Consider the following 72,089-nt stretch of genomic DNA (forward strand, 5'->3'; position numbering starts at 1 on the left):
TTTGATTTTCTTATTGGTTGCTCCACGGTTTGCAATATGCACCTTTAACTTATCATATTCTACTTTCATCAAATGTTATATCACATCACATATGCTGTAAAGTCTCTTCCCACCTTCTGCATTACTGTTATACATTACTAGAGGCCTGGTGCATGAAATTCATGCACAGTGAGGTGGAGGGGGACCCCTCCATCTAGCCTGCACCCTCGATAATCTGGGACCCCTCAGGAAATGTCTGACTGCTAGTTTGTGCCCACACTTTTAACAGATGACAGTTCCATTGTTGTTTCTTTCTTTTTATGCTTAAACCCATTAGAATTAGTAGGTATTCAAAGTGTGTATACATTTGGGGGGGGGGTACCCTGTATATCTCTATTCAGCAGTGAAAGGAATCAACAGCGGATTTGGAATCCCCAGATGGGGAACCTCACTCACTCCCCACATGTCTCCCCACTCCATTTTCCACCTTCATGGGCAGAGGGAGAATCAATGTTTTCTCTCATTAACTTGAAAAAGCAACTCCTGTCACCCGCTATTTGGCAGAAGTGCGCTAGGGTCCAAGCAAGCAAGTCTCAGTATGGGCAGCCTTTGCTCAGGGGTGCTGGCACCCAAAGTACACATTCCTCCTCTGCAGTCGCCCTGACTATCCCACCATTTCACTGAGAGGACAGAACTCCTCGCCTCCTCTGGGTTCCTAATCTTGAATGCTGACCGAAGGCACCTCAGTGAGGGCTGCCTGGGCCCACCAGGTGTGACTGTCCCTACCTGTTCCTGCTTCAGCACCCACATTAGCCCCACAGAGGTGATCTCATGGCTGCACTGGCCTCTGCAGGAACAGGGCATCACCACTCTGCCCTCTCACTGTCATCTCACAGGCACCGACCCTCAGAACCCAGAACACCCAGACACTCTCCAAAGGATGTGAGCATGCTGGAAGGGACATGCACACATCCTGTGGGGGACATAGGCATGCTGGGGTTGATGGAAGTGCTGCAGAGGGGTAGGGGGAGGGGGAGGAGGCGGGAACTTGCTCACACCATGGTCCGGGACTGTTGCAGGTGCACGTGAGTGACAGCATGCTGGGGGATGTTCACATGCCAGGTGGGAGAGGAAAGGATGCGTGCACTGAAGGCCTGCAGCTGTGCAGATCTGAAAACCCTGTGGCACAGCCAGGAGGACTTCAATCTGGCCCACCACACTGGCTGTCCCTGAGATCACGCACCTTCTGGGCCAGGAAACGGGACTTGCGCAGCCACTCCTCTCTGCTGATGACCTGCAGGAGCTACTTCAGCTGGGCCAGCAGGCTCCACATGTGCACTCACAGCTGCCACCACCGCCATGTGGTGAGTACAGGCCACCCTCCACTGGCCTACCTCCCCCGCCCAGCAGCTCTCCGTGCCTGCTGCCCACACGCCTGGAGCAGCCTGGGCAGGGCAGGATGCCTGCATGCTCTGCCCACTGGCCCAAAGTGGGCTACCAACCTGCTGCTCTACAACTGCCTGTGCTGCCCACCAACCCGGAGTGCGCTGCCCAAGGCGATGAAGGCAGACATTTTTCTCTCCCCCGCCCACCAGCCTATCTGTGCACACTGCCCCTGGTTTCCTTGCCTTGGGTAACACTCTTCGTATCCCTCCCATCCCACTGTCTGCTCTGCTTCTTTGCACACTGCCCATTGGCTTCTCCGCACCTGCGCACTTTGCCCACAGGCCCAGAGCAGGGCCCCTGGCTTTGTCGCGTTTGGTGGCCCTCTGGGCAGGTGGTTAGGTGCCCTACCCAACCCCACCCCCGGCCACTCGGTGCCTGTACACATGCTTGCTGCCCACAGGCCCGCCATCTTTGTCAGGTTAATTTGCATACTAACCCTGATTGGCTGTGGGTGTCGCGGAGGTACAGAAATTTACATGTTTGTCTATTATTAGTATAAATACATTTACAGAAAATATAAACTCAACCATATATTATTATTTTGCTTCCAAGTATCAATTGGCTTTTGCAGAGATTTTTAATTGATAAAAATATTTTCTATTTATCCACCTCTTTACTATTTTAGGTGGCTCAATCCTTTGTTGAGGTGTCAGTTGTCACCCATTTTCATTTTCTACACACCTGACCACTGTCTGAATCAGTCCTGAGCAGCCTGTTGTTCAGTGACTGGACATAGCCCTACCTAATAATAGACAAATATGCAAATTGACCATACCTCTGACACACCCACAAGCCAAGCCCACTATCCAATCAGAGCGAGTATGCAAATTAGCCCAACCAAGATGGCTACAGCCATAGAGAGCAAGGTTTCCTAGGTAACAGAGGAAGCCAAGCTTTCTGCCTGCCCTTGCCAGGCCTAAGCCTCCACTCAAGCTACAAAGTTTCAATTATAGAAGGTAAACAAATTCAAACCAAAATGGCGGCAGAATGGAGCTTGAGAGAGCAGGCCAGGGTTGCCCCCGGCAACAGGGGAAGCAAAGCTTTTCGCACACCCTGGACGGGCCCACCCGCTTAAGGCAACAAAGTTTCAATTATAACCCCAACAGAAATGGTTGCCGGCTGCTAAGGGAGCCCCAGGCTTGGCTCTGCTCCAGGCTACAAAGTTTCAATTGTAGAAGGAAAATAAATTCCAGATACCAGGGCCACCACTTGGGTTGCCAGGGGGCGTGGCCGGCCTGCAAACCACCACAGGCCCCTCACTCAGGCCACCCCACGCCCCAAGGGAACCCCACCCTGATCAGGGACACCCTTCAGGGCAAACCAGCTGGCCCCCACCCCTGTACCAGGCCTCTATCCTATCTAATAAAAGAGTAATATGCAGATTGATCATCACTGCAACACACAATATAGCTGCCCCCATGTGGTCAAAGATCCTGCCCCCATGTGGACACAAGATGGCCACCACAGATGGCCAGCAGGAGAGGGCACTTGGGAGGCACCCGGCCTGCAAGGGAGGGCAGTTGAGAAGGACCAGGCCTGCAAGGGAGGGCAGTTGGAGGTGATCAACCCTGCAGGAGAGGGCAGTTAAGGGTGATCAGGCCGGCAGAGGAGAGAAGTTGGGGGCAAACAGGCTGGCAGCGGAGTGGTTAGGGAGTGATCAGGCTGGCAGGCAGAAGCAGTTAGGGGCAATCAGGAAGGTAGGCAGGCAAGCAGTTGGGAGCCAGCAGTCCTGGATTGTGAGAGGGATGTCCGACTGCCCGTTTAGGCCCGATCCCAGATAGGGCCTAAACAGGCAGTCGGACATCCCTCGAGGGGTCCAAGATTGGAGAGGGTACAGGCTGGGCTGAGGGACAAGCCCCCTTCGTGCACGAATTTCGTGCACCGGGCCTCTAGTATATATATATAAATGAGTCTTAGCAAATTTAAAAATATTGAAAGAAACACTAAATATGTTTTCTGACTACAATATTATTCAACTATAGAAGTCACTAACAGCAGAAAAATGAAAAAACTCACAAAAAAAAAACCATGAAAATTAAACAATACACTCCTTAACAACCAATGGATGCAAGAAAGAAGTCATAAAGGAAATAAAAACATTTTGAAATAAATAAAAATGTAAACACACATACAAAAACATGAAATTCAGCAGAAGCAATTCTAAGAGGAAGGGTGTAATGTTAGATGCAACATTAAAAAAGAAGAAAGATCTCAAATAAACAACTTAACTTTACATAGAGAACTCAGAAAAAAAGAGAACAAACCAACCCAAAGTCTGCAGAGGAAGGAAACAGAGATCAGAAAAACAATAAAAAAGATTTTTTAAAAATCAAAGCAAACAAACAAACAAAAACCTAGGAGATGTATTTTGAAAAGTTAATCAAAATGTACAAACATTTAACTAGACTAAAATTTCCAAATAAAGAAGGCTCAAATAAATAAAATAATAAATGAAAAAGGAGACATTACAACTGTTATAACAAAAATACAAGGATCATAAGAGATACTGTGAACAGTCATGTGCCAAGAAATGCATAAACTAGATGAAATGGATAAAATTCCTAGAAGCATAAAATCTACCAAGACTGAGACACAAAGAAAAAAAAAATGAACTGGCAAGTAATGAGTAAGGAGATTGAAGCAGGAATAAAAAAATCTCCCAACAAAGAAAAGCCAACGCCAAACAGTTTCACAACTGAATTGTAGCAAACATTTGAAGGACAATTATTACCCATCTTTCACAAACTCTCCTAAAAAGGGCAAAGGAAGGAAAACTTTCAACCTCATTTTATGAGGCCAGAATAACTCTGATGTCAAAACCAGACAAGGGCACCTCAAGAGAAAAAACAAAACAAACAAAACAAACAAAAACAAAAAACTACAGGCCAATCTCCCTGATAAACATAAATGCAAAAACCCTCCGCAAAAGATTAGCAACCTGAATTCAATGGCACGTTAAAAGGATCATAGGCTACCATCAAGTGGGATTTCAATAAGGGTGAACTTCCTGTTATTAGCGTAAATCTGTACCATACTATGGTGGATATCATTGTTAGTTAGGACAAGAATCTTAAGGTCTGGGCAGCTCTTACTAAACGCATCTTGCTAAGTGTTTAAATGTAGCACAGTATTTGGTAGGCATAGCGGGAAGCAAGATGAGCTTGCCAGGAACCCAACGCAACCTCACAATAGTAGCCAACTGCAAAGAAAAAAATCAATGTTTAGATTTGCATCTCTCAGTATGTTTTCATATGTCTCTTGGCCTTCCTTACGTATTCTTTCAAAAAGTATCTATTTAGGTCCATTGCCCATTTTTTTTTATTGGATTGTTTATCTTACTTTTGTTAAGTTGTATGAGTTCCCTGTACATGTTAGTAATTAAACGCTTATCGTTGATAACATTAGCAAGTATGTTCTCCCATGCAGTGGGCTTTCTTGTTGTTTTGTTAATGGTTTCCTTTTGCTGTGCAAAAGCTTTTTATTTGTATATAGTCCCATTTGTGTATTTTCTCTTTAGTTTCCATTGCTCTAGGAGCTGTATCAGTGAAGAAATTGCTTCGGCATATGTCTGAGATTTTGCTGCTTGTGGATTCCTCTAGTATTTTTATGGTTTTCCATCTTATGTCTAAGTTCTTTATCCATTTTGAGTTTATTTTTGTGTATGGTATAAGGTTGGTATGGAGTTTCCTCAAAAAACTAAAAATGGAACTCCCATTTGACCCAGTGATCCCTATTCTAGGAATATATCCCAAGAAAAAAGAAACACCAATCAGAAAGAATATATGCACCCCTATGTTCAGAGAAGCACAATTTGGCATAGCTAAGATTTGGAAGGAGCCTAAGTGCCCATCAGCAGATGAGTGGATTAAAACCTGTGGTACATCTACACAGTGGAATACTACACTGCTTTAAAAAAGAAGGAATTCTTACCATTTGCGACAGCATAGATGGAACTGGAGATCATCATGCTAAGCGAAATAACCCACTCAGAGAAAGATAAATATCACATAATCTCACTCATTTAGGGAATATAATGAACAGCATAAACTGATGAACAAAAACAGATCCAGAGACAGAGAAGCTTTGATCAGATCATCAAACCTCAGAGGGCAGATAGGGGAGAGTGGGGGTAAGGGCAGAGATCAACCAAAGGATTTGTATGCTTGCATATAAGCCTAACCAATGGACACAGACACCAGGGGGGTAAGGGCATGAATGGGGGGTGGGGGCAATGGGGTGATAAGGACACATATGTAATAGTTTAATCAATAATGAAAAAACAAAACAAAAAAAGAAAGAAAGAAATGTTTAATTAACCAGACAGTGTATAAAAGAACTCCCTTTGGGGAGACAGAGCTTTGTCTATGAATCCTCCATCTCCTTTACTTGCTGCAGGAACTAAAACTACCTTAACAACCACATCTTGTGCTTAAATAGAGCATCCAAAGTGTGAAAGCCTTGAGTAACATCATGAAACTTTAGCCACAAACTGTTTAAGGCCAAGACAGATTCGGAGATATAGGATCTAAGAGTTGCTTGTGAGTTAACAATAGCTAGTACAGATGTCAACCAAACAAGTTTCCTGCTGTGGATAACAAATATTCTACTTGCAACAAATGAAGAAAATGCTATAGTGCAATGACTAAAATGATCCCATTTTTTATGTGTTTGACCTTGTACCCAAACTCTTATCAAAGTAACATTTTTCTTGTTGCTTTTTACTATGTGATCCTAAATTTAAGACAAAGATTGGTGTGAAGTGTTAAAAAACACCAACTTATATCCAAAACAGTGGCCTCTAGTTTTACATACTTTTCTTGGTGCCCAGGTGGGAGGAGCTCAATGTAATTGTTACAGGTGGTGCCAGAATATGTGTGAATAACAGGTACAAGGTTCTGCATTATGGTGGCTTTTCCCTGCAGAAATTTTCAGACAAAGTATTTCCAGTGGACTTGGTCCCTTATCCAGCAGTTGTTAGTGGAGTGCCCAGTGAGGAACCCATATTGGAACGACCTTTTGAACTCTAGCTCTGAGCAACAAACAAGTGTCTGGTCTCAAGCTGCACCAGAAGCCACCCAGAGTGTGAAACCACAAGGGAAGAGTATAAGCCAATCTCAAACCCAGTCACCTAGAAAACAAAGAACGATGAGGCCAAAAGCTGCAAAACAGGAAGCACACCACAAAACCGCTTTTCTCAGCCAACATGGGAGACTGTGAGATAAAGAAAAAAAATCAAGAATGAAAAAGAAACAGAAAGCAATCGAACAACTGAAATAACAGGCAGCAGTCAGCAAACAGGTAGGAAAACCAGTTGGAGAAAATTCAAAAGGAGACAGCCCTTTTCCTACAGCTAGGAGATTTGAATGGAGTCTTTTAAAAGTTCAAGAAAAGAAATAGATACTAGAAATAACCACACATATGTCTTCTTTTAAATGGGACGGGAGTAACCTGAGTGTTTTTTGGTCCACACTTGATTTTTGTCTATACTTTATCCAGTATTTCCAATATGTGGAAAAATTTTAAATGTTTGTTAAATTGACTATTCCTGCCTTTCAATATAAAGTGGGAGCAGGGAGAGTAAGGTGTTTGGGTTTGTTGCTTTTTAAACCAAAGCTGGAGTGTCTAAAAGACACGTGATTTTTATCCACTAAGGAACAGAGTCTCATATACACAAATAAAAGCATCTTAAAAATTAGAGAAGAAAAAAGAAGGAAGAGCAAAGAGAAGAGAAATGAGAACGTCTGTGTGCTGATTCTTGTACTCTGTAGCATTTCCAGTAAAGTTTCTAAAACTGAAAAAGAAATAGCTGGATATGAATAGTTCTGCATAAATACTAGTGTTTGTTTTTTTAAGAAACAGTAAAAATGGTGCCTTTGGGGCTTTCAGAGTCACAGGCTGACGTAGAAACAGTGCACACTGTCACAGGAATGAGGAGGCAGGAGAGGCTGAGGGAAAGGAAGGGGAACCCTTAGAAACAGAGGGGAGGACTGTGAAGTCTTCCATGCTGTGTAATGATAGTTTGCACCAATTTCACCAAGTCACCAAGGAGTGGGAGACACTCAACTGACATACGACTGACAAATTATACATTGAAGGCCTTGCACATATCAAATATTGGGATGTAATTCAATAAGTAAACTATAGTATAAATCCCAGATAGCTATACTTAGATATGGTACATACTTCTCACATATGTACTTGTATTTATAAGTTGCCACATTCAATTTGCTACTATTTTGGTGAGGATTTTTATGTCTAAATTCATAAAGGATATTGCTCTGTAGTTTTTTTCTTGTAATATCTTTGAAGGATACTGAACTCATGGAATGAATGGTGATGTGCTTCCTCCTCTCCTGGTTTTTTAAAGTGTCTGCAATGCATTGGTGTTAATTCCTTAAATATTTAATTAATTCACCAGTGAAGCCATCTGGTACTGGGCTTTTCTTTGGTTGTAGGTTTTTATTTTAATTTAACCTCTTTAGATTTTATTTAGGTTTGAGTCACCTTCAGTAGTTTGTGTCCTTCTAGGAATCCAATGTACAGCACACAAAAAAGCAAAAGAAGGAAAGAAAATTTAGTTAGCAGTTAGCTGAAAGATTCCAGTTGCCAGAACCCACCTTGGGTTTACCTATTGAGGGCCAAAAAAAGTCCCACTAAATTAATAGAAAAGTGTGCAAACATTTCTATATAACAGAAGCAACCTGAATAACAAACAAACTATGAAAACCATTTTTAAATTCAATGGTAATCAGTGATATGGATGTGTAAATCGACGAAGACATCACTATGTATGTCCTTAAGGTGATAAAAAATTAACAGTGGAATATCACCAAGTGCAAGTGCAGATTTGGGGACTTCTCACACAGGGCTTGTGTCAATGAGAATTGGCATAGTGGTCTCCAGTCATATTGATAATATCTAGTCAGATGAAAGCCATCCATTAATTGTTGCACAGAGATATGCAGAATATGGGGATTATTTTGCAGAAGTATGTATTTTGGAACATCTTAAAAGTTTGTTAATAAATAATTGGATACAATTTTATACAAATAATGTCATTTATGAAAAAGCTTAAAATACAAAATCAGTATTAGACATTACCTATAGATACATGTGTATGTAAAAGTGTAAATACCACATGAGATGATACATAAAAAGCTCAGAGTATTGGTTGCCCCTGAAAGGCAGAGGGAGGGAGAAAAGCATAAATGAAATTCATGTGTAATGTGATACCTTTTTAATCAAATAGAATATCTGCAGTAAAAATGTCAAAATACTTACATTTGTTCATTGCAAATTGTGGATTTTTGTTTTATAAGTTCACTTACAAACTTGTTTCATAACTGCATAATATTTAAAACTGAATAAGTAAATATAACCTCATCTTAGGTATGTAACATCTTGTCTTTTCTAACAACAAAATGAGTGACACAATATTATGCCTCATTTGAATGAGACATTAATGCTAATTCATGCCAATGGTTGTGCCAATTTCTGTTTAAATCTACTGAAATACAGAATGGTGATCACTGGTAGACAAGGACCTCAGAGCCAGCCAGGAAAAGCATTTGATTAAACACTGAGCAGGAAGTGAGTTTTTCTTTAATTTGTCCTCAGTGTTGATTCTTTCTCTTTGGATAAGGCACCCTATTCTCTCCACCAACTGCTCAGGGGGCTAATCACAAACTTGCTACAACAGAGAGAAAATCACATTGCTGTAAATGGCATTGGCTTGTTTGAAGTACTGAGAATTTCTGGTGCCTGAAACACTTTGCGTCACATGGGTATCCAGTGGCCAAGAGGAAAAGTACAGTACACCTTCCCAGGGGAAGGTTGGATCTGTGACATGACTTCTTCAAGGACTGACATGAGAGAGAAGCACTTTTCCCAGAAAGTTGGCCTACTTTGATTCCAAAACATAAAATAAAATAATATTCCCCTTCTCATTCCATAAAGAATGCTTTTTTTTCCATTTCGTGCCTTATCTAGTTGGAGAAACATAAGTAATGGATTGGTTTTAAAACACTTCTTGCTTTCCTGTATGCTGTGACAGAAAGAAATAGACCAAGCAATGTGTTCACAGTGCATTGGGTTAGCTTCACCAGGTTCTCTTAAAGTTATGTATAGACTTTTGAGGGGGCATAATGTGGGTTAGAAAATTAGCAATGGAAATGGTTCCTCCATGGAGAATTATTCTTAGTAGTCTGAACTGGAGGTGACCTCAGCCCTTACCACTCCATGTGGACACTTACTTTTTATTATTTTCCTGTTTTTATTCCAGAAGAGGATGGAAGGACTTCCAAAGAGTAGATATGGAGCTGAGGCCAAAGGTAAGAAAGGCTCCAAGTCCTCAAGAGGCATCGTTTCCTCACCTCAAACACAGTGACAGAAACCAGTGATTTTAAACTGAATAATAAAAAGTCAGTGCTCATTTTTTTCTTTAACTTCCCCACCATCTTCACCCCCACCTCCACCTGACCCCTTCAGTGTGATGCTCCCCGTTCACAGGATGTGTGGGAAATGTGGAAATGAAACATCAAGTCAGAAGTTGCAGGGTTTTCAACTGAACTGTGAATAAATTTTATCTTTCCGTGTCCACTTTGAGCAGAAAATAGAAATACATCCCAGAAAAATTTACTAATAATGCATGCTACAAAAAACACAGAACACTGCAGAAAAGGAAGATCCAACAAAGAGTAGAAGAAATAAAATAATAGATTGTAGGACACTGCAATAAACTTGGCATTCATTTGGGCTCATAGAACTCTAGACCTCCCCGGGTTCTCACCCTGGAAGGTTATAGCTCTTGGCTCAGTGTCGCCCTCTCCAACACCACTTTTGTTAACTTCCTGTAATTCAACTAGCCAAGTAAGAGATCTTTCCATCACACATATTACTAATCGTCTTAAATTCCAATCCTCTTCAGTCACCCATCCTGAGTCATCTCTCAGATTTTGCCTTTGACATTAACTATGACTTTTCTGTTGTCTCAATTTCAAGCAGAGAACTCCCCACCCAAAGAACAGAGACCCAGGGACCCTCAGCTGGTCCTTGGTGGAAGGTCATAGCTGACACTTCCTTTTCTCCCAAGGTTTAGGTGAATATGTTGAGCACTTCTATACAAGTGTTCCTGGGAATTTGTGGGTGAAAAGAGGTGGTAATATTTTCCCATGTGTGACTTCTTATCTTCTGCCTCCTTCTAACTTCACATTTATTTAACATGAAACTGGGCTAGGCACCATCCCTGGGGAAACACAGGGACCACTTTACTTTCAGAAAAACTATCTTCCCTGGTCTTGATGAAGGATGTGGTACAACCTTCTCAGTGTAACTTACTTGTTGGCTATGGGTCCAACCAAAGTGGGCTTCCTATGTAGACTTCCTATGACCCGAGAACCTCCTAAAGTTGAAAACCTTTGTATGTATTTAGATGTGACACTTTCTTCGGAGGAAGGTCCACAGCTTTAATGCGATACCCTGTGGGTCCAGGACTGAAAAATCAGAAGCAACACTAGTTTAAAAAGACAAACAATTTTTCTCTTTCAGGAAGTGAAGAAGATAACCAGTTTCCATCATCTTCCTCACTGAAGTTCAACCTGGTGGGAAAATCTGGTTGCAGAAAAAGTGCCACTGAGAACAGTATCTTCTGTCAACCTGTGTTGGAGTCCAGGCTGGGGGTTCAGGCCATGGCAAGGATGTGCCAGTTGGCCACAGGCACATGGAATGGAAGGAACATCCTGGTAGTTGACATGCCCTCCATCTTTGAGGCTAAGGCCAGGACCAAGAGTTGTATAAGGACATCATTGACTGCTATTTTCTCTCAGCCCCAGGGCCCCATGTGATTCTGCTGGTGATGCAGCTGTGTAGCTTTACTGCCCAGGACACAGTGGCAGTGAGGAGGGCGAAGGAGGTCTTTGGGGCAGGAGCCCTGAGGCACGTGGTGGCAATCTTCACCCACAAGGAAAACTTAGGGGGAGAGTTCTTAGATGAGTATGTAGCCAAAACAGACAACTACAGCCTGCAGATCCTGGTCCAGGAGTGTGGGAAGAGATACTCTGGCCTCAAGAACCCGGTGACTGGGGAGGAACAGAGGGAGTAGCTGGAGAAGCTGATGGCTGTGGTCGAGAACTTGGAGAGGGTAACCAGGGTAACTTCTACACAAACAACCGCTTCTGCAATACACAGATGCCCTAGGGAGATAGGGACGGCACCCCAGAAGATCACAGGTCCTATCTGGCCAAAGTTCAAGTGCACACTGAAGAACAAAAGTGAGGCCTGAAGGATACTGGGAGTCACTGGGCATCCAAGCCAGCGCACAGTCAAAAAGTGTGTTTTGCCTTATATAAGTATGCTATTTTAGCTTTTTTTCTTTTTTCATTTCATGAAATATATTTTCTACCCCTTTATTTTCAGGCTCTATGTGTCTTTCATTCTGTGGGGAGTGTCTTGTATAGAGCATATATATCGGTCTTGTTTTCTCATCTATTCAGGTACCCTATGACCTTGGATTGAAGCATTTCATCTATTTACATTTAAATTGACTATTAATAATATGTTCCTTTTTTTAATTGTTACTTCTTCTTAGAGAAGTTCCTTAAAAATATTTTGTAATACTGGTTTGGTGGTAATGAACTCCTTAAACTTTTTCTTGCCTGGGAAGCCTTTTATCTGTCCTTCAATTTTAAATGATAACCTTCCTAGGTAGAGTAATCTTACTTTTTATGATGTTGCATATTTCATACCAATTTCTTCGGGCCTGAAAAGTTTCTATTGAGAAATTAACTGGCAGTGTTATGGCAGCTCCGTTTTGTTGCTATTTTTATGATTCACTATTTGTTTCTAGGCTTTGCCATTTAAATGATTATGCACTTTGGTGTGGACCTTTTAGGGTTCATCTTGTTAGGGACTCTCAGTACTTCCTGGACTTATGTGTCTTTTTCCTTCAGCAGATTAGAAAGTTTTCCATCATTATTTTTAAAAATAGGTTATCAATCTCTTCCTCTCTCTTTTCTCCTTCTGGTATCCCTATGATGGGAATGGTTTTATGCTTTATATTGTTCCAGAAGTACCTAAAATTATTGTCACTTTTAAAAATTATTTTTCTTTTTGCTGCTTTAATTGAATGTTTTTCACTACCTTGTCTTCTAAATCATTGATTTGATTATTTGCTAAACCAAATCACCTGTTGATTCATTCTAGTGTATTCTTTATTATAGATATTGTATTTTTCTTTTCTGACTGATTCAGAGAGGAAGGGAGATGGAAAGAAAGATAGAAACATCAATTATGAGAGAGCACCATTGACTGGCTCCCTCTTGCACAATCCAACTGGGGACTATCCCCTAACCCAGATATGGGTCCTGACCAGGAATTGAACTGAGAATTCCTGGTTCATATGTCGACACTGAGCCATACCAATCGGGTTCAGCGTGGATTTCTCATTCTTTCTATTTCATGTCTCTGATGATTTTAGGCTGTAATCCATTTTAAAGACTGAGCCCTACAAAATAGTAATTCTTTCAGAGATTGCTGTTCTGAGGATATTTGTATAAATAAATGACTTCTTTTACCACTCATGTAATTTATAAATAAACTAGAAGCTTTCAAGGATATAGTTGGGTGAGCAGACAGAACTAGCTCTGAGGAAAGCTGGTGGGTGAAGAGCACTGGGAAGTGTAAAAAGTACAGCTCAACATATTATCCCTCTGAACACCCATCACCAACATCAACTTTGTGGACAAAGCTGAATTATAAACATTTCTCTGCTTAGTTTATAAGAAGCTGTTTTCTACTCCCTATCCTTAAGGTATTAAGACATAACTCTTGATTGCTGTGGCTATTCAGGGTCTTTTTCATTCCAGATGAATTTTTGGAGAGTTCTTTCTAGGTCTGTGAAATATGGCATTGGTATTTTAATGGGGAGTGCATTGAATCTATAGATTGCTTTGGGTAGTAGCATTAGCAATCCTGAGAAAGAAGGATAAAGTAAGTGGGATCTCAATACCAGATTTCAAGCTATATTACAAAGCCACTGTTCTCAAAACAGCCTGGTACTGGCACAAGAATAGACATGTAGACCAATGGAATAGAATAGAGAATCCAGATATCAACCCAAACCACTATGCTCAATTAATATTTGACAAAGGAAGCATGAACATACAATGGAGTCAAGACAGTCTCTTCAACAAATGGTGTTGGGAAAATTGGACAGATACATGCAAAAAAATGAAACTAGATCACCAACTTACACCATACACAAAATAAACTCAAAATGGATACAGGACATAAACATAAGACAGGAAACCATAAAAATACTAGAGGAATTCAGAGGCAGCAAAACCTCAGACATATGCGGAAAGAACTTCTTCACTGATACTGCTCCTAGGGCAATGGAAGCTAAAGAGAAAATGAACAAATGGGACTACATCAAAATAGAAAGCTTTTTCATAGCAAAAGAACCCATCAACAAAACAACAAGAAAGCCCACTGTATGGGAGAACATATTTGCAAATGTTATCACTGTTAAAGGTTTAATCTCCAACATATACAGGCAAGTTATACAACTTAATTAAAGGAAGATAAATGATCGAATAAAAAAATGGGCAATGGACCTAAATAGAATCTTTTCAAAAGAAGACAGAAGGAAAGCCAAGGGACACATGAAAACATGCTCAAAGTCACTAGTTATCCAATAGATGAAAATCAAAACGACAATGCGGTACCATCTCACACCTGTCAGAATGGCTATCATCAACAAATCAACAAGCAACAAGTGTTGGCGAGGATGCGGAGAAAAAGGAACCCTCGTTCACTGCTGGTGGCAATGCAGACTGGTGCAGCCATTGTGGAGAACAGTATGGAGTTTCCTCAAAAAACTAAAAATGGAACTCCAATTTGACCCAGTAATCCCACTCCTAGGAATATATCTTAAGAAACTAGAAACACCAATCAGAAAGGATAAATGCATCCCTATGTTCATAGCAGCACAATTTAAAATAGCTAAGATTTAGAAACAGCCTAGGTGCCCGTCAGCAGATGACTGGATGAAAAACTATGGCACATCTACACAATGGAATACTATGCTGCCATAAAAAAGAAGGAATTCTTACCATTTGCAGCAACCTGGATGGAACTGGAGAGCATTATGCTAAATTAAATAAGCCAGTCAATGAAAGAAAAATACCACATGATCTGACTCATTTGTGGATAATAAAGAACATTATAAACTGATGAACAAAAAGATAGATACAGAGGCAGTAAAGCATCAAACAGACTGTCAAATTACAGTGGGAAGTTTAGGGAAAGGTGGAGGAGATAAGAGATCAACTGAAGGACTTGTATTCATGCATATAAGCATAACCAATGGACGCAAAACACTGGGGGGTGAGGGCATGTATGGGAGTGGGGTGGGGCGGGCAATGGTAAGATATGTACACATATAATACCTTAATAAAATAATGAGGAAAGAAAAGACATAACTCTTCTTTCTAAAGGAGTATCTGGGAGAAGGAAGATGGCGACTAGTAGGAAGGTAGGAGGGAGAGAGTGTGAGAGAGTTAGGGAGTGATAGAGGAGTGTGTGGACATGTGTGGTGTGTGTGTATGAGCTTGGGACAGTTAGATTCTGCAGGTATTCCAAGGGGCTGTCAAACCGGGCAGTCTTAGATGGCGGAGCCCCCCTCCCACCGTGTACACTCTGGGGTAGCCAGCGTGGGCACTGTGAACATGCTATCTTGAGAAACAGAGCTGCTTGAGCCTAGGATCCTGGCCTCATTACCACCCATTCTGGTCTCAGATGCAAAACAGAACCCTGCAGCCACTGGAGACAGAGACCTGTGACCACAGCTGCAGACCCACAGACACCAAGAATCCAGACATCCCAGCTTCAGATTTATGTGAGTCACAGAGCCTATCTCTCTCCCTTCAGAATCTCGGGCAGTGCCATAGTAACTGATAGACCAGCCCCTCGCACAGACTGCAGTGCCTCTATAGGAATTTGAGCCTGGGAGCACATGGACACTGGGACTCTGTTCCCAGCAATGAAATCGGGCGACCAAACCCAAAGACCACGCAGGGCGTCAGTGCCACCTGACTTTGATTCTGGGAAAGCATACATGGAAGTCTGTTTTCCACAGTGCAGAAGTAGACCTCTTGCAGACCCAGTGATACCATGCAACCTGGTCCCCCAAGCTGACCGGGACCCTAATTCTCTGGGCAGGAGGCAGCACTGAGCACTGGTGACTTGACTCTGTTTCTCATCACATGCACCAGGGATCCCTGACACCCACTGCATTCACACTAATAGCCAGTGACTCCAATTCTTGGTGCATACACACACAGGGACCCTGATTCTTAGTGTGAGGCCGCATAAAGCAACAGAGACTCTGATACAAGATTCTTGGTGCAAGCACAGGGAACTCTACTCCTGAAACATGCTAGGGGTCTTTGATTTTCGGTACATGCCAGCGAGGTCTCTCTTTCAGTGTGGGGCAGGCGGGGTCCCTGATTCTAGGTGCACACACAAGGTCACACTGAGCACTGGTAACGCTGACCCTGGGCAAGCCTGGTTCCCACCAACCCATGGCAGTCACAAGTCTTGGTGTCAGAGCTCTTCAGAGACACTCAGGTGGTGCGAAACTCCCATTGCACATGGCCCAGGATCACATAACTCAACATTTGAACCTTCTGGTGCACGTGATAGTCAGAATGGGAAGACAACACAATCCCTGAGGAAAGAAAATGAGGAGTCACCAAGAAAGGAAATTAGTGAAACTGAAGCGTGCAACATGACAGAAAAATAACTCAGAGTAATGGTCTTACAATTCATACACCAGATGGATGAGAAAATCAACAACCTATGCAAGAATCAGGAAGAAATCAAAAGTGACATAGCTACAATAAAAAAACATCATGGAAGGTTTTAACAGTAGACAAGAAGAAGCAGAGGACCGGATTAGTGAGTTGGAATATAAGGTAGAGAAACAAGCAATCTGAAAAGCAATTGGAGAAAAAAATTAAAAAGCAGGAGGAGAGCCTAAGGGAGCTTTGGGACAACATGAAATGAAATAACATACATATAATAGGGCTGCCAGAAGGACAAGAAGAGCAGCAGGATAAGAAAATCTATTTGAAGGAATAATGACAGAAAACTTCCCAGATTTGGGGAAGAAAAAAGTTACACAAGTACAAAAGTCCCAAGCAAGATGAATCCCAAAAGACCCACACCAAGACACATCATAATTATGGTGGCAAATGTTAACGACAAAGAGAGAATCTTAAAGGCTGCAATAGACAGAGAGTTACCTTCAAAGGATCCCACATCAGATTATCAAATGATTTCTTAACAGAAACACATCAAGTTAGAAGGGAATGGAAGGATGCATACAAAGTGTTACAAAGCAAAGGACTGAATCCAAGAATACTCTATCTAGCAAGACAATCAATCAAAATTGAAGGGGAAATCAGGAGCTTTGCAGACAAAAAAAGGCTAAAGGAGTTTATCACTACCAAGCCAGCAATGCAAGAAATGTTAAAGGGACTGGTGTAAAAGAAGAAATAAAAAGGGAAGAAGGAACACAGGCACAAAAAATGAATATGACTACAAACAAGTACCTATCAATAATAACTTTTAACGTAAATGGACTAAATTCTCCAATCAAAAGGCATGGAGTGGTTGAATAGATAAAAACAAACGTGACCCATATATATGCTTTCTACAAGAGACCTCAGAACAAGGGACTCACAAAGACTGAAAGTGAAGGGATGGAAAAATATCTTTCAGGCAAATGGAAATGAAAAAAGAGATGGGGCAGCAATACTTATAACTGGCAAAATAGACCTCAAAGTTAAAGGCCATAACAAGAGATAAGGAAGGTCACTTCATAATACTAAAGGGATCAATACAACAAGAGGATATAGTCCTGATAAACATATATGCACCCAAATACATAAAAAACTCCTGAAATATATCAAGGTATAGATATAAAATAATAAAATCATAGCAGGGGACTTTAATACACCACTGACATCATTGGATAAATCCTCTAGACAAAAAATCAGCAAAGAAACAGCAATCCTAAATGACTCACTAGATCAGATGGACTTAATTTACATCTTCAGAGCATTTCACCCCAAAGCCACAGAATATATGTGCTTCTTAAGTACACATGGGACATTTTAAAAAATAGACCACATATTGGGTCACAAGCAAAGTCTCCCCAAATTCAAGAAGATTGAAATCATACCAAGCATCTTCTCAGACCACAATGGCATAATATTAGAAATAAACTACAATAAAAACTTAAACACTTGGAATCTGAATAGCATGCTATTAAATAATGATTGGATTACCAATGAGATCAAAGAAGAAATTAAAAACATCCTGGAAACTAATGACACTAAAAACACAACAATCCAAAATCTATGGGACACAATGAAAGCAGTCCTGAGAGGGAAGTTTATATCTCCACAGGCCTACCTCAAAAAACAAGAAATAATGGTAGTAAATCATCTAATTCTACAATTCAAAGAAGTAGAAAGAGAGCAATAAGAAAAGCCCAGAGTGAGCAGAAAGAAGGAGATAATAAAGATCAGAGCAGAAATAAATGACATAGAGACAAAATAAATAAATAATAATAATACAAAAGATCAATGAAACTAAGAACTGGTTCTTTGAAAGGCTAAACAAGATTAATAAACCTCTAGCCAGGGTCACCAAGAATATTGTACCAGCCTTGCATCCCAGGAATAAATGCCACTTGAACATGGTGTATGACCTTTTTAATATATTGCTGGATCAGATTTGCTAATATTTTGTTGAGGATTTTAGCATCTGTGTTCATCAGGGATATTGTCCTGGAATTTTCTTTCTTTGTAGTGTCTTTAGCTGGTTGTGGAAATAGGATAATGCTGGATTCATAAAAAGAGCTTTCTCTTGACTTTTTTGGAATAGTTTGAGGAGGATAAGTGCTAATTCTTTGAGTGTTTGGTAAAATTATTTTACATAACCATCTGGTCCGGGATTTTTATTTGCTGGAAATTTATTTCTGTGGTGTTCGTTGTATATCGCCTCTTTCATTTCTGATTTCATTTATATGGGTCCTCTCTCTTTGTTTCTTGATGAATCTGGCTAGGGGTTAATCAATCTTGTTTGTCTTTTCAAAGAAACAGCTCTTGGATTTCTTGAACTTTTGTACTGTTTTTTGTTTTGTTTTTTGTCTCTATGTCACTTATTTCCTGATCTTTATTATTTCCTTCCTTCTAATTCCTATGGACTCTTCTTGCTGATCTATTTCTAATTAATTTAGTTTTAGGGATAGATAGTTTATTAGTGCTTTTTCTTGTTTCTTGAAGAAGGCCTGTAGTGCTATGAACTTCACTCTTAGGACTGCTTTCACAGTGTTCCATTGCTTTTGGGTGGTTGTGTGTTCATTTTCATTTGTTTCCAGGAAGTTTTTAATTTTTTGTTTTATCTCATTGGTAAACCATTCATTGATTAATAATATGCTATTTAGCCTCCATGTATTTTAGTGTTTTGGGTGTTTTTGTTGTTGTTGTTGTTGTTGTTGTTGTTTATTGTAGTTGATTTCTAACTTCATGCCATTTGATCTGAGAAGATGCTTTGTATTACAGCAGTCTTCTTGAATTTGTGCAGACTTTTTTTGTGCCCCAACATGTGGTCTATCTTTAAGATTGTTCCAAGTGCACTTGAGGAGAATATATATTCTGTTGCTTTGGGGAGAAATGTTCTATAAATATCTGATATATCCCTCTGATATAGTGTGTCATTTATAGCCTCTGTTTCCTTGTTAATTTTTTGTATGTAAGACCTATCCAGTGATGTCTGGGGGTGTTAAAGTACCATACTATGGCTGCATTGCTGTCAATATCTCCCTTAAAGTCCATCAAGAGTTTTTTATGTATTTGGGTGCTCCTATATTGAGGAATCAGTGCTGAAAGGGTTTTTCTTCTGGGAGAAACAGACCCTCAGATGTGGTTGTTGGTTGTCTTCCATGGTCCAGGCTTGTGCTTAACAAATTCTGAAGACTTCCACTTTATAGACACATTAAAAATATAAGCAGAGAATTACTAAATAGAAATAGGAAAAGAGCTATATAGATGATTTGGTGTTTAACTTAAGATAGTGATCTTTAAAACATCGTTCAGGTTGTAGCATAAGTTGTTCTGTTATCAACTTTTCAGTGTCCTAGGAAGTAGACATGCCCACAGAAGTGAAACTAAGAAAGTAAAACTCTACCCATGTTACTCTGTATGAGTTATTATTATTATTTATGTATCAAGAGACTTTAGAGTAACTCCAGAGAATTGTTAATACTTTCTGTCTATACATCTTCAACTTATTAGTTTATAATAGAAAAACTTCATTGATTTCTATGGTAAGGTGGTAACATTAAAATAAGGCATTTTGTTCTCTTGTGGTTCAGAAACCCTGAGAAGATTGCTGCATATGTGAAATCTAAAGGAATACTTTGCCTTCCTGCTCATGTGCCCTTTTCTTTCCCACAAGGGTGGGATGGATTGAATCACCCATCTACTTGGCTTCTTTTATTTTTATTTTTCTTAGTATATATTTTTATTGATTTCAGGGAGGAAGGAAGAGGGAGTTAGAAACATCAATGATGAGAGAGAATCATTGATTGGCTGCCTCCTCTCCATCCCCCAGTGGGGATCAAGACAGCAACCTGGGATCTCAGAAAAACCAATATGGCGCCATAGGTAAACACCTAAACTGCTGCCTCGCACAACCATTTCAAAACTACAACTAAAAGACAAAACGTCTATCACCCAGAACCACAGGAAAGCTGGCTGAGTGGAAGTTCTACAACTAGAAGGAAAGAGGAAAGAGCTTTGAGATGTGCACAAGCACTGAAAAGCTGAGGTATGGAGGCACGCGAATTGGGCTGGCGGCAGGCGACTGGATGTGCTGCTTTTTTCAACCCAAAGGGAGACAAGCTCCCAATTACTCTGAACTCAAGTTTCTGGGGAGACGCTGGGCTCCCAAACTCCTACGGGGAGAAGCTGGACTGTCTGCCATTGGGTCGGAAAGTGAGGACAGCTTACTTGCAGACGTGTGCGCAGCAATCATTGTTTACTGCGCTGGGGCTCGGGACACAGGACCTTGGAAACACGGAGACGCAGAGACGGCTGACTGGCAGCCATCGCTGTTTGCCACGCCCTAGCCTAGTGACTCCCTGAGACCCCACCCCACACAATCTACAAACCCACCCAAGTTCCATGTAGCAGCTTTTGCATATGAATGGCCTCCCATATCACAGATTAACCTAACAAACTGCAGCTCTGGTCAGACAGTTCCAAAACCTCCAAACCACAAGCAAAGAGGAGAAAACTGTAATTCTCGCTGTAGCTCTTGCCGGGTGGCCTCAGACAGTAGCTGACCTGCACCCCATTGGAGATCCAGAAGCTAGTGTATCTAATGGTCAGTGTAAGACGACATCAGATTTCAACTACTCACATCCATAAGTGACACATTCAAGAGGCAGACTCAGAGAGCACCAAAGACCCACTGAAGCAAGTCCTGCCCCATAAGCATGTCTCCAGCACAGCAGTTCTTCCATTATAGACATAGCGGGTCCTCACAGCCAATTGGCCTGGAGGTCAATTCCTCCCAGTGATACCAACAACAATCAAGACTTAACTACAACAGGGCTGTACACACAGTCCACAAAGGGGTGCACCAAGAGTGTCCACCTCAGGTAACTGGGAGGCTGACCCACTGGGCCATATAGGACACCTAACACATAAAACCACCGTACCAACTCAGGGAAGAAGCAAAAAAGTGGAGACAAAGAAACAGATCACAAACAAAAGAAATGGAGGAAAACAAATGACTGAATATAGAGTTCAAAACCAGGGTTATAAGGTTTTTCAAGAATTTCCTAGAAAAGGCCAATAAATTTAATTAGACTCTCAAGGATATGAAAAAGGACCAACTAGAAATTAAACATACACTGACTGAAATAAAAAATATTATACAGAGACCCAACAGAGACTAGAGAAATGAAGAATCAAGTCAAAGATTTGAAACACAAAGAAGCAAAAAACGCTCAATTGGGAAAGCAAAAAGAAAAAAGAATCCAAAAATTGAAGATAGTGTAAGAAGCCTCTGGGACAACTTCAAGCGTACCAACAACAGAATTATGGGGGTCCCAGAAGAAGAGAGAGAGCAAGATATTGAAAACCTATTTGAAGAAATGATGACCGATAACTTCTTCCACCTGGTGAATGAAATAGACTTACAAGTCCAGAAGCGCACAGAAGCCCAAACAAAAGGAATCCCAAGAGGACCACACCAAGATACATCATAATCAAAATGCCAAGAGCAAAGACAGAGAATATTAAAAGTAGCAAGAGAAAAACAGTTAATTACCTACAAGGGAGCACCCATACGATTGTCCACTAATTTCTCAACAGAAACTATGCAGGCCAGATGGGAGTGGCAAGAAATATTCAAACCAATGGATAGCCAGAACCTACAACCAAGATTACTCTACCCAGCAAAGTTATCATTCAGAATTGAAGGTCAGATAAAGAGATTCACAGATAAGAAAAAGCTAAAGGAGTTCATCACCACCAAACCAGTATTATATGAAATGCTGAAAGGTATTCTCTAAGAAGAGGAAGAAGAAAAAAGTAAAGATAAAAATTATGAACAACAAATACATATCTATCAACAAGTGAATCTAAAAATCAAGTGAATTAAAAATCTGATGAAGAGAATAAACTGGTGAATATACTAGAATCAGGGGCATAGAAAGGGAGTGGACTGATGATTTTCAGGGGGAAAGGAGTGTGGGGGGTGTGGGAAGAGACTGGACAAAAATCGTACACCTATGGATAAGGACAGTGCAGTTGAGGTAAAGGCAGAGGGTGGGGTGGGAACTGGGTGGAGGGGAGCTACGGGGAGGGGGGAGGAGAAACAATTGTAATAATCTGAACAATAAAGATTTATTAAATTAAAAAAAAGACAGCAACCTGGGCCTGTGCCCTGAATAGAATTGAACTGTGACCTCCTGGTTCATAGGTCAATGCTCAACCAGTGGAGCTACTTAGCTTCTTAATGGGAAGAAGAAAAGTTCCATTTTGAATATTCATAGGGTGAGGGATGTTCCCACTGTGATGACCCAAAGTCAGATTTTGTGTCACTTCCTACATTAATTTATGGGGAACAGCTGCCAGCAGCAGCTTAGAGTTCTCACTTGAACCATTTAGCTCCCTCATCCCTGAGCACTTAGCTTCCAAAGGTCAGAGTGACTAGCCCAAGGGACTCCTGAGAAGTGCCCAGAGTTCCCCAAGTCCTTTAGGAGAGAGGTCAAGCCCAAGGGTTCTATAGACCTCCTGTGAGTGCAGAGTTTGCTCACAGACAGGACACTAGTGGGCAATAGAGAAGGACACAGTTGGGCAGAGTCACTGCAGTGGGAAAGGTTGGAAGTCAATCCTAATGGTATGGTTTTGTTTTGTGATGTCTCAGGGCTTGGAAATCAAGAACCCAGAGATTCACAACTGAGACTTGTCTTAGAGGGTAAGACTGGAGCAGGAAAAAGAGCCACAGGGAACAGCATCCTTGGGCAAAAAACCAAAAACATTTCATTACAGAATTGCAGCAAAATCTGTCACCAAGGTCTGTCAGAAAGGGAACAGCACGTGGAATGGGAGAAAAATTGTCGTTGTGGACACAGCTGGCATTTTTGACACTGTGGAACTGGATGCTGACACACAAAGTGAGATTGCTAATTGCATCCTCCTAACCTCCACCGTGCCTCACACTGTGCTCCTGGTGGTCCTGCTGGGCCGGTACAAAGGAAGAACAAAAGGCCATGAAGAAGATGCTATCAATGTTTGGACCCAAAGCCAGGAGATACATAATTCTCCTATTCACCTGGAAAGATGACTTGAATAGCATGATTGCTTAAAGGAAGCCCCAGAAGGCATTCAAGATCTGATGGAGCAGTTCAAGGATTGTCACAGTGAGTTCAACAATAAAGCAACAGGGGCTGAGCAGGTGGATCAGAGGACACAGCTACTGGACCTTGTCCAGCTCATGGTGATGCAGAACAAGAGAGGATGCTACACTAATAAGATGTACCAAAGGGCCGAGGTGGAGATTCAGAAACAGATTCAAGTAAAACAAGAACAATACAGAGCTCAGATGAAGATAGATAAAAGAAAGTTAAGAAAGGAGTATGAAGAGAAAATCAGAAAGCTGGAGGATAAACAGGAGTTGGAAAAGACAAAGGCAGAAATGCAGAGCGAATTTGAAGAAAGGGAGAATTACTACTCCTTTTGGCAGCCAAATGCCAGAGGTGAAGTTGAGAGTCAAGAAGGGATGCTTGATTCAATCTTGGGAAGTTTGAGAGTAATCTGGAGAGAAATATCATCTCTGTTCAAGGAAGATTAGGCTAATGAAAATCTGTCTATATTTCCTGTGTATTTCCAGGTGCATCTGCCCCATATAACTAATTCCCTAAAGACAAAACTCTCTGTTTTTGTCTCTCAAGCTCTCAGGACCGGGGAGTGTAGTAAAGTTCTGCCTTGGAAATCAGTAGAATTTTTTTTTTAATGTAAGAGTGAAGGGACACATTCTCAATATGTAAAATTCCAAAGCAGAAAGTGTGGATGCTTCTTATCTTCTGAACTCTCAGAGACAGAGAGAAAATGAATTCAGGAGATCAAAAGACCACGACCCCAAGCCTTGTATATTTATCCTTAGTAAAGGTTCCTCTTCTAGATTATTTTTAGATTGGCGCATAATCTCTACCTGTGGCTTCTACTCTTTATTTTTATCTTTAGGATCACAATGCTCATTTTACACATGTGGTTAGAGAAATAAATTATTTGCCTTAGATAAATTATAGATAGAGAAGCTTATGGAATTCTTTATATATGTACGTAAATTTGTTGAATTTAATTTTTATGGAAGGACTGAAATTGTTTCTTATCATCTTCCCACTAGAGAACAAAGATGTGTCTGGAAAATGTTTCTCAGAACTCAACTAAGTAAAATACCAGAAAGAGCAAAAGACAAGAGATTCAACAGTTAACAAAACAATGTTTGGTATATTCAGATGTCTCTGTAGAAAGTTGTTGACCAACCTCAATGTAACCACTTTGATGAAGAACTAGTTCTCTTCTTTTCTTGTAAAACTAACTGTTGCCACTGCACATCCATCACCCCACAACTTGATTACTTACTGCTAGGTGGGTCATCCCCACATTCCTGCCTCCACACATTTGAATTGTTTACTCATTGTTACTATAATAAAATTTTTCTATTCTCTCATATTTGTGAAAAACTGGAATCTCTTTTACCTTATAAAATATCACCAATACTTCTAAGAGTATAGGGATTAATTTTACATTTTGATAACAATTCAAGATTATTTTGGAGCTTGCTTTGGTCTACACCCTACTATGTATCTCCTCCATTCTCCATTTGAACTAGATTCTTAATCTCTCTGCCCACCAGAAACCACTTTCTCCTTGGATTCATTCATTATGTGCTGATATAATTTATGTGTATCCAAGCTTTCTTAGATCTTTGTGAGTTTCCTGGGTTGGGGGGCAGGGGAGAGGGAAGATTCCTCTAATATATGGATAACAGTTTTTGAAGTTTATCCTTTTTAATAGGTACTTTTACCCTAATAATTCATAGGCTTTCACAAAGCACATTGCCATGTTCTACCAGTATGTCCTAGAGTCATATGCCACTGTCCTTGCTCTGCCATCTTGAAAGTGGCTTTTCCATGTTCCATCCCATTTTGTCCCCAATATACCTATCTCTTACTTCCCCCAAACACAAATGGATTTAGGTTGTACATTTAACAAAACTTAGAAAAGGTTCAAGAATATGAGATACATGATTCACTTATTTACCTGGAAAGATGACTTGGATGACATGGAGTTCCACGATTACTTAAAGGAAGCACCAGTGGCTGATTCTTTCAGAAATAGTCACTCACAGTGATACACATTTGATTTCACTCTGCAGAATATGGAGTGCACTGTGTCTATTAAAATTCATTGGAGTTTTACACAAAATTCTGAGGTTGGAAGTTAACATCCTCTTGTATCAGGAGCTTCTAAAAGCACATGTTGAACCAAAGAGCCACACACACCTAGCATGAAAAAATTAAATATAGGCTTAATATGAAAAAAGTCTTTAAGTGCTCTGTGGTACTTTCTGTGTAAATTCATTACCTTATTCTTACCCTTGCATTCAGGTTAATGCTTTAGATGAGGCAAAGTAAAAAGTTCTGCTCTTGATAAGATGTGAGAAGATGAGTAGCCCATGTACAAAATCCTGAGAGCAGTGTTGCACATTTGTTTCTCAGGGCAGAAGAAAGACATTAGGTCTTGATAAGTACCATGCATTGTGGATAATATGAAGGAAGAATGAGGCATGTTCCCTCCTCTGAAAAGTGTTTTGATAGTTTATAGTATTCATGCATTCACTAACAATCAGTGATTCTTTGAACTTGGTGAAAGATTTCATACCAGACATTGAGAATATGGAGAAAGTAAAATGAAGTCCTTTTTGAGACTGGCTTCCTTCACTTAGCATAATGAATTTGAGTATCATTCAACTTGCTTGTGAATAGATATTCTCTTTTACTGATGAATGGTATACCACCTTATGGATGCACCACAGTTCCTTTATCACTTCTTTATTTATCCTTATGCCCCTAATTGATTTATCTTGTCAAATTGCATTGGCTAAAACCTCCACTATAACATTGAATAGAAGTGTAAGGGCATGCTTGCTTTGTTCCATGATATGCCTTTAGTGTTTCCCTGTTAAGTGAGTGAGATACTGGAAAACAGGAGTATATGGTGTGTGTGTGTGTGCGCGCGCGCACGTGTGTGTGTGTGTAATCATATTAAGCAAACATCCCCCAATCACTATTTTCTTGAGAGTTTTTATCATTCACAGCAATTAATTTTGTCAAAGGCTTTTAAAATTCATCTATATGGTACTTGGGCTGCAGCCTGTGCAACCAAACTCTGGAAAAGGTCTCTTTGATGCAGAAGCTGGGTACTGAGGAAACCACATACACTGATTGAGTCCATAGATAAAATATCCAGTGAGTAGGGCAGGAGAGAAACTTATGTCCTCATGCGATAACCAGTATTTTGGGAGCTGACAAAATGAAGTAGAGAGACAAATGGTGGCTGAATAGATGGCAGTGTCATGGACCTCCTCCTAGGGCCAGAAAAGCAACTAAATCCAAGAATATCCACCCAGAATTAACAAATTAATCACAGTTGAGGAGACAATCTCAATATAATAAAAGCCTAAGCAACCTTTATGGTGGAACAACTGGAACTACTTGTTGCTATGGTGTGCACTGACCACAAGGGGGGGAGACACTCAGTGTAGGAGCTGCCCCATGATGGTCAGTGTGCTCCCACAGGCAGAGCACTGCTCAGCCAGAAGCCAGGTTAATGTCTGGTGAGTGCAACTGCCATGGCGTCAAGAGCCTCTCCCAACTCCATGGCAGCACTACCGAGCAGTGGCAGCAGGCACAGTGTGAGCAGCGTGGTGCTCAGCCCCGATTTGGGCTCCTACCTGGCTGCCTGCCACTTGGCACACTGCGACATCTCCCAAGTGGTCCTGGACTGATAGAGAGTGCAGGCTGGGTTGAGGGACCCACCCAAGTGTGCAAATTTTATGCAGTGGACCTCTAGTTTTGAATAAGAAAGGGCAGAGGATGCGTAGAGAATGTTGCTTGCCAGGCATAATCCATGTGGAACCACCACTGTGCTCCAGCAGTGAGTAGCACAGTACCTCCCAGCACGCTCTCAGATGTCTTCAGGGAGCATGCCAAGCCAGAGTGAGCTCCCACACCAGGCCTTCTCACCAGCCCACTGGAACCCATGTCCTAGATCTGGCTCCAAGACTCTACAGTGTTTGCAAGCCAGGGAGAATCCTGGGCCCCACCCCTGCCACAGACCCCAAAACCATGCTGCTAGCCTGACCTGAAGCTACCCAGCACCTACACTATCCCAGCACAGGGACCTGCTGTCAGGGTCACCCGGAGCAACCTAGAGCTTGCCACAGGGGAGCTCTGACTGTGCTATCCAGAGAAACACATGCCCACTCCACGCCATCCCCCAGGACAGTCCTGCCAGGGACATCTGGAGCAAGCCAATGCACTCCGCACTCTGGGTGAAAGGGGAGCACAGACTGAGTGACCCAGGGGAACCAGCCTCCACTGCACACTGATGAGGGGCAAACTGGAGCAATGTAACACATGTCTCACTACAGCTACAAGAAAACAGGACTGTGCGACCCAGAGCAACCCCTACCCTCTCTACCCAGCACTTGCGGCAATCCTGCATGGGATACCGGGAGCAACACAGCACACACCTCACTCTGGGCCATAGGAAAGCACTGAGGAGGCAACATGGAACAAGCTGATGTGCCCAGCCAGGGGTCACAGGACCACCCTGCAAGTGCACTGCCAGAAGGACCTATGTTGCCACCCTGCCATGGGTGTCAGGGCTGCAGAGCAAATTGCATGCCAGAGGGCTCAGGGTCCTCAATGGCATCACACATTAAAGGAACTGTGCACACGCTCCCACCACCCTGAGCTTCTGAAGAAGACAACTGAAGGACCAGATCCATTGGACAAGTGGATACGACTCAGAGCAGAGACAATAAAAGTGTGAGACTCAAGGCAGACCCAGGCTTTGAGCTAACAATTTCTGGACAATTTCTCTGATAGGGTCTACAACCTCTCAAAACCCAAGCAGGGTGCACAGGGACAGAAAAAGACAGCAAAAATGGGGAGACAATAAAACAACCCCCCAAGGAAAGAAAAGGTGGAATCTCCATAAAATGAACTAAATGAAACGGAGGCATGCAATATGTCAGGAAAATAATTCAGAATAGGGTCATACAGTTCATAAACCAGATGGATGAGAAAATCAACAACTTATGTAAGAATGAAGCGGAAATAAAAAGTGATATAGCTACAGTAAAAAACATGATGGAAGGTTTCAACAGTAGACTAAAAGAAGTGGAGGACCAAATTAGTGAGTTAGAAGATAGGGTAGTTAAACCCACCCTGAACAGCAACTGGAGAAAACTGGACAGCAACTGGGGAAATAAATTAGAAATCAGGAGGAGAGCCTAAGGGAGCTTTGGGACAACTGAAACAAAGTAACATACATAAAATAGGGGTGCCAGAAGGACAAGAAGAGTAGTAAGGATCAAAAAAACTAATTGAAAAAGTAATGGCAGAAAACTTCCCTGATTTGGGGAAGAAAAATAATCACACAAGGACAGAGAGTCACAAACAAAATGAACCCAAAAAGACCCACACCAAGACAATGCCAAACATAGATGACAAAGAGAGAATATTAAAGGCTTCAAGAGAGAGACAGAACATTACCTACAAAGAATTTCCCATTAGATTATCAAATGATTTCTCAACTGAAACACATCAGGCCAGAAGGGAACGGAATGAAGTACTAGTATACAAAGTGATGCAAAGCAAGGGACTGAATCCAAGAATACTCTATCCAGCAAGGCTATCATTAAAAATTGAAGGGTAAATCAGGAGCTTCAAAGGAAAAAAAATTGCAAAGGGAGTTTATCACTTTCAAGCCAGCAATGCAAGAAATGTTAAAGGGACTGTTGTAAAAACAAGAATTAGAAATGGAAGAAGGAACATAGGCATCAAGAATAGAAATAGCTACAAATAAGTACCTGTCAATAATAACTTTAAAGATAAATGGACTAAATGCTCCAATCAAAAGACATAGAGTGTTTAATGGATAAGAAAGTATGATCCATATTTATGCTGTCTACATGAGACCCACCTGAGAATAAAGGACTCATACAGAGTGAAAGTTAAGGGATGAAAAAAAAGGTTCAGGCAAATGGAAATGAAAGAAAACTTGGGGTAGCAATACTTATATCTGACAAAATAGACCTCAAAGTGAAGGTCATAACAAGAGATAAGAAAGACCAATTCATAATACTAAAGGAATTGATACAGCAAGAGGATATAATTCTGGTAAACATATATTCACTCAATACAGAAGCACCCAAATACATAAAAATACTTCTGGAAAATATCAACAAAGAGATCAACAGCAATACAATCAGAATAGGGGACTTTAATACCCAATGACATCACTGGATAAATCCTTTGGACAAAAAAAATTCATAAATAAACAACAATCCTAAATGACTCACTAGCTCAAATGGACTTAATCAACATCTTCAGATCATTTCACCCCAAAGCTACAGAATATACATTCTTCTTAAGTGCACATGGGACATTTTCTAAGATACACAACAGATTGAGACACAGGCAAAGTCTCTTCAAATTCAAGAAGATAGAAATTATATCAAGCATCTTCTCAGATCACAGTGGCATAATATTCGAAACTAGAGGCCCAGTGCATGAAATTCATGCACGGGGGGAGGGTGATCCTCAGCCCAGCCTGTACCATCTCCAATCTGATTGCCCCCAACTGCCCTCCCCTGAAGGCCTGGTCCCTTCCTACTGCCCTCCCCTGCAGGCCTTGTAACCCCTAACTGCCCTCCCCTGCTGGCCTGGTTGCCTTTAACTGCTCTTCCTTGCTGGCCTGGCCACCTCCAACTGTCCTCCCCTGCAGGCCTGGTCCCCCCCAACTGCCCTCCACTGCAGGCCTGGGTCACCCCCCGCCAACTGCCCTCCCTTGCTGGCCTGGTCCTTCCCCAATTGTCTTCCCCTGCAGGCCTGGTCACCCCATCTGTCCTCCTCTGCCGGCCTGGTCACCCCTGCAGGCCTGATTGCCCCCAAATGTCCTCCCTTGCAGGCCTGGTCCCTCCCAACTTCTTTCCCTTCCTGGCCTGATCACCCACAACTGCCCTCCCCTGCTTGCCATCTTGTGGTGGCCATCTTGTGTCAACATGGGGAAGCCATATTTGACCACATGGTGGCAGCCATCTTGTGTGTTGGAATGATAGTCAATTTGCATATTACCCTTTTATTAGATAGGATAAACTACAACAAAAACAATCACAAAAATCCGAACTCTTGAAGGCTATATAGCATGTTATTAAACAACAATTGGGTTACCAAAGAGACCAAAGAAGAAATAAAAAAACATCCTGGAAACAAATGACAATGAGAACACAACAATCCAAAATCTATGGGACATAGTGAAAGCAATCCTATTATATAGGATAGAGGCCTGGTGCACTGGTAGGAACTGACTGGCCTGCCCTGATGGGGATCTCGGATCCGGGTCTGGGGTCCCAGCTGGGGGAATAGGCTGGCCTGGGCAAAGGGCCATGGGGGGTTTGCAGGCCAGCCATCCCCCCCATCACGGTGGGGAATCCCCATTGAAGGACAGGGCCAGCCTGTGTGAGAGACCATGGGCAGTTTTCCGGCCAACAACAACCCCCACCAGGGTTGGGAGCTGGGGCTGGCTTGGGCGAGGGGCTGTGGTGTTCTTGTCTCTGGTCAGTTGTGATGACATTACCGTCCCTGGCTATATATATATAGAGTGGCAAGATTATTATGATCTCTGAATGTATAATAATCTAGCCACTCAGTGTATATCCTATATAATAAAAGGCTAATATGCAAATTGTCCCCTCGACCAGGAGTTCAACCAGCAGGCAGGCCAGCCAACAGCCCATGTCCCCTCCCCCTGGCCAGGCTGGCCAGAAATTCATGCAGTGGGCCTCAGTGTATATATATATATATATATATATATATATATATATATATATATATATACTGAGTGGCCAGATTATTATGTGTTCATATATATATATATATATATATATATATATATATATATATATATATCGAATAGTGACCTGGTGCACAAAATCCATGCACTTGTGGGGTTGCCTCAGCCCAAGCTGTACCCTCTCCAATTGGGGACCCCTTCCTTTGGAGGATATCCAACTGCTGGTTTAGGCAGTCGGACATCTCCCTCACAATCTGGGACCGCTGGTTCCTAACTGCTCACCTACCTGACTGCCTGATCACCCCTAACCACTGCCTGGCTGCTTAACCACCCTTAACTGCTCACTTGGCCTTCCTTCCTTCCCTCACCCTGGCTGACCCTGCCCCCCACCAGGAGGTAGGCTATGTCTATAAAGAAATGGTGGTTTAAGCAACCAACTTACAAGCCAAAAAAAAAAAAAAAGAAAGAAAGAAAAGAATGACCAGAGACCGTTCTAGTCGCTGGGCTTTTATTTTATAGGATTCTAGTAATGACTGAGAAATGTGTATCAAACCTGTCATCATAACGGAAGATTTGTCTATTTTCTCTTATGATTCAAATAGAGGCCTGGTACATGAAAATTCATGCAAGAATAGGCCTTCCTTTCCCTGGCTGCAGGCACCAGCTTCCCTCTGGCATCCAGGACTTGGGCCTTCTCTCTGGCTGCTGCCTTCCGCCTTCACTCCGGTCGTAGCCTCCTTTTGCCTTTGTTCCGGCCCTGCCGCCTTCCTGTAGCTCCCTCCATGCCCCACCCCCCCATAGCAGGCATCCCACCCCGCCCAAGCTGCTCTGCACCTGTGCACACATGCTGCCCAGAGGCCTGGAGTGGCCAGGGCAGGGCAGAACACCTGCGTCATTGCCATGGTGATGACGCAAGCATCCCAGCCTGGCCGTCACCAACTTTGTTGCATCAATTTGCATATTCTCTCCTTATTGGCTGTGGGCACTTCCATCTTTGTTGTGGGGTGATAGTCAATTTGCATATTCTGTCTTTATTACATCCATTTGTAAATGTGATGCCTCTTTATGTGGTTCATATAAATATAAGGCTATGTTTGATCTTGGTGAACAGGGCTTTATAGCTATGCTCTCACCACACTATTGAACTTTAACTTGCCTTCTCCACTCCTCATCCTTTTTATGTACTGTATGGTGTTATTTCTTACATAAATGAATATCATATATATTTTTTTAAATATTTTATTGATTTTTAGGAAGGTAGAGGGAGAGAGAGAAATATTGATTGACTGCCTCTTGCATGTCACCATAGGGGATCTAGCCCACAACCCAGGCATGTGCCCTGTAGGGAATCAAACTAGCAAGCTTCCAATGCATGACTCAAAGCCCAACCAACTGAGCCATACTATCCAGGGCAATATATTCTATGTTTTAGAATTTACAATTATACTTTCTTTTTTATGTATTTTCAGGCCCTTCAAGAAATACTGGAAGATCTAAAATAAGAAATATGCTATAATTTGCTTATGTATCCAAGTGCCTAGAACAGTTCCTGGCACATAATTGCCTCCCAATAAATAGTGAATGAAAAGTCTATTTCATTTGGTATTTTGTTCTTCTTAGTTTAGAATTTGATTGTTATATTTGCCTAAACTTCTGTTTCCAACTGTTCTCTGGTTTCATGCTTTAGATTTAAAATTATTTGCAATCCACTCAAAAAAATGTGTGTGTATATGTTTTTTAACTGAAACCGTTGGTGTATTTATCATAATTATAATTTCTGATCTATTTGGATGCATATATAAAATTTTATTTCTTGCTTTCTACTTATTCAAACTGTTCCATAATTCTTTTTTCCTTCTCCTTTGTGGTTGAATTTGGATTATTTGGGTATGTTTTCACATTCTATATTTCTCTTTACTAGTTTGGAAATTATATACACTTATGATGGAAGCCCATTGTCTTCTCTAGCAGAGAGATGTGGACAAAGAACCAGGTCAACCTTGAAGTTTGGAAAGGTCAGAGCCAATCACCCACTGTTTAGTTGAGACAATGGTAGCTAAAGCAACTTCTACCTTTTAGTTTTATGTAAATCCTTGCTGATTGGCTATTACTGGAATTGCCTGGCTAAGGGGTATGGGTATATCTCAAACCTGAATAAAAGGCATCCCAAGGCCAGAGCAAGGCGGAGTCCTTCCCCTTGAGTTGGGCTCCTGCCTAGCCCCCAATATTTCCAAATTAGTATTTGCTAGTCTCTTTCATTTGCGTGCGGCCTCCTCCAGAGCCCAAACCCTGAATCTGAACCCTGAACCGCACAGGACGTGAAAGGGGTTCACTACACACTTATCCTAATGTTTTGGTAGCCACCTAATGATTGTAACATATATTCTTAACTTGTCAAATCTAAAGGTTATCTATATTTTTATCTTCCTCTTATATAACAAACTGAACATTTTAATTCCCCTCCCACCCTCCATCCCAACCTATATATTATTATGCATTTCCATTTATTTTTTCCTTTTAAAATCATATTTAAATCCTATTTTCTTATTTCTACAGTTTAAGTTAGTTTAGATTTAATCTTCTTTGAACCTCTGATTTACTATCTGGGATTACTTTCCACTTGTCTCAAGTACATTCTTTAGAAATTCCGTTAATGAGGTTGTGCTGGTGGCAAGAATTTTCATCTTTATTGTCTGCAATGTGCTTGTTTTGTTCTTATTTCTGACAGCTATTTTCCTTTAGTATAGAGTTTTCAGTTTACTGTTAGTTTCTCTCAACACATTGCAAATCTGCTTGCCCTGTTCTCTGACTTCCTTTGTTACTAATAAAAAAATCAGTACAGTTCCAACATCTCCTCACCAAAGGTCATCTGTTTGTTTTTCTGGCTACTTTTAATATCTTCTTGTTGCTTTGATGCCCTACAGTTTCACTCTTATGTGTTGAAGTGAGAATTCTTTCTTAATTATTTTCTTGGGGTTTGTTAGATTTTTTGAATTTGTGGATTGGTGTGTTTCAGTTCAGAAAAACACTCCATCATTACTCCTTTAAATATTTTCTCTATGGTCCTTTCTTCTCTGTTTTCTCCACAAGCATCTTTTGCCTGTTTAATTGGATTCTGGCCTTTTCTTTTTCAAAACTGTCCTTCACTCACCAGTAAGAAGTCACTGACATTATTGAGGGGGTAGCCCTTTGGGGTTTATGGTAAAAGTTCCCTTTTAGACCCCTTTTGAATCAGCCCATGTCTTTGACTCTCATGTCAGTGTGGCTTTGAGGAGCAAAGTTTAAGTCCTCCACGTTTGGTAAAGTACCCTCAGAGTGACAGCCAGCTGCTACATTTCACCTATGCCTCTGAGTTTCCACTTTCACTTTGCTCTGCGGTTGAGAAAGCTCATTTTATTGCCGGCTCACGCATGCTTTAAAATATATATACATTGATATTGATGTTTATAAAATATATAAATATATTATATATATTGTATTTTTCAGTATTTTTTGTCAACTTCAGTGAGATGGTTAATAACTTAAATACCTGAAAGAGTTTATTTTTATTTGTTTGCTTAGTTTTTCCCTGTTTTTGTTTCCTGAGTTAATGGCTCCCTTTAAGGTAAACTTTTTTTTTTGTTATCTTTGTCTCTTCACTTTCTTTTTCAAATGTCAGTTATCCCTGATTGCCTTTCATATTGAGAATAAATTGTTAGAGGAGCTCTCTGGGGGAAAGGAGTGAGGGTTGTGACTGCAAGCTTTCCCTGAGGAGACAGGACAGGAGAGCTGTTATGTCAGAATGCAGACGTTTTCCTTTGGAGATGCTCTACTCCTTAGAGAGGACCCCTCTTCAAGTGTGGGGCTCTGAATTGGAGGGAATGGAGTGGACCATAGACTCAGCTGTCTCATATTTACATCTTCAACTCATTCCTTCTGTCAGGCCAGGTGTCCCATTGCATTGGAGCTGAAATTTCTGGAGCCCAGTCTACTGGGTGCTCCAGTCAACACCTGTGGTCACCTCAGCTACAGAGAGATCGTATTGACTATGGACAGTATGCCCCAGGTCATCCTTCATCCCTGTCTGCCTTGCAGAAACAGGTTGAAACCTCTTGGCAATGATGCTCACACTCCCAAGTATGGGAAGATATTCTGAGAAATGGGGTAACATCAATGGTAGACCACAGACTTCCTGGGGACTGTGGTGTTGTGATGTGTGTGAAAATTGTCCTCTGGTCTCTTTACCATTTAACTTCCAGCAAAGTGGTATAGATATTTTTATATGCATGAGAAGGTAAAACATAGGTTGGAAAAGTTTGTCAAATTGTGAAGAAAACAGGAAATGTTTACAACTCCGGAAAATGTCCAGAACAAGGCTGCAAAGTCTTTGAGGTTTTGAGCTTCAAGAGGTGCAGATATACCTCTGGTGGAGGAGCTCATTTGGTTATAGCAACATCTTTCTACCCAAGGTTGCGGGTTCAATCTCAGGTCAGGGCACATATGGAAGCAACCAATGAATGCATAAATAAGTGGAACAACAAATTGGTTTCTCTCTCACTCTAAAAATAAAATCAATACATTAAAAAAATAGGTGCAGAAATGGATAGGAACTGATACAAATTCATATTGTAAAAGGGCACCAACAGGAGGTAGTGTGACAATTGTTTGCCCATTTTACAATCAAGCTACCACAACTGAATATTCTAGTGACATCCAATTGTACATAATGGGCTCTAATTTCACAGCTTTATTAAATTCTTCTTTGGAAAATGTCTATTCAGATTTTCTCCCTATTTTTCAGATCAAATTGTTTGGGTGTTTTTGCAATTGAGTTGCATGAGTTCTTTACAGAGCTTGGATATTGTAAATATTGTCTGCCATTCAGTACGGTGCCTTTACATTTTGTTGATGGTTTCCTTTGCTGTGCAGAAGCTTTTTAGTTTGTTGTAATCCCACTTGTTTATTTTTGCTTTTGCTTTTGGTGTCAGATTAAAAAAATCATCACCAAGACCCGAGTCAAGGAGTTTACCACATATATTTTTGTATAGGAGTTTCATTGTCAGGTCTATGTTTTTCAAGTCTTTAATTCATTGTGATTAATTTTGTATCTGGTGTAAAACAGTGGTCAACTTCTATTTTTTTGCATGTGACTGTCCAGTTCTCCCAACATCTGTTATTAAAGAGACTGTTGTTTTTCTATTGTATATTCTTGGCTCCTTTGTCATAAATTAATTGACAATATATGAGTAGGTTTATTTCTGGGCTATTTTGTTTCAATGATCTATGTATCTGTCTCTCTGCCAGTGTCATACTGTTTTAATTATTGTAGTTTTGTCATCAAGTTTAAAATCAGGTGGCATGATGAATCCAGTTTTGTTCTTTCTCAAAATTGCTTTGGTAACTCGAGGTCTTTTGTGTTTCCATACAAGTCTTAGGTCTTTTGTGTTTCCATACTTAGGTCTTTTGTGTTTCCATATAAGTATGAGGATTATTTGTTCTATTTCTGTGAAAAATGAACAAATAATCCTCACTATAGTTTTTCCTTTCCTAGAATTTCATATTATTGTGATGTAGAAGAAGCAGTCGTTTGTACTCGATGAGTTTCACTTAGCATTTCTATTCAGATTCATCCATGCTGTGGCATGTATGTCTTTTTGTTCTTTTTCCATTGCTGTGTAGAAGTCCATAGTATGTGTATTGGTATCCTTGGTCTGCTATAACAAACTACCAATAATTGGGTGACTTAAAATAACAGAAACTTATTCTCTCACAGTTCTGGAGGCTAGAAGTCTGAAGTCAAGGTGTCTTCTGGGCCATGCCATCACCGTGGGCTCTGGGAGAGAATCTGTTCTTAGCTTCTTTCTTTTTAGCTTCTGGTGTTGCCAGTAATCCTTGGTGCTCACTGCCTTTGTATTTATCACTTAGGTCTCTGCCTCCATTGTCCTTCTTGTAAGGACACCAGTCATATTAGATTAAGGGACCACCCAGCTCCATTATGACACCATCTGAACAAATTATATCTCTAAAGAACCTATTTTTAAATAAAAACATATTCTGAGATTTCAGGTGTTAAAACTTTAACAACTCTTTTTAGGGGGCACAATTTAACCCACAACAGTATGGATATACCAGAATTTGTTTATTCATTGACCAATTGGAGAGCATTTGGGTGCTTCCAGTGTAAGCTATTATGAATATTATACTGGTTATTATGTGGCATTCATATACAAGTCTATGTTTTTATTTCTGTTAAGAAAATCACTAGAAATGGGATAGCTGGTTTGCATGTTTAATTTTATGAGATACTGTCTATCCCCCCCCCCCCCATATGTGATAGCTTTATTTTTTTCTTATATAAAATCTTTATTTTGAGGGTATTACAGTTGTTTCCCTTTTTGTCCCCACTGCTCCCCTTCCACCTGATTCCCACCCCACCCTATGTCTTCACTACTCAATTGTCTGTGTCCATTGGTAATGCATATAAGATTTTTAGTTAATCTCTTTCTGCTCAACCTCCTCTCTTACCTCTGAGATTGAGTCTGTTCCATGTTTCCATGCATCTGATTCTATTTTATTTATCAGTTTATTCTGTTCATTAGATTTATTGTTCATTTATTTTGATTCATAGCCTCAATTGTTAATACACATGTATTTATTGTCATTTTTAAGGTTCATATTTTTATATTATTATTTTTTTTCTTTCTCTTCTTAAAGAATGCGCTTCAAAATTTCATGTAATACTGGTTTAGTGGTGATAAACTCCTTGTCTGTGAAGCTCTTTATCTGACCCTCAATTCTAAATGATAGCTTTTGATGGCTAGAGTAATCTTGGTTGTAAGTCCTTGATATTCATCACTTTGAATATTTTTGCCACTCGCTTCTAGCCTGCGAAGTTTCTGTTGAGAAATCATATGACAGCCCTATGAGTGCTTCCTTGTAGGTAACTGATTGCTTTTCTCTTGTTTCTTTTAAGATTCTCTCTTTATCTTTAACCTTTGGCATTTTTTTCATATATTTTTTTCATTATTGATTAAGGTATTACATATGTGTCCTTGCACCCCATTGCCCACCCCTCCCCACTCATGCCCTCACCCCCCTGGTGTCTGTGTCCATTGGCTAGGCTTATACAAGTCCTTTGGTTGATCTCTCCCCCTGACTCCCACTCTCCTCTATGTTCCCTCTGAGGTTTGACAGTCTGATTGATGCTTCTCTGTCTCTGGATCTGTTTTTGTTCATCAGTTATTTACATTCCATAAATCAGTGAGATCATGTGATATGTATCTTTCTCTGATTGGCTTATTTTGCTTAGCATAATGCTCTCCAGTTCCATTCATGCTGTTGCAAATGGTAATAATTCCTTCTTTTTTACCGCAGCATAGTATTCCATTGTGTAGATGTACCCCAGTTGTTTTTTTTTACAGTTTCTTTTTTTATTATTATTATTTGTCTTATGTGTCTTTATTCCCCCCTTAACCCTCACCCCCATTTATGCCCCACCCCCCTGTTGTCTGTGTCCATTGATTAGGCTCATATGCATGCACACAAGTCCCTTGGTTGATCTCTACGCTAAGTGTAATAAGCCAGGCAGAGAAAGATAAATATCACATGATCTCACTCATTTGTGAAATATAATGAACGGCATTGACTGATGAACAAGAACAGATCCAGAGACTGAGAAACATCGATCAGAACGTCAAACCTTAGGGAAGGTGGGCGTCATTGGTTGTACCCGTTTTTTAATTCACTCATTTGCTGATGGGCACTTAGGGTGTTGCTAAATCTTAGCTATGGTACATTGTGCTGCTATGAACGTAAGGGTGCATATATCCTTTCTGATTGGTGTTTCTAGTTTCTTTGGATATATTCCTAGAAGTGGTATCACTGGGTCAAAAGGGAGTTCCACTTTTAGTTATTTGAGGAAACTCCTTACTGTTCTCCACAGTGACTGCACCAGTCTGCATTCCCACCAGCAGTGCATGAAGGTTCCTTTTTCTCCACATCCTCGCCAGCACTAGTGGTTTGTTGATTTGTTGATGATAGCCATTCTGACAAGTGTGAGATGGTACCACATTGTTGTTCTGATTTGCATCTCTTGGATGGTTAGTGACTTTGAACATGTTTTCATATGTATCTTGGGCTTCCTTATGTCTTCTTCCAAAAAGTATCTATTTAGGTCCATAGCCCATTTTTTTATTGGGTTGTTTAACTTCCTTTTGTTAAATTGTATGAGTTCCATGTAAACGTTCAACATCAAACCCTTATCGGTGATAATATTGGCAAATATGTTCTCCCATGCAGTAGGCTTTCTTGTTGTTTTGTTTATGGTTTCTTTGGCTGTGCAAAAGCTTTTTATTTTGATGTAGTCCCATTTGTTTATTTTCTCTTTAGTTTCCATTTCCCTTGGATCTGTATCGGTGAAGAAATTTCTTCAGCATATGTCTGAAATTTTGCTGCCTTTGGATTCCTCTAGTATGTTTATGGTTTCCCATCTTATGTTTAAGTCTTGTATCCATTTTGAGTCTATTTTTGTGTATGGTGTGAGTTGGTGGTCTAGTTTCATTTTTTTGCATGTATCTGTCCAATTTTCTCAACAATATTTATTGAAGAGACTGTCTTGACTCCATTGGTATGCTCTTGCCTCCTTTGTCAAATATTGAGTATAGTGGTTTGAGCCAATTTCTTGGTTCTCTGTTCTATTCTATTGATCTATGTCTGTTCTTGTGCCAGTACCAGGCAGTTTTGAGAACAGTGGCTTTGTAATACAGCTTGATATCTGATATTGAGATCCCACCTACTTTGTTCTTCTTTCTCAGGATTGCTTCAGCTATTCAGGGTCTACTTTTTTCCAGATTAATTTCTGGAAAGTTCATTCTAGGTCTGTGAAATATGCCATTGGTATTTTAATGGGGAGTGCCTTGAATATATAGATTGCTTTGGGTAGTATGGACATTTTAATGATGTTGATTATACCATTCCATAAACACGGTGTATTTTTCCATCTGTGTATGTCTACCTCTGTCCCTTTTTCCAGTGTCTTGTAGTTTTCCATGTATAGGTCCTTTACCTCCTTAGTTAAGTTTATTCCTAGGTATCTTTTTTTTTTCTCTTTTGGTACGATGGTAAATAGGATTTCTTTTTTTTATTTTAGTCTCTCTTTCTGTAAGTTCACTAATGGTGTATAAAAATACCATAGATTTCTTGGTGTTAATTTTGTATCATGCTACATTGCCAAATTCATTTATTAATTCCAATAATTTTTGATGAAGTCTTTAGGGTTTTCTATGTACATTATTATGTCATCTGTGGATAATGAAAATTTTATGTCTTATTTTCCAATTTAGATAACTTTTATTTCTTCTTCTTGATTAATTGCTATGGCTAGCACTTCCAGAACTTTTCAAACAGGAGTGGTGAAAGTGGACATCCCTGTCTTGTTCTTGTGACATGGTTTTAGTGTTTGCCCATTGAATATGATGTTGGCTGTAGGTTTGTCATATAAGCTTTTTATTATGTTGAGGTATGATCCCTCTATTCCCATTTTGCTGAGGGTTTTTATCAAGAAAGGGTGTTGGATTTTGTCAAATGCTTTTTCTGCATCAATTAATAGGACTCTGTGATTTTTATCTCTCAATTTGTTTATATGATGTGTCACGTTTATTGATTTGTGGATATTGTACTATCCTTTCATCCCTGGGATAAATCCTTCTTGGTCATGGTGTATGATCTTTCTGATGTACTGCTGGATCCGATTTGCAAGAATTTTGTTGAGGATTTTGGCATCTATGTTCATGAGGGACATTGCCTGTAATTCTCTTTCATTGTGTTGTCTTTGTCTGGTTTTGGTATTAGGGTGATGCTTGCTTCATAGAAGGAGCTTGGAAGTGTTCCTTCCTCTTGAATTTTTTGGAATAGTCTGAGGAGGATAGGTTTTAGTTCTTCCTTGAATGTTTGGTAAAACTCTCCTGTAAAGCTGTCTAGCCCCGGGCTTTTGTTTGCTGGAAGTTTTTTGGTGACTGCTTCAATTACTTCCATAGTTATTGGCCTACTGAGATTTTTAGATTCTTCCTGATTGAGTTTTGGAAGTTTTTATTTTTCTAGGAATATGTTCATTTCCTCCAGGTTGTCTAATTTTTTGAATAGAGTTTTTCATCAGTATTTTGTAACAATCCTTTGTATTTTTGTGGGGTCTGTTGTTATTTCACCTCTTTCATTTCTGATTTTGTTTATTTGAGTCCTCTCTTTCTACTTCTTGGTGAGACTGACTAGAGGTTCATCAATCTTGTTTATCCTTTCAAAGAACCAGCTCTTGGTTTCATGATCTTTTGTATTGTTTTTTGTTTCCTTTTCTTTTTGGTCTCTATGTCATTTATTTATGTTCTGATCTTTATTATTTTCTTCCTTCTGCTCACTCTGGGCTTTTCTTTTTTTAAAATATTTTTTATTGAATTCAAACAGGAATGGAGAGGGAGAGAGGGATAGAAACATCATTGATGAGAGAATCATTGATTGGCTGCCTCCTGAACGCCCCCTATTGGGGATCGAACCTGCAACCCAGCATGTGCCCTTGACCAGAATTGAACCCAGGATCCTTCAGTCCCCAAGCCAATGCTCTATCCACTGAGTCAAACCAGCTAGGGCTCACACTTGGCTTTTCTTGTTGCTCTCATTCTAATTCTTTTTTAAAAATATGTTTTATTGATTTTTTACAGAGAGGAAGGGAGAAGGATAGATAGAGAGTTAGAAACATCGATGAGAGAGAAACATCGATCAGCTGCCTCTTGCACACCCCCTGCTGGGGATGTGCCCGCAAGCAAATTACATACCCTTGACCAGAATCGAGCCTGGGACCTTTCAGTCCACAGGCCGACGCTCTATCCACTGAGCCAAACCGGTTTCGGCTCATTCTAATTCTTTAAGTTGTAGTGTTAGATGATTTGTTACCATTTTTTTGTTTGCTGTTTCTTTTTTTTTTTTTTTTAGATAGGCCTATAGAGATATAAACTTCCCTCTCAGGACTTCTTTTATGGTGTCCCATAGATTTTGATTTGTTGTATTTTCATTGTCATTCATTTCCAGGATGTTTTTAATTTTTTCTTTCATATCTTTAGTAACCCAATTATTGTTTTTCCTTTTATCGTTTAAAGTATTACATATAGTAGTATATATATCTCCTTTTTTACCCCATTGACCTTCCCCAGCCTCCCATACCCCTTGTCACATGTCCTCATCTCACCCCACCCCCTAGTGTCTTGTGTTCATTAGTTGTGCTTATATGCATGCATACAAGTCCTTTGGTTGATCTCTTTCCCCCCATCCCCAACACTCCCCAGCCTTCCCACTATAATTTGACAGTATGTTCGATGTTTACTCCATCTGTATCTATCCTTCTGTTCATCAGGTTATAATGTTCTTTATTTTCCATAAATGAGTGAGATCATGTGGTATTTTTCTTTCATTGCCTGGCTTATTTTACTTAACATAATGCTCTCCAGAGCCATCCATGCTGCTCAAATGGTAAGAATTCCTTCCAGCAAAGAAAATCCTGGGACCAGACGGCTTCAGAGGGGAGTTTAACCAAACATTCAAGGAAGAACTAAAACTTATCCTTATAAGACTATTCCAAAAAATTCAAGAGAAAGGAACACTTCCAAGCTTATTCTATGAAGCGAGCAACACCCTAATACCAAAACCATATAGAGACAACAAAATGAAAGGGAATTACAGGCCAATATCCCTCATGAACAAAGATGCCAAAATCCTCAATAAAATTCTAGCAAATCGGATCCAGCAGTACATAAGAAAGATCATACACCATGACCAAGTAGGATTTATCCAAGGAATGCAAGGATGGTACAATATCCACAAATCAATAAACGTGATACATCACATAAACAAATTGAGAGATAAAAATCACATAGTTATATCAATTGATTCAGAAAAAGCATTTGACAAAATCCAACACCCTTTCTTGATAAAAACTCTCAGCAAGGTGGGAATAGAAGGATCATACCTAATAAAAGGATCATACATAATAAAAGCCATAAATGATAAACCCACAGCCAACATCACACTTTATGGACAAAAATCTAAAACCATTTCCCTTAAGAACAGGAGCAAGACAGGGATGCCCACTCTCACCACTCCTGTTCAACATAATACTGGAAGTATTAGCCATTGTGTTTAGACAGGAAGAAGAAATAAAAGGCATCCAAATTGGAAAAGAAGAAGTAAAACTGTCCTTATTTGCAGATGACATGATACTGTACATAAAAAAACCAATCATTATTTAATAGCATGCTATTCAGCTTCCAAGTGTTTGAATTTTTTTTATTGCAATTTATTTCTAATATTATGAGATTGTGGTCTGAGAAAATGCTTGGTTTGATTACTTTCTTTTTCATTTTTTTATTAAGGTATTATATGTGTACATATCTTACCATTGCCCCCCACCCACTCCCATACATGCCCTCACCCCCCAGTATTTGTGTCCATTAGTTATGCTTATATGCATGCATACAAGTCCTTCAGTTGATCTCTTATCTCCCCCACCTCTCCCTAACCTTCCCGCTGTTATTTGACAGTCTGTTTGATGCTTTACTGCCTCTGTATCTATCTTTTGTTCATCAGTTTATAATGTTCTTTATTATCCACAAATGATTGAGATCATGTGGTATTTTTCTTTCATTGACTGGCTTATTTCGCTTAGCATAATGTTCTCCAGTTCCATCCAGGTTGCTGCAAATGGTAAGAATTCCTTCTTTTTTATGGCAGCATAGTATTCCATTGTGTAGATGTACCATAGTTTTCTGACCCAGTCATCTGCTGACGGGCACCTAAGCTGTTTCCAAATCTTAGCTATTGTAAATTGTGCTGCTATGAACATAGGGGTGCATATATCCTTTCTGATTTGTGTTTCTAGTTTCTTAAGATATATTCCTAGGAGTGGGATTACTGGGTCAAATGGGAGTTCCATTTTTAGTTTTTTGAGAAAACTCCATTCTGTTCTCCACAGTGGCTGCACCAGTCTGCATTCCCAGCAGCAGTGCACGAGGGTTCCTTTTTCTCCACACCCTCACCAACACTTGTCGTTTGTTGATTTGTTGATGATAGCCATTCTGACAGGTGTGAGATGGTACCGCATTGTCGTTTTGATTTGCATCTCTCGGATAATTAGTGACTTTGAGCATGTTTTCATGTGTCTCTTGGCCTTCCTTCTGTCTTCTTTTGAAAAGATGCTCTTTAGGTCTGTTGCACATTTTTTTTATTGGATCATTTATCTTCCCTTTATTAAGTTGTATAAGTTGCATGTAGATGTTGGAGATTAAACCTTTATCAGTGATAATATTTAAAAATATGTTCTCCCTTACAGTGGGCTTTCTTGTTGTTTTGGTGATGGTTTCTTTTGCTCTGAAAAAGCTTTTTATTTTGATGTAGTCCCATTTGTTTATTTTCTCTTTAGCTTCCATTGCCCTAGAAGCAGTATCAGTGAAGAAGTTCTTTCGGCATATGTCTGAGATTTTGCTGCCTGTGGATTCTTCTAGTATTTTTATGGTTCCCCATCTTATGTTTAAGTCTTGTATCCAATTTGAGTTTATTTTTGTGTATGGTGTAAGTTGGTGGTCTAGTTTAATATTTTTGCATGTATCTGTCCAATTTTCCCAAAACCATTTATTGAAGAGACTGTCTTGACTCCATTGTATATTCATGCCTCCTTTGTCAAATATTAATTGAGCATAGTGGTTTGGGTTGATATCTGGACTCTCAGTTCTATTCCATTGGACTATATATCTGTTCTTGTGCCAACACCAGGCTTTTTTGAGAATAGTAGCTTTGTAATACAGCTTGAAATCTGGTATTGAGATCCCTCCTACTTTATTCTTCTTTCTCAGGATTGCTGTGGCTATTCGGGGTCTTTTTTTATTCCAGATGAATTTTTGGAGAATTCTTTCTAGGTCTGTGAAATATGCCATTGGTATTTTAATGTAGAGTGCATTGAATATATAGATTGCTTTGGGTAGTATGGACATTTTAATGATGTTGATTCTACCAATCCATGAACATGGTATGTTCTTCCATCTGTTTACGTCTTCCTCTATCTCTTTTTTCAGTGTCCTGTAGTTTTCCGCATATAGGTCTTTTACCTCCATGTTAAGTTTATTCCTCGGTATCTTAATTTTTTTCGTGCGATGGTTGAATGGGATAGCTTTTTTAGTCTCTCTTTCTGTAAGTTCACTATTGGTGTATAGAAATGCCATAGATTTCTTGGCATTAACTTTATATCCTGCTACATTGCCGAATTCATTTATTAAGTCTGTTAGTTTTTTGATGGAGTCTTTTGGGTTTGTTATGTACACTATGATGTTATGTGCAAATAAGGACAGCTTTACTTCTTCTTTTACAATTTGGATGCCTTTTATTTCTGTTTCTTGTCTGGTCGCAATGACTAATACTTCCAGCAATGGTTAATAATTCCAGTACTATGTCAAACGGGAGTGGTGAGAGTGGGCATCCCTGTCTTGTTCCTGTTCTTAGGGGAAATGGTTTCAGATTTTGCCCATTGAGTATGATGTTACCTGTGGGTTTATCATATATAGCTTTTATTATGTTGAGGTATGATCCTTTGATTCCTACCTTGTTGAGAGTTTTTAACAAAAAAGGGTGTTGGATTTTGTCAAATGCTTTTTCTGCATCAATTGATATGACTATGTGATTTTTATCTCTCAATTTGTTAATGTGATATATCACATTCATTGATTTGCAGATATTGTACCATTCTTGCATTCCTATAATAAATCCTACTTGTTCATGGTGTATGATCTTTCTAATGTACTGCTGGATCCGATTTGCTAGAATTTTATTGAGGATTTTGGCATCTATGTTCATGAGGGACATTGGCCTGTAATTCTCTTTCATTGTGTTGTATTTATCTGGTTTTGGTATTAGGGTGATGCTAGCTTCATGGAAGGAGCTGAGAAGTGTTCCTTCCTCTTGAATTGTTTGGAATAGTCTGAGGAGGATAGGTTTTAGTTCTTACTTGAATGTTTGGTAAAACTCCCCTGTGAAGCCTTCTGGCCCTGGGCTTTTGTTTGCAAGAAGCTTTTTGATGACTGCTTCAATTTCTTCCATAGTTACTGGCCTGTTGAGCTATTTAGATTCTTCCTGATTGAGTTTTAGAAGGTTGTGTTTTTCTAGGAATATATCCATTTCCTCCAGGTTGTCCAGTTTGTTGGAATAGAGTTGTTCATAGTATTTTTTAACAATCCTTTGTATTTCAGTGGGGTCTGTTGCTATTTCACCTCCTTCATTTCTGATTTTGTTTATTTGTGTCTTCTCTCTTTGCTTCTTGGTGAGCCTTGCAAGGGGTTCATCAATCTTGTTTATCCTTTTAAAGAACCAGCTCTTGGTTTTGTTGATCTTTTGTATTGTTTCTTTGGTCTCTATGTCGTGGTTTAATAGAATGCCGTTTAGTCTCCATGTGTTTGATTTCTTTGGATTGATTTTATTGCAACTGATTTCCAATTTTATGGCACTGTGATTTGAGAAGATGCTTGGTATGATTTCTATCTTCTTGAATTTGAAGAGACTTTGCCTATGTCCTAACATATGATCTATCTTTGAAAATGACCCATGTGTACTTGAGAAGAATGTATATTCTATGGCTTTGGGATGAAATGTTCTGAAGATGCCAATTAATTCCATCTGGTCTAATGAGTCATTTAGGATTGATGTTTCTTTGATGAGTTTTTGTTTAGAGGATTTGTCCAATGGTGATAGTGGGGTAGTAAAGTCTCCTACTATGAGTGTATTGCTGTCAATCTCTCCCTTGATATCTTCCAGGAGTTTTTTTTATGTATTTGGGTGCTCCTGTATTGTGTGTGTATATGTTTACCATAGTTATTTCTTCTTGTTGGATTGCTCCCTTTAGTATTATGAAGTAGCCTTTCTTATCTCTTTTTATGTCCTTCACTTTGAAATCTAATTTGTCAGATATAAGTATTGCTACCCCAGCTTTTTTTTCCATTTCCACTTGTCTGGAAAACCTTTTTCCATCCCTTCATCCTCAGTCTGTGTTCATCTTTTTTTCTGAGGTGGGTTTCTTGTAGACTGCAGATATATGGGTCTTGTTTTCTTATCCAATCCGTTACCCTGTGTCTTTTGATTGGGACATTTAATCCATTTACATTTAAAGTTATTATTGATAGGTACTTATTTGTTGCCATTTTTATTCTCTACCCCGTGTTCCTTCTTTGCTTCATATATATATATATATATATATATATATATGAAGCAAAGAAGGAACACAGGGGTAGATATATATATATATATATATATATATATATATATATATATATTTCTTTTCTTTCTTTCTTTCTTTTTTTTTTTTTTTTTACAGCTTACCCTTTAGCATTTCTTGCATTGCTGGTTTGGTGGTGATAAATTCCCTTAGTATTCCCTTAGTCCATTTTTGTCTGTGAAGCTCCTGATTTCACCTTCAATTTTGATTTATAGCCTTGCTGGGTACAGTTTTCTTGGATTCAGACCCTTCCTTTGCATGACTTTGTATATTTCATTCCATTTACTTCTGGCCTGATGAGTTTCTTTTGAGAAATCAGTCACTAATCTGAAGGGTAACTTTCTGTCTCTCTCTGCCTGATTTTAAGATTTTTACTTTGTCATTGGTCTTTTTGCCAATTTAATTATAATGTGCCTTGGCGTCAGTCTTTGGGGTTCATTTCAATCTTCTTGAATTTGGAGAGACTTTGCCTGTAACCTATCTTTGTATCTATGTGGCCTGTCTTTGAAAATGTCCCAGGTGCACTTGAGAAGAACATATATTCCATGGCTTTGAGGTGAAATGTTCTGAACCTGTCCATCTGTTCTAGTGAGTTATTTAGGATTGCTGTTTCTTTGCTAATTTTATGTCCAGAGGATTTATCCAGTGATGTCAGTGGTGTATTAAAGTCCCCTACAATGATTGTATTGTCATTCTTCTCTTCCTTCATATCTTCCAAGAGATTTCTAATGTATTTGGGTGCTCCTGCATTGGGTGCATATATGTTTATCAGGGTTATATCCTGCTATTGAATTGATCCCTTTAGTATTATGAAGTGGCCTTCCTTATCTCTTGTTATGGCCTTCACTTTGAGGTCTGTTTTGTCAGATACAAGTATTGCTACCCCAGCTTTTTTTTTTTTTTTCATTTCCATTTGCCTGAAAAATATTTTTCCATCCCTTCACTCTCAGTCTGTTTGAGTTTCTTGTTCTGATGTGGGTCTCTTATAGAAAGAATATATATGAGTCATGTTTTTTTTATCCATTCATCCAGTCGATATCATTTGATTGGAGCATTTAGTTCATTTACGTTTAAAGTTATTTTTGATAGGTACTTATTTGTAGCTATATTTATTTTTTGAGCCTGTATTCCTTATTTCCTTTCTATTTCTTATTTTTAAAACAGTCCCATTAGCATTTCTTGAATTTCAGTCTTGGTAGTGATAAACTCCCTTTGCATTTTTTTTTATTTTTTTATTTTTTGTCTGCAAAGATCCTGATTTTCCCTTCAATTTTGAATGATAGCCTTGTTGGATAGAGTATTCTTGGATTCAGTCCCTTGCTTTGCATCACTTTGTATACCTCATTCCATTCCATTCTGGCCTGACGTGTTCCTGTTGAGAAATCATTTGATAATCTAATTGGAAATCCTTTGTAGGTAACTCTGTGTCTCTCTTTTGCAGCCATTAACATTCTCTCTTTGTCATTAACGTTTTCCATTGCAATTACGACTTGTCTTGGTGTGGGTCTTTTTGGGTTCATACTGTTTGGGACTCTGTGCTTGTGTGACTTTTGTCTTCCCAAATCAGAGAAATTTTCCCAAATCAGGAAATTTTTTCAATTAGGTTTTCTGACCCTTGCTCCTCTTCTTGTCCTCCTGGCACTCCTATTATATGTATGTAACTTCATTTCATGTTGTCCCAAAGCTCTCTTAGGCTCTCTTCCTGCTTTCTATTTTTTTCCCCCTCCAGTTGCTGTTCAGATTGTGTGTGTTTAACTACCCTATCTTCTAATTCACTAATTTGGCCCTCTGCTTCCTCTGGTCTACTTTTGAAACCTGACATCGTATTTTTTATTGTAACTATATCTTTTTTAATTTCCTCTTCATTCTTATAAAAGTATTTGATTTTCTCATCAATCTGGTTTAAGAACTGTATGAACCTTACTCTGAATTAATTTCCTGACATATTTCCTTCCTCCATTTGTGTGAAGTGGCAGATGATTGACCTGGGTCACTCAGTTCATGCTCCCCTTTCACCAAGAATTAGGGGAGCATTAGCTTACTCCAGATGGCCCTGGTAGGACTGTCCCGGGTGCTGGGGTGGAGTGGGTTGCACAGTCAGAGCTTCTCTGTGGTGTGCTCTAGGTTGCTCTGGGTCACTCCAGCAGCAGGTCCCAGTGCTGGACATAGTGTGGGTGCTGGGTGGCTTTGGGTCAGGCTATCATCACGGTTCTGAGGTCTGTGGCAGTGGTGGGGCACAGGGTTCTCCATAGATTGCACTCATTGTGGGGTCTTAGAACTGAATCTTAGGACACTGGGTAACAGCAGGCTGGTGAGAAGACCTGGTGCGGGAGCTCAATCTGGTTTCACATGCTCCCTGCTAATGTCTGAGAGCCTGCCAGGAGGTATTATGCCCCTCACTGCTGGGGCATGTTGGTGGTGGTTCCACATGGATTATGGCTGGCAAGTGCCATTCTCTAGGTATCCTCTGGACTTTCTTATGAAAAAGTGTCTCTTCAACTATGATTAATTTGTTAATTCAGGGTGGATGCTCTCCGATTTAGTTGCTTTTCTGGCCCTAGGAAGAGGAGCACGATACTACTGCCTATTCCGCTACCATTTTTTCTCCACTTCATTTGGTCAGCTCCCAAAATACTGGTTATCACATGAGGACATAAATTTCTCTCCTGTCATACTCACTGGATATTTTACCTATGGACTCAATCAGTGTATGTGGTTTCCTCAGTGCCAAGCTTCTGCATCACAGAGAGCTTCTCCAGAGTTTGGCTGCACAGGCCACTACTAAATACCACATAGATGAATTTTAAAAGCCTTTGATAAAATCAATAGCTGTGAATGGCAAAAACTCTCAAAAGGGGATATTTGTTTAATATGATTACACACACACACACACACACACACACACACACACACACACACACTCACATCATATACTCCTGTTTTCCAGTATCTCACTCACTTAACAGGGAAACACCAAAGGCATATCATGGAAAAAAGCATGCATGCCCTTCCACTACTATTCAATGTTATGGAGGAGATTGCAGCCAATGCAATTTGGCAAGATAAATCAATTAGGGGCATAAGAATAAATAAAAAAGTGAAAATGGAACTGTGGTACATCCATAAGGTGGAATATTATTTTTAGTAATAGAGAACATTGATTCACAAGCAACTTGAATGATTCTCAAAATCATTATGCTAAGTGAAGGAAGCCAGTCTCAAAAGGGACTTTATTGTTATTTTCTCTGGATTCTCAATGCCTGGTATGAAATCTTCCAATTTCCAACAATCACTGACTGTTAGTTAATGTCTAAATAATATAAACTCCAAATACTTTTCAGAGAAAGGAACATGCCTTATTCTTCCATCATACTAACCACAACGCATGCTTTCTGTCTGCCTTCTGCCTTGAAAGACAAATGTGCAACACTGTTCTCAGGGTTTTTCACATGGGCTACTCATTTCCTCACAGCTTATCACAAGCAGAACCTGTTACTTTGCCTCATCTCTACAGCATTAACCTGAATGCAAGGATAAGAATAAGGTAATGCATTTACACAGAAAGTACCACAGAGCATTTAAAGACTTTTTTCATATTAAGCCTGTATTTAATTTTTTCATGCTAGGTATGTGTGGCTCTTTGGTTCAACATGTGCTTCTAAAAGCTCCTGATATAAGAGGATGTTAACTTCCAACCTCAGAATTTTGTGTAAAACTACAATGAATTTTAATGGACACAGTGCACCCCAAATTCTGCAGAGTGAAATCAAATGTGTATCACTGTGAGTGACTATTTCTGAAAGAATCAGTCACTGATACTTCCTTTAAGTAATCATGGAACTCTGTGCCATCCAAGTCATCTTTCCAGGTGAATCATAGAATCAATTATCTCATACCCTTGAACCTTTGCTAACTTTTGTTAAATATACAACCTAAATTCATTTGTAGTGGGGGGAAGTAAGAGATAGGTATATTGGGAACAAAATGGGGTGAGACATGAAAAAGCCACTTTCAAGACAGAAGAGCAAGGACAGTGGCATGTTACCACCAGGACATACTGGTAGAACATGGAAATTTTCTTTGGGAAAGCCTATGAATTATTAGGGTAAGAGTACCTATTAAAAAAAAAGATAAACTTCAACTTCTATTATCCATATATTAAAAAAATATACCTTCTCCCCCAGAAAACTCACAAAGATCTCAGAAAGCTTGGATACACATATTTTCTATCAGCACATAATTAATGAATTCAAGGAGAATATGGTCTCTGATGTGCAGAGAGAGTAAGAATGTGGTTCAAATGGAGAATGGAGGAGAAACATATTAAGGTATAGACCAAACCAAGCTACAAAATAATTTTGAATTTTTTATCAAAATGTGAAATTCATCCCTGTACTCTTAGAAGTATTGGTGATATTTTATAAGGTAAAAGAGATTCCAGTTTTGCACAAATATGAGTGAATAGAAAAGTTTTATTATAGCAACAAAGACCAAACAATTAAAATGAGTGGAGGCAGCAGTGTGGGGATGACCCACCTAGCAGTAAGTAATCAGGTGTGGGGTGATGGAGGTGTGGTGGCAACAGTTAGTCTCACAAGAAAACAAGAGAACTAGTTATTCTGCAAAGTGGTTACATTCAGGTTGGTCGACAACTTTCTACAGAAACATTTGAACATACCGAACATCGTTCTGTTAACTGTTGACTCTCTTGTCTTTTGCTCTTTCTGGCATTTCACTTAATTGAGTTCTGATAAACACTTTCCAGACAAATCTTTGTTCTCCAGTGGGCATATGATAAGAAATAATTTCAGTCCTTCAATAAAAATTAAATTCAAAAAATTTATGTATATATGGAAAGAATTCCATAAACATCTCTATCTATGGATTATCTAAGGCAAATAATTGATTTCTCTAACCACATGTGTAAAATAAGCATTGTGATCCTAAAGATAAAAATAAGGAGTAGGAGCCACATGTGGAGATTATGTGCCAATCTAGAAAGCATCAAGAGGAGGAAACTTTACTAATAATATATAGAGAAAGCTTAGGGTCATTGGCTTTTGATCTCCTGCATTCATTTTCTCTCTGTCGCTGAGAGTTCAGAAGATAGAGAGCATCCATACTTTCTGCTTTGGAATTTTACACATTGAGAATGTGTCCCTTCACTCTTACATCAACCAAAAGTCTACCAGTTCCCATAACTGAACTTTACTACACTCCCCAGTCTTGAGAGCCTGAGAGACAGAATCAGAGAGCTCTGACTTTGGGGAATGAGTTATATGGGGCAGACCCACCTGAAAACACATAGGAAATATAGACAGATTTTCATTATCCTAATCTTTATTGAACAGAGATGAGATTTCTCTCCAGATTACTCTCAATATTTTCAAGATTGAGTCAAGCATCCCTTCTTGACTCTCAACTTCACCTCTATCATTTAGCTGCCTGAATGAATAGTAATTCTCCCTTTCTTCGAATTTCCTCTCCATTTCTGCCTTTCTCTTTTCTTGCTCCCATTTATCCTCCAGTTTTCTGATTTTCTCTTCATATTCTTCTCTTAACTGCCTTTTCTCTCTTTCCAGCTCAGCTCTGTATTGTTCTTGTTTTACTTGAATCTGTTTCTGAATCTCCACCTCGGCCCTTTGGTATATCTTATTAGTATAGCATCATCCCTTGTTCTGCTTCACCATGTGCTGGACCAGGTCCAGCAGCTATGTCCTCTGAGCCTCCTGCTCAGCCCCTGTTGCATTATTGTTGAACTCACAGTGACGATCCTTAAACTCTTTTATCAAATCTTGAATGCTTTCTGGTACTGTCTTTAAGTAATCATGGAACTCCATGCCATCCAAGTCATCTTTCCGGGTGAATAAGAGAATTATGTATCTCCTAGCTTTGGGTCCAAACATTGATAGAATCTTCTCCATGGCCTTTTGTGCTTCCTTTGTGTACCAGCCCAGCAAGACCACCAGGAACACAGAGTGAGGCCCGGGAGAGGTTGGGAGGATGCAATTAGCAATCTCCCTTTGCGTGTCATCATCTGGTTCCACAGTGTCAAAAATGCCAGTTGTGTCCACGATGACAATTTCTCTCCCATTCCACGTGCTGTGCCCTTTTACACAGACCTTGGTTACGGATTTTTCTGCAAGGCTGGAATTAAACACTCTCTCTCCAAGGATGCTGTTCCCAGTGGCACTTTTTCCTGCTCCAGTCTTACCCACTAAGACAAGTCACAGTTGTGAATCTTGATTTCCAAGCCCTGGGACATCAGGAAACAAAACCATATCATTAAGATTCACTTCCAACTTTTTTCACTGTAATGCCTCTGTCCAACAATGTCCTTCTCTGTTGCCCTTAAGTGTCCTGTCTGTGAGCAAACTCTGCACTCACAGGAGATCTATAGAACCCTTGGGCCTGACCTCTCTCCTAAAGAACTTGGGGAACACTGGGCACTTCTAAGGAGTCCCTTGGGCTAGTCACTCTGACCTTTGGAAGCTAAGTGCTCAGGGATGAGGGAGCAAAATGGTTCAAGTGAGAACTCTGAGCTGCTGCTGGTAGCTGTTCCCCATAAACTAATGTAGGAAGTAACATAAAATATGACCTTGGGACATCTCATTGGGAACTTGCCTTGCCCTGTGAATATTCAAAATGGAACGTTTCTTCTTCCCATTAAGAAGCTAAGTAGCATGACTGGCATGGCTCACTGGTTGAACATTGACCTATGAACCAGGAGGTCACAGTTCAATTCCCATTCAGGACACATGCCCAGGTTGCTGTCTGGATCCCCAGTGGGAGATGGGCAGGAGGCAGCCAATCAATGATTCTCTCTTATCATTGATGTTTCTACCTCCCTCTCCCTTCCTCTCTGAAATCAATAAAAGTATATATTTTAAAAAAGAAGAAGAAGAAGCCAAGTAGGTGGGTTATTCAAGCCATCCCTTTTGTAGGAGAAAAAAGGGCACATGGGCAGGAAGGCAAAGTGCTCCTTTAGATTTCACATATGCAACCATCTCCTGAGAGTGTCTGAACCACAGAAGAACAAAATGCCTTACTTTTAAAGTTTCCACCTTACCCTGTAAATCTGATGAAGTTTTTCTATTTTAAACTAATATGTTGAAGAGGAATAGACTGAAAGTACTGACAGTTCTCTGGAGTTACTCTAAAGTCTCTTGATACATAAATAATAATAATAATTCATACAGAGTAACTTCAGTAGAACTATACTTTCTTATTTTCACTTCTGTAGGCATGTCTGTTTCCTAGGACACTGGAAAGTTGATAACCAAACAGCATAGGCTACAACCTGAATGATGTTTTAAAGATCACTGTGTCTTAAGTTAAACACCAAATCATCTATATAGCTCTTTCCCTATTTCTATTCAATAATTATCTGCTTATATTTTTAATGTTCCTATAAAGTTGAAGTCTTCAGAACTTGTTAAGCACAGGCCTCGGCCATGGAAGACAACCAACAACCACATCTGAGAGCCTGTTCCTCTGAGAAGGAGGAATCTTTCAGCACAGCCCTTGAATAAGACTGATTCCTCAATATAGGAGCACCCAAATACATAAAAAAAACTCTTGATGGAATTTAAGGAAGATATTGACAGCAACACAGCCATAGTAGGGGACTTTAACACACCCAGATATCATTGGATAAGTTTTACAGACAAAAATTTAACAAGGAATCAGAGGCTATAAAACACACATTAGATCAGAGAAATATAAAGGATATTTATTGAACATTTCTCCCCAAAGGAACAGAATATACATTCTTCTCAAGTGCACATGGAACATTCTCAAAGATAGACCACATGTTGGGGTACAAAACAAGTCTACATAAATTCAAGAAGACTGCTGTAATACCACGCATCTTCTCGGTCAAATGGCATGAAGTTAGAAACCAACTACAATAAAAATAAAAACAACTCAAAAACACTAAAATGCATGGAGGCTAAATAGTATATTATTAATCAATGAATGGGTTACCAATGAGATAAAGCAAAAAAATTAAAGACCTCCTGGAAACAAATGGAAATGAACGCACAACTACCCAAAACCAATGGATCACGGTGAAAGCAGTCCTGAGAGGGAAGTTCATAGCACTACAGGTCCACCTCAAGAAACAAGAAAAAGCACTAATAAACTATCTACCCCTAAAACTAATTTAATTAGAAAGAGAACAGGAAGAAAATCCCAGAGGAATTATAAGGAAGGAAATAATAAAGATCAGAGAGGAAATAAATGACATAGAGACAAAAACAAACAAACAAAAAAGGACAAAAGGTCAATAAATCTAAGAGCTGGTTCTTTAAAAAGATAAACAAGATTGATGAACCCCTAGCCAGATTCATCAAGAAACATAGAGAACACCTAGATAAATAAAATCAGAAATGAAAGAGGCCATATAATAATGACACCACAGAAATACAAAGGATTGTAAGCAAATATGATGAACAATTATATGACAACAAACTGGACAACCTGGGTGAAATGGACAAACTCTTTAAAACATACAATCTTTCAAAACTCAATAAGGGAGAATCAGAAAACTTGCATAGGCTAATAACACCTAATGAAATTGAAGAAATAATTTAAAAATTTCCAGCAAATAAGTTCTGGATTGGGTGGATTTGTAGAAGAATTTTACCAAACATTCACAGAATTAACACCTATCCTCCTCAAACTATTTCAAAAAATTCAAAAGAAAGCTCTTTTTATGAATTCAGCATTATCCTAATTCAAAAACCAGATAAAGACACTACAAAGAAAAAAAATTACAGGACAATATCCCTGAGGAGCACAGAGGCTAAAATTCTCAACAAAATATTAGCAAATCAGATCCAGCAATATATTAAAAAGATCATACACCATGCTCAAGTGGGATTTATTTTGGGAATGCAAGGCTGGTACAATATTCACAAATCAATACATGTGATACATCACATAAACAAATTGAAAGATAAAAATAATCCTAATATATAAAAACCTATGGTTCGGTCTATCCAGAGGCTTGACTGCCTTGGCTACCGGAGCCAGGACCCAACACTGACTGCCAAGGGGACTGCAGATTGGCCCTGCTTCTCTGATCAGGCCCATTGGTAGGCCTGACTGGCATAGAAACCGACCAATCAGAACCAAATCTGGGTGAAGTGTGAGGAGCCAATGGCTGCCTAGGAGGTGGAGCTTTTGATGCTGACTGGCATAGAAACTGACCAATTAAAACCTAATATGGGTGAATTGAAAAGGCAGAACCTAAGGTGGGAGATGAGGAGGGGTTTTAAGGGCAACAGCTGTTTGGTGTAAGGTGTAAGAAAGCAGTTTAATTTTTTAATGACCGGTTTGGCAGTATAGTGCATATGGTTGGCTATCAGGCCACATATAGGGATTATGTATTTTTGTCTGCCAAGAGCATCTCCTCCTGATGAAAAAGGCACCACCTCCCATTTAAGCAATCCTATCATATGTAATCTATCTATGCTACTAAAAGGGTAATATGCTATTTATACCAACTTGACCAGCCAACTTCTGGATGTCCGACTTCCTTCCAGACAAAGCCATGCTGCTGGGGGCTGAGGCAGAGGCCATTAGGGGTGATCAGGCTGGCAGATGAGGGTAGTTGGGGGCAAGATCAGGCCAGCAGGGGCAGGAAGTTGGGGGTGAGATCAGGCTGGCAGGGGAAGGCATTTGGGGGCGAGATCAGGCCGGCAGGGGAGGGCAGTTAAGGGCAATCAGGCAGGCAGAGGCAGTTAGGCGCAAGCAGGCCAGCAGGGGAGGACAGTTGGGGGCAAGATCAGACCAGCAAGGGAGGGCAGTTGGAGGCAAGATCAGATTGGCAGGGGAGAGCAGTTGGGGGTAAGATCAAGCCAGCAAGGGAGGGCAATTAGGGGTGATAAGGCATGCAGAGACATTTGGGGGTGAGATCAGATGAGCAGGGGAGAGCCGTTGGGAACGAGATCAGGCCACCAGGGGAGGGCAGTTCGGGGCAATTAGGCAGGCAGGCAAAGGGGTTAACAGCAATCAAGCAGAGGCAGTTAGGGGCAATCAGGCAGGCAGGTGAGCGGTTAGGAGCCAGCAGTCTCAGATAGTGAGAGGGATGTCTGATTGAAGTGGGTGCAGGCAGGGCTGAGGGGAAACCCCCCGCCCTGTGCATGAATTTCATCCACCGGGCCACTTGTATGATCATATCAATAGATGGAGAAAAAGCATTCGACAAAATCCAGCAACATTTTTTGATAAAAACTCTCAGTAAAGTGGGAATGGAGGGATCATACCTCAACATAATAAAGGCCATATATGATAAAGCTACAGCCAACATAATACTCAATGGGCAAAAACTAAATGTATTTCTTTTAAGAACAGGAACAGGACAAGGAAGTCTGCTTCCACCAATCTTATTCAACACTAGAGGCCTGGTGCACAAAATTCATGCATGGGGGGGGTGTCCCTCAGCCCAGCCAGCACCCTCTCCAATCTGGGACCCCTCGAGGAATGTCCGACTGCCCGTCGGACATCCCTCTCACAACCCAGGACTGCTGGCTCCCAACTGCTCGCCTACCTGCCTTCCTGATTGCCCCTAACTGCTTCTGCCTGTCAGCCTGATCATCCCTTAACCAACCCTCTGTCAGCCTGATTGATGCATAACGGCTCCCCTGCCAGCCTGTTTGACTCTAACTGCCCTCCCCTGCAGGCCTGGTCACCCCTAACTGCCCTCTCGTGCAGGCCTCCCCCCCCCCCCAACTGCTCTCCCCTGCAGGCCTGGGTCCCCGCCTACTGCCCTTCCCTGCAGGCCCAGTCATCCCCAACTCCCCTCCTCTGCCAGCCTGGTCACCCCTAACTGCCCTCCCCTGCAGGCAGGCTTGATTGCCCACAACTGCCCTCCCTTGCAAGCCTGGTCCCTCCCAACTGCTCTCCCTTGCTGGCCATCTTGTGGCATCCATCTTCTGTCCACATGGGGGCAGCCATCTTTGACCACATGGAGTCAGCCATCTTGTGTGTTGGAGAGATGGTCAATTTGCATATTAATCTTTTATTATATAGGATAGAGGCCTGGTACACAGGTGGGGGCCAGCTGGTTTGCCCTGAAGGGTGTCCCAGATCAGGGTGAGGGTTCCCTTGGGGTGTGGGGCAGCCTGGGTGAAGGGCCTGTGGTGGTTTGCAGGCAGGCCATGCCCCCGGGTGACCCAAGCGGAGGCCCTGGTATCTGGGATTTATTTATCTTCTATAATTGAAACTTTGCAGCCTTGAGTGGAGCCAAGCCTCCTGCTTGCTCCATGACCCATTTTTGTTGGGATTTATTTATCTTCTATAATTGAAACTTTGTAGCCTAGAGTGGAGGCCTAGGCTGGCCAGAGTGTGCAGAAAGCTTGGCTTCCTCTATTGCCAGGGAAACCCAAGCCTCCTGCTTACTTCATGGCCACAGCCATGTTGGTTGGGTTAATTTGCATATTTGCTCCTGATTGGCTGGTTGGCATGGCTTGTGGGTGTAGCAGAGTGATGGTTAATTTGCATATTACTCTTTTATTAGATAGGATAGCACTGGCAGACGTAGCCACAGAAATCAGACATTAAGTGATAAAAGGTACCCAAATTAGGAAGGAGGAAGTAAAACTGTCATTGTTCACAGATGACATGATATTACACAAAAGAAACCCTAAAGACTTCACCAGGAAACTTTGACTTAATAAATGAATTCAGCAAGGTAGCAGAATACAAAATCAACATCCACAAATTGGTAGCATTTTTATACACCAATAATAAACTCTCAAGAAGAGAAACTAAACAAACAAAACATTTACCATTGAAACAACAACAACAAAAAGATACCTAGGAATAAACATAACCAAGAATGTCAACAACCTATACTTAGAAAACTATAGGACATCGAAAAAAGAAATAGAGGAAGATACAAAGAAATGGAAGCATATATCATGTTCATGGATTCGAAGAATTAATATCATTAAAATGTCTATATTACCTAAAGCAACATACAGATTCAACACAATCCCTATTAAAATACCAATGGCATACTTCACATAGCTAGAATAAATACTCCCAAAATTTAAAGGGAACCATAAAAAAAAAAAATAGCTGCAGCAATTTTGAGAAAAAAAGAACAAAGTAGGAGTGATTACAATACCAGATATCAAACTGTATTTCAAAGCCATTAAACCCAAAACTCCCTGGTACTGGCATAAGAGCATGCATATAAATCAATGGATCAGAACAGAGACCCAGAATTGACCCACATCATTATGAGACATTAATATTTGACAAAGGAGGCAAGAATATACAATGAAGTAAAGATAGTCTCTTCAACAAATGGTGCTGGGAAAACTGAACAGACACATGCAAAAACATGAAACTAGACCACCAACTTACACAATACACCAGAATAAACTCAAGGTGGATAAAAGACTTAAATGTAAAGCATAAAACCATAAAATCCTTAGAGAAGAACATAGGCAGTAAAAATCTCAGACATCTCACATAGCAATATGTTTACAGATATATATCCTAGGGCCGTGGTCGGCAAACTGCGGCTCGCGAGCCACATGCGGCTCTTTGGCCCCTTGAGTGTGGCTCTTAGGCCAGCTTTGGAGTACCCTAATTAAGTTCATAACAATGTACTGACCTATATAGTTTAAGTTTTAAAAAATTGGCTCTCAAAATAAATTTCAATCGTTGTACTGTAGATATTTGGCTCTGTTGACTAATGAGTTTGCCAACCACTGTCCTAGGGCAAATGAAATTAAGGAGAGAGAAAAAAGGACTACATCAAAATAAAAAGCTTCTGCACAGCAAAAGAAACCACCATCAAAATGAAAAGGGAACTGTATGGGAGGACATATTTGCCAATGATACTTCTGATAAGGGGTTAATATTCAAAATGTATAAAATACTCATACAAGTCAACAAAAGAAAGACAAACAATCCAATTAAAAAATGGTCAGGAGATCTGAATAGACTTTTCTACAAAGTGGATAAACAGATGGCCAAGAGTCATATGAAAAAATGCTCAAAGTCACTAATTATCAGAGAAATGCAAATTAAAACCAGAATGAGATAGCACCTCACACCTATCAGAATGGCTTTAATAAAAAAATCAATAAACAAGTGCTGGAGAGAATGTGGAGAAAAGAGAACACTAGTTCACTACTGGTGGGAATTTTAAGTTTCCTTAAAATTTTTTAAATGGAACTTACATTTGACTCAGTGCCACCACTTCTGGGAATATTTCCTAAAAACCCCAAACACCAATCAGAAAAAGTATATGCACCCCTATGTTCACAGCAGCATTATTTACAATTTCTAAGACTTGGAAACAGTCAAAGCTCCCATCAGTACATTAATGGATAAAAAGGCTGTGGGACATTTATACTACAGAATACTATGCACCTGTAAAAATGAGGGATCTCTTACCCTTAGGATGGCATTGATGGACCTGGAAAATAATATGCTAAGGGAAATAAGCCAAACTGAGAAAGACAAATATCATATGATCACACTTATTTGTGGAAAATAATGAACAAAATAAATAGGCCAACAAAATAAGACCTGAAGCATGGCGGCATAGAACAGACTGACATACACCTTGATGTGAGGATTGGAGAGAGGATACAAGATAAACCAAAGAACTTATATACTTATATGCATATATTTCTTGGACTCAGGCAATAGGGCAGTGAAGTCCTGGGGTGGGGTGGTTAGGGGCTCAGAGGAGAGAAAGAAGGGGGGTAAATGGGAGATATCTGTAATATTATCAAAAATGAAAAAATATATATTAATAGAAAAAGACTTATTCTTCCCAGAGGAATCCTGTATACAACCACCTGTCTGTTCTTTAAGTCCATGTATACATCATCACACTGAATATAGCAGACATGATGGCAAACTCCATTTTATTTTTCAAGAAATATTATCACCGTTCATCCAGTTCCTCAGACAAAAAATCTAGGAATCTCCCTTGATTCCTCTCTTTGCCTTACTTTTCAGAAACAATCCATCTATAAGTTATCCTGGTTCTATCCACAAATCTGACCACTTCTCTCCATTTTGAAGATCATCATAAGTACAAGCTACTACTGCCATCCATGATTCAGCAGTCCACTAACTTTCCATTTTCATCAATTCTGTAAATGGGAATGATTTTGTAAAAATATCATCAAACAGAAGAGAGATTTTGCAGAACCCCCCACACCGGCATCCACAAAATCAGTAGTTATTCTCTATCTCCCACACATTTTATGGTGAAGCTGCTGCTAATCCAAGTATTCAGAAGAAGCATCCCTGATTCAGAGTTTCCCACATTTGATAACCAGAATCCTGAGATGAGAGAAGTAAATTTCCAGAAGCTGAGAGCACTGGTTACAGGATGGCTAAGATTCAGGGAAACTGTAGCTACAAGTTCAGATTATTATTTCTTAATCATCTCAATGGAAAACTCCAGCCAATGGATATCCTGAAAGCATTAGTTGGTCATCAAGATGGGGAGTAGGAAAATCATGTGAGGTGAAAAAAAAAGCCATCAAAGCCCAGCTCCAATGCTAACAACATATGGCAATCTGTGTGACAGATGGCAGATGAGGCCATGAATTATTCCCATCTCTGTACACTTGCCTCTTTGGAATGTGGATTTGCAACTCCTCCCACAAGGTGCTGAGTCTATTTCTCCAGCCCTTTCATCTGGGTGGGCCCTGAGACTTGCTCTAGACCAGTGATGGCGAACCTATGACACGCATGTCAGCACTGACACGCGTAGCCATTTCTGATGACACGCGGCCTATGAGGCGGCCACATGCCAAGGATGAAACATTTGCTGCTCCTGAGGATGAAACATTTGCGAAATAATGTTTTTTTCCTCGAAGTGACACACTACCCGAGTTATGCTCAGTTTTTTGGTGAAGTTTGACACACCAAGCTCAAAAGGTTGCCCATCACTGCTCTAGACAATAGGGCAGTAGAAGCATGATGCAAGTAGACTCCAAAAGTGCTGATGCCCTGTGGCTTGTTGTCTCTTTTTTCTGGTCTTCAGAACCCTGCAACAGCTTCATAAAGAAGCCAGGACTAGCCTGATTGATGGTGAGGGACACAAGGCCCAGTTATCCCTGGCACCCTAGCCTGCCCAAGAGCCTGCTAACAACCAGACATGTCCATGGGCTATCCAACTCAAAATTACCCAGTTGCTGGATTTTGAGAGTATCATACTCAGCACAAATGTCTGATGAAAAAGCACAAGAGCTATATGATTGCACTCATACTTGGGATATAAAATAGAAATCAGTCAGCCATCAAACAAAACAAATAGACTCATAGCCTTGTACAGCATTGCTGAATGATTAGAGCATCAGCCAAAACACCAAAGGGTCACGGGTTCAATGCCATGTCAAGGGCACATACGTGAATGGGAGGTTCAATCCCCTGCCTTAGTCAGAGCCCCTGAGAGAGGCAATCAATCAATGTGTCTCACATTAATGTTTCTCTTTCTCTCTCTCCCTCTCTCTCCCCCTCTCTTTCCCTCCTTTTTTCTCTTCTATTCTTTCTAAAAAATCAATTATAAAAATCCATGGGTGAGAATTAACCAAAAACTAACTAACTATCTAACTAGAAAACAGACACAGACACAGTATGGTGGTTACCAAGGGGCATGGGGAAAGGTTGAACAGAGTAAAAGGTCAAATATCTGGTGATGGAATGAGACAAGGCTTTGGGTGGTGAGCATACAATGCAATACACAGATGGATGTATTTTACATTTGTACATCTGAAACTCATATAATATTATTAACCAATGTAACCCAATAAATTTAATCTGTGATGATGGTAGGACCATCTGCATCTTGTATTTCCACTATTACCTGGGAACAAGCACAATACTGGACAAAGAGTGGTTCTCAATTAATAGTTGTTAAATTAAGAAATTGATCAAAATCTCTCTGATTCTTGCTTTCTCTTTGATCTTTATGTCCAGCCTACATCTTTGGAAAAGATTATTCTTTCCTTATTCATCAATGTTTAGTGTCACAGAAACAAACCCTTACATTTTTGTTGCTGTTAATCTTCACCTGAGGATATTTTTTTTAATTTATTTTTTTAGAGAGAGTGGAAGGGATGGATGGAGGGATGAGAGAAGGGAGAGAGAGAGGGAGAGAGAGAGAGAGAGAGAGAGAGAGAGAGATGTGAGAGAGACACATTAATTGGTTGCCTCCTGCATGAGCCTTAACTGAAGTGGGGGATCTAATCTGCAACCCAGGCATGTGCCCTTGACTGAAAATCAAACCCACAATCATTTGGTGCCTGGGCTGGTATGCTCTAAAGCTCACAACCAGGTTTGTTAGCTCTGGGACCTATTGGGAGCCACATGGGTCAAAGCCAAACTATTACATTTTAAATATATTTTTCTCCTTGCTATCTAGAAATGTTGGCAATGGAGAAAGCCATTTGAATAACTCATATTGGAGCAGACTTTGACTGGGACAGGATGAACTTGCTAGTTGTTAAAAACTTGCTCATCTGATAGGAACCATCAAATACAAACATGAATCACTATTAAACAGATAGACACTCCTTTTGAAAGAATAGTTATGTCTTTATACCTTAAGGATAGGAAGTAGAAAACAGCTACTTGTAAACTAAGAAGAGAAATGTTTACAATTCAGCTTTGGCCACAAAGTTGATGTTGGTGATGGGTGTTCAGAGGGATAACATGCTGAGTTGTGCTTCTTACACTTCCCAGTCCTCTTCACCCACCAGCTTCCCACGGAGCTAGTTCTGTCTGCTCACCCAACTCTATCCCTGAAAGCTTCTAGTTTATTTGTAAATTCTATAAATTGTTAAAGGAGTCATTTATTTATATAAATATCCTCTGAGCAGCAATCCCTGAAAGAATTACTATTTTGTAGGGCTCAGTCTTTAAAAAGGATTGCAGCTTAAAATCAGCAGAAACAGGAAACAGAAAGAATGATAAATCTGCACTGATCCAGATCGATATGGCTCAGTGTCAACATATGAATCAGAAGGTCAAGGTTTGATTTCTGATCAAAGCACATGCCTGGGTTGTTGGCTGGATCCCCAGTAGGGGCCTGCTGGAGGCAGCCAATGAATGATTCTCTCTCATCATTGATGTTTCTATCTCTCCCTCTCCATACCACTCTGATAAAATATATATATATATATATATATATATATATATATATATATATATATATATATATTTTTTTTTTTTTTTTTTTAAAGTCTATGCTGAGAGCAAGTTTTCCAGGAGGTTTAAGATATAGATTCAGGGGAAAGGATCCCTCAACACCAAACCCCACATTTCCCTGCCTCTCCCCACAACATACACACAAACACCTATCTTCCTTTACCTGGAAAATCTGGGTCCTGATCCTTTCACTGAATATGAAGTCAATGCTAAGCTGAAAATATTGAGGAAGAGGAGGAAAGAGGAAGTTAAGGGAGAAGCTGCACAAACTTGCTCATGTAAGAGACAGGCCCACCTTACTATCTAAAACAATTTCTCCCTTTTGTTGACCTTCCTCCAGACTTGATGCTGGTGGATTCCATCACTGGTGCACATCTTGGGCCCTTCTAAACATACTCAGGCCAAGTAGAGCCAGTAAAAAACAAACAAACAAACAAACAAACAAACAACAAAAAAAAACTGGATTGTTTTGTAGTTTCAAACAGGTAGCCCAGGATGGGTCACAGTCAGTTCCTGACATTGGCCTACACCAGAGTGTCTCCCAGTAGGCCCCAAAGCTAACATACCTGGTTGTGAGTTTTAGAGCATATCAGAGCATGACCCAATGAGCCCACAAGCAATATACCCAGAGGGAGATCTTGGTAGGCACCAGATGGGGGAATTCTGCTTTATTGGGTCAGATTCTTCATAGCAGATTGTATACTGTGGTTGATGTTTATCCTCATAGTCAATCAGCATGAGGGTCAATTCTACCCATGGATGGGCCAACAGCAATCAAGACTCAACTACAATAGGAGGACTCATATATTCCACACAAGGAACATTCCTGGGACACCTAGCTCAAGTGATCAGAGAGACTTTGCCACTGAACCACACAGGACACCTACTATGTAAGGTCAGCATACCAAGACTGGGAGACATAGCAGAACTACCTAATATACAGACACAAATATAGAGAAGCAGCCAAACTGGGGAAACAAAGAAACAAGCTCCAAACAAAATAACAGGAGAAAAAATTGGAAAAAGAAGCAAATGAAATTGAGGCAAGCCATCTACCTGATATGAAGTTCAAAACAATGGTTATAAGAATGATCACAGAACTTAGTGAGAACTTCAATGGAGAGTTAGCAAGCATAAAAAAGATATCGAAACCATAAAGAAGAACCAGTCAGAAATTAAGAATACAATATCTATAATGAAGAATACACTAGAAAAATCAACAGGAGATTTGATGAAGCAAATAAAATCAGTGATTTAGAAGACAAGATAGCAGAAAACATCCAATCAAAGCAGCAAAAAGAAAAAATAATTTTTAAAAGTGAGAATAACTTGAGGTACTTTTGTAACAGTATAAAGCATAAAAACATTCCCATCATAAGGATACCAGAAGGAGAAAAGAGAGAGCAAGCGATTGATAACCTATTTTTAAAAATAATGACTGAAAACTTTCCTAATCTGATGAAGAAAAAAGACACACAAGTCCAGGAAATGCAGAGTCCTTAACAAGATGAACCTAAAAAAGCCCACACCAAGGGGCATTATCATTTAAGTGACAAAGCCTAGAAATGAAGAGTGAATCTTAAAAATAGCAACAGAAAGACAGTTACTTATAAGGAAGCTCCCATAACACTGCCAGTTAATTTCTCAATAGAAACTTTCAAGGCCTGAAGAGATTGGCATGAAATATGCAAAGTCATGAAAAGTAAAGACTTAAAAGCAAGATTACTCCACCTAGGAAGGTTATCATTTAAAATTGAAGGAGAGATAAAAGGTTTCCCAGGCAAGAAAAAGCTTAAGGAGTTCATTACCACCAAACCATTACAATAAATTTTTAAGGAACTTCTCTAAAAAGAAGTAACAATTTAAAAAAAAACAACATAGGTATAACATTTTTAAATGTCAATACATACTTATCAATAATCAATTTAAATGTAAGTGGATTAAATGCTCCAATCAAAGGGCATAGGATAGCTGAATAGATGAGAAAACAAGACTGATATATATGCAGTATACAAGACACTCCCCACAGAATGAAGGACACACAAAGACTGAAAGTAAAGAGATGAAAAATATATTTCATGAAAATTAAAATTAAAACAGAAGCTGAAGTAGCATACTTATATCAGACAACATACAATTTTTGACTCTGTGGACCACCTTGGATGCCCAGTGACTCCCAGTATCTTTCATGTCTCGCTTTTGCTCTTCAATGTACGCTTGAACTTTGGACAGGTAGCACCTGTGCTCTTCTGGGGTGCTGTCTCTTCCTCCTTGGGACATCTGTGCATTGCAGAAGAGGTCGTTTGTGTAGAAGTTACCCCAGTTATCCCTCTCCAAGTTCTCTACCACAGCCATCAGCTCCTCCAGCTGCTCCCTCTGCTCTTCCCTGGTGGCCCAGTTGTTGAAGCCACAGTATCTCCTCCCACACTCCTGGATCAGGATCCTCAGGCTGTGGTTGTCCGTATTGATTACGAACTCATCCAAGGACCCACTCCCTAAGTCCTCCTTGTGGGTGAAGAGGACCACCACATGTCTCATGGCACCTGCCCCAAAGACCTCCTTCACCCTCCTCACTGCCATCGTGTCCTGGGCAGTGAAGCGCCCCAGCTCTGTCACCAGCAGCAGCACATGGGGCCCTGGGGCTGAGAGCAGGTAGCAGTCCCCGATGTCCTTGTACATCTCTTGGTCCTAGGACTTTGCCTCAAAGATGGAGGGTGTGTCATCCACCAGGACATTTCTGCCATTCCACCTGGCATGTCCTGGTCACAGCCTGGGCTCCCAGCCTGGACACAAACAAAGGCTGGCAGAGGATGCTGTTCCCAGTGACACTTTTTCCACAGCCGGATTTGCCCACCAGAATGAGCCTCAGTGAGGAAAATGATGCAAGCTGGTTATCTTCTACACTGCCTGAAAGAGAAAAATTGTGTATTTCATTAAGCTAGTGCTGCTTCCAATTTTTCAGTCATGGACCCTCATTGTATCTCATTAAAGCTGTGGACCTTCCTCCCAAGAAACTGTCATATCTAAATACACACAAAAGTTTCCAACAACTTTAGGAGGTTCTCGGATCATAGGAAGTCTACATAGGAAGCCTACTTTGGACCCATAGCCAACAGTAAGAACTGCTACACTGAAGAGGTTGCTCCAAGTCCTTCATTTAGACCAGGGAAGATAGTTTTTCTGAAAGTAAAGTGGTCCCTGCGTTTCTCCAGGGATGGTGCCTAGCCCATTTTCATGTTAAATGTGAAGTTAGAAGGAGGCAGAGGATAAGAAGTCACACATGGGAAAATATTACCACCTCTTTTTCACCCACAAATTCCCAGGAATGCTTGTATAGAAGTGCTCAACATATTCACCTAAACTTTGGGAGAAAAGGAAGTGTCAGCTATGACCTTCCACCAAGGACCAGCTGAGGGTCCCTGGGTCTCAGTTCTTTGGGTGGGGAGTTCTCTGCTTGAAATTGAGACAAGGTCATAGTTAATGTCAAAGGCAAAATCTGAGAGATGACTCAGGATGAGTGGCTGAAGAGGATGGAATTTAAGACCATTAGTAGTACATATGATGGAAAGATCTCCTACTTGGCTGGTTGAATTACTGGAAGTTAACAAAAGTAGTCTTGGAGAGGGCGACACTGAGCCAAGAGCTAAAACTTTCATGGGACCAAGAAGGGTGAGAACCCGGGGTGTCCTAGAGTTCTTATGAGCCCAAATGGATTCCAAGTTCATTGCAGTGTCCTAAAATCTATTATTTTATTTTTTTCTATTCTGTGTTGGTTCTTCCTTTTCTGCAGTGTTCTGGTTTTGTTTGTTTGTTTGTTTGTTTTTTGTAGCATACATGATTAGTAAATCTTTCTGGGAGATATTTCCATTTTCTGCTCAAAGTGGACAAGGAAAGATAAAATTTATTCACAATTCAGTTCAAAACCCTGCAACTTCTGACTTGAAGTTTCATTTCCACATTTCCCACACATCCTGTGCACGAAGAGCATCATACTGAAAGAGTCAGGTGGAGGTCAGGATGAAGATGGTGGGGAAGTTAAAGAAAAAATGAGCACTGACTTTTTATTATTCAGTTTAAAGTCACTGGTTTCTGTCACTGTGTTTGAGGTGAGGAAACGATGCCTCTTGAGGACTTGGAGGCTTTCCTTCGGCCTTAGCTCCATATTTGCTCTTTGGAAGTCCTTCCATCATCTTCTGGAATAAAAATAGAAAAATGATAAAAAGTAAGTGTCCACATGAAGATGGTAAGGCTTGAGGTCACCTCCAGTTCAGATTCCTAAGAATAATTTTCCGTCGAGAAACCATTTCCATTGCTAATTTCCTAACTCATATTATGCCCTCTCAAAAGTCTATGCATAACTTTAAGCAAACCTGGTGAAGCTAAGCACTGTGAATGCAATGCTTAGTCCCTTTCTTTCTGTCTCAACTTACAGGAAAGCAGGAAGTGTTTTAAAACCAATCCATTGCTTATGTCCGTCCAACTAAAAAAGGCATGAAGTGAAAAAAGCATTCTTTATGGAATCAGGAGGGGAACATTATTTTATTTTATGTTTTGGAATCAAAGTAGGCCAACGTTCTGAGAAAAGTACTACCCCTCATGTAAGTCCTTGAAAAAATCATGTCCCATATCCAACCTTCCCTATAAGTTTCTTCTTGGTCACTGGATACCCATGTGACACAAAGAGTGTTGGGCACTGGAAATTCTCATTATTTCAAACAAGCCAATGCCATTTACAGCAATGTAAATTTTTTTCTGTTCTAGCAAGTTTGTGATTAGCCCCCTGAGCAGTTGGTGGAGAGAAGGGGGTTCCATGGGCAAAGAGAAGGAATCAACACTGAGGACAAATTCAAGAAAAACTCACTTCCTGCTCAGTGTTTAATCAAATGTTTTGCCTGACTGGCTCTGAGGTCCTTGTCTCCCAGTGATCACCATTCTGTATTCCAGTAGATTTAAACAGAAACTGGCACAACCACTGGCATCAATTGGCATAAATGTCTCATTCAAATGAGGCATAATATTGTGTCACTCATTTTGTTGTTAGAAAAGACACGATGTTACATACCTAAGATGAGGTTATATTTACTTATTCAGTCTTAAATATTATGCAGTTATGAAAGAAGTTTGTAAGTGAACTTATGAAACAAAAATCCACAATTTGCAATGAACAAATGTAAGTATTTTGGTTTTTACTGCAGCTATTCTGTTTGATTAAAAAGTTAGCACATTACACATGAATTTCATTTATGTTTTTTGACTCCCCAGGCTTCTTTTCCCTCCCACTGTCATTCAGAGGCAACCAATATTCTGAGGATTTTATGTATCATCTCATGTGTATTTACACTTCTACATATACATGCATCTATAGGTAATGTCTAATATTGTTTTTGCATTTTAAACTTTTACATAAATGACATTATTCGTGTAAAATTTTATCCAATTATTTATTAACAAACTTTTAAGCCATTCCAATATATATGCTTCCTGCAAAATAATCCCCATATACTGCATATCTCTGTGCAAGAATTGATGGATGGCTTTCATCCAACTAGATATTGTCAATATGACTCAAAACCACTAAGCTAATTCTCACTGACACTAGCCAGGTGTGAGAAGTCCCCAAATCTGCACTTGCACTTGGTGATATTCCACTATTATTTTTTTTTATCACCTTAAGGACATACATAGTGATGTCTTCGTCCATTTACATGTCCATTTTACTGATTACCATTGAATTTAACAATGATTTTCATAGTTTGTTTGCTATTCAGGTAGCTTCTGTTACATACAAATATTTGCACACTTTTCTATTAATTTAGTGAGATTTTTTTTTTGGCCTTCCTTAGGTAAACCATCTATTTTCATATTTTTCTTTTTTCCTTTCTTCCTCTTTTGACCCTTTCTCACTTCCTTTGCTTAAGCCCAGAGAAGAGCATTGCCTCACACCCTCTTCCATAGGCTATCCTTGACCCTGAGAATTTATACTCTGGCTCTTGCTAACCCTGCTCAAATTCTATGATATTTTTCTACTCTAGATGATCTTTTGTGAGGAAACTGAGCAACAAATGACCTGCCCAAGGTCACACAATTGCCATGGAGCTAAGACTGAAAAGTAGCTCCTTTTGCCAGTGAATTCTCCTTGGTTCCACAGGAGGAAAAATTAATCTAAATAAGTGCACAGCCTCTTGGACCCCACACATACAATGTGGTTGTCCCATGGTCAGGACAAAAACTGAGGCTGACAAGCTGGAAGCCTGCCCTGAAACCAACACAGACAATTGTACTGCAAAATATTGGGTATATGCTTTTCCAAAATATGTTATTCAAAGAGAAAACCACAGGGGGAGGAGTTGCTCTAAATTGAAGCATTGCAGGTTAACACCATCTGGTGTTTATCTGTGTGACCCAAATGGACCAGGGTGCCTGACTCAGAAAGTCAATCAAACTCAGGTTACATTAGCCAAGATGCAGGGCAGTAGTTCTCCTGGACTGTCTTCTGAATGTGTCAGGCAGCAAGGGAGACATGTACCCACAGGGGAATGGACTTTTAGGCAGAAATTATCAAATAACAAAGTGTCCTGTTCTGAGAGAGTGACAAAGGATATTAATGAAGATGCTAAAATAAGTCACAAAGTATTAACATGACTGTAGCGCTAATCAGTTTGTCTCTGTGGTTAGAGCATTGTCCCAGGGACTGAAGGGTCCTGGATTCAGTTCAGATCAAGGGCACCTACCTCAATTGCAGGCTCAATCCCCTGTACCAGGAGGGGCATGTACAGGAAGCAACCCAATCAATATGTCTCTCTCCCACCAATGTTTCTCTCTCTTTGCCTCTCCCCCTCCCTTCCACTTGCTCTATAAATCAATGGAAAAATACCTGGGGTGGGGATTAACAAAAACCAACCAAAAATACAAACAAACAAACAAACAAACAAACAAACAAAACAGGACTGTAAAGCTTAAGGAAATACTGGGGGAAGCATGGCAGATCTGCAGGAATGTGGTACATGTCAATCTTGGATCAGACCAAAGCGGGACGACAGAGAATGGAGGCATATTCCTCGTCTAAAAGGAAAATTCTACTCATCTTCTCCAAAATGAGAGGGCAGTAGGCAGTGTGCAAGCAGAGGTTATAACAGCATTGGCAGGACAATAGGCAGGGATTGAAGGAAATAAACATAATGTAACTTTTGATTTTAAATTTACATGAGCCTGATTTTATCATGACGGTACCGAACCATGAGAAAGCAGGCTCCATCCTGCTGTTTTAGGAAAATCAAACTATTTCTTGTTGGCATTGTTCATAAGTGTCTCCTTCACTCATCTGCCACAGTCCCCATATTTCCTGTTTTTAGAGTCCCTTGTTTTATAGTTTAGTTTTTGGAATTTCTGGATACATCTCTTACAGAAAGTTCAGCAGACAAAAGGATTGTCCAGGTGCCCTGAAGATGAGTCTGTTTGTCATA

The 72,089-nt window shown here is 40.1% G+C and overlaps 3 pseudogenes across 3 annotated transcripts in view; 1 reads left to right on the forward strand and 2 right to left on the reverse strand.

The window, feature by feature from the left end:
• The first annotated feature begins 22,907 nt into the window (after nucleotides 1-22,907).
• On the forward strand, nucleotides 22,908-23,859 carry LOC307108111 (GTPase IMAP family member 4-like; annotated as a pseudogene). The gene has a single exon. The product of its transcript is annotated as a GTPase IMAP family member 4-like (transcript).
• Nucleotides 23,860-52,763: 28,904 nt separating this feature from the next.
• On the reverse strand, nucleotides 52,764-53,711 carry LOC307108112 (GTPase IMAP family member 4-like; annotated as a pseudogene). The gene has a single exon. The product of its transcript is annotated as a GTPase IMAP family member 4-like (transcript).
• Nucleotides 53,712-66,717: 13,006 nt separating this feature from the next.
• The window catches only part of LOC307108113 (GTPase IMAP family member 5-like), a 9,596-nt pseudogene continuing 4,224 nt past the window's right edge, over nucleotides 66,718-72,089 (reverse strand). Inside the window, exon 2 of the transcript in view lies at nucleotides 66,718-67,533. The product of the transcript in view is annotated as a GTPase IMAP family member 5-like (transcript). The remainder of the gene's footprint in view (nucleotides 67,534-72,089) is intronic.

The sequence above is a fragment of the Cnephaeus nilssonii genome, assembly GCF_951640355.1.
Source record: "Cnephaeus nilssonii genome assembly, chromosome: 12".
In the NCBI taxonomy this organism is placed as follows: Eukaryota; Metazoa; Chordata; class Mammalia; order Chiroptera; family Vespertilionidae; genus Cnephaeus; species Cnephaeus nilssonii.